The sequence below is a fragment of the Hemitrygon akajei genome, chromosome 18, assembly GCF_048418815.1.
Source record: "Hemitrygon akajei chromosome 18, sHemAka1.3, whole genome shotgun sequence".
Classification (NCBI taxonomy): domain Eukaryota; kingdom Metazoa; phylum Chordata; class Chondrichthyes; order Myliobatiformes; family Dasyatidae; genus Hemitrygon; species Hemitrygon akajei.
The window spans coordinates 51665222-51737310 of record NC_133141.1 but is presented as its reverse complement, the minus strand read 5'-3'; the positions used below and the strand labels follow the sequence as shown (position 1 = coordinate 51737310).

Below are 72089 nucleotides of genomic sequence, written 5' to 3'. Positions count from 1 at the left end.
AATAAGAAGATGGGGGGAGGGGAAGAGGGACAAGCTAGAAGGTAATAGGTGAAGCCAGGTTGATGCGGAAGGGGAGGGGGATGAAGTAAGAAGCTAAGAGGTGATAGGTGGAAAAGGCAAAGGGTTGGAGAAGAAGGAATCTGATGAGAGGAGAGTGGACCATGGGAGAAAAAGAAGGAGGAGGGGACCCAGTGGGAGATGCTAGGCAGGTGAGGAGAAGAGGTAAGAGGCCAGAGTGGGGAATGGAACAGGGAAGGGGGAGGGAAGAAAACATTGCTGTAAATTGGAGAAATAGATGTTCAGGCCATTAGATTGGAGACTACCTAGACAGAACATGAGGTGTTGCTCCTCCAAATTGATTGTGGCAGAAGAGGAAGCCATGGACTGACATGTCAGAACAGGAATGGGATAGAAATTAAAATAGCTGGCCATTGGGAAGTTCCATTCTTTGCTGATGGAGTGGAGGTGATCAACAAAGCTGTCCCTAGTTTACATCAGGTTTCACCAAAATAAAGGAGGCAACAAAGGGACCACTGGATACAATATTCCTGCTTAAGATGGTGCTGGTGGGACACAGTGATGCCTTATTGGCAGCAAATAAATCTACTAGCTATTCTATTAATTACACTTTACCTGGACAATGAATAGCCTGTAGCGACCCTTTCGGAGTTGTGCATTTGAACCTACTGTATGACCTGGCAATTTGAGGTGCGAACTGGAGTTTTGAAGGTGCAGTAAGGGTGTGGCGTGATAGGTATGGGCCGAATCGAAGCAGTGCGGCCTGGGCCTGAGAACAAGGAACAAGACGATGTTTGGACATTGTCGGAGCAGAGTTGGAGCTGAACTGAAGTTGCAGGGTCCGGACCGGAGAGCAAGGAATGAGCTAATGTTCGGCCGATTTAAACACTGGGCCAGATTGAAAATGTTGGGGCGTTGGGGCCAGAGGCGAGTTCAACTTGGTACTCCACGAGGTGTACTCGTCTCTGCACTGAACTGAGGCTATGGCATGCACCTAACGGGCTCTTGGATTAGTTGCAATGATGAGTTGGCTTTGTGGCTGTGGATTCACTTTCATGAACTTTAGTTCTGAATGTTATTTGTTTACTTTTTATTGTTTGCATGATTTGTTTTTTTTTTGCACATTGGGTGTGTGGCAGTCTTTTTTTAATGGGTTCTGTTGGGGTTCTTTGTTTTCTTTGTAAGAAAAATTCAAGATCCAAGATGGCGGCACGACACAGCTTGCAGCGGCCACTCCGGAACTGATTATCTGTTATTTGTGAAGTGGGGTGCCGTGCACAATCATAATCGATTGAAAATGGACGTGGGAGCACGGAGAAACATCGGGAAATTCCAGGAAGACCTTCTTCATTGCTGCTGCTGCTGTGAGGTCCGGGACTCTGCTGGGAAGAACAGGCCCCCAGTCCTCGGGGTCGCATTGTTGATGGCCGTTGGCGGGGCCGTCTTAATACGCTCGGCAGAGGACGGTGCTCGGAGAAGCTGTGCCGGAGGGGATGGTCGTCGGCTCGGAGTCCTTTCGACGGACTCAGGTCGCTTTCGGTGTGTGCTGCGTCTGTGAGGCTGGTTTCGACGGAGCTTCCATTGTGTGCTGTGTCTGCGAGGCTGAGTCGGGCGGCGCCTTGGAAGTCCATAGCAGGGGTACTCCCTTCTGCCACCGGCGTGGGATGGCGAGTATGTCGGGACCCTGGGGACTTGTGGAAACTGTAGTGATTTCTTTTGAACTTACAATCCTTTAACATCTTGGACTATTTTTACTGTGCCCGTAGTCTGTTTTTTTTTTATCAATTATGCTATTGTTTGCACTGTTGTAACTATTTGGTTTTGTGCAGGTCTTGTAGCTTTAGTTTTTGGTCTTGTTTGTCTGGTGGAGTTGGAGCTCCTTTCCGGGGAATGTGCTAAGACGGTAGCGCGATATTAATACGCAGCAGCCCCTCCGGACTCTGGATTGGGGATTGCCAAACGTTACGTGGATTTTCTGGTGTAGGCTGTTTTGTCATATGCTTTTGTGATATCATTCTGGGGGAACGTTGTCTCATTTTTTAACTGCATTGCATTTGTGGTTTCTAGATGACAATAATCTGCATCTGAATCTGAATCTGAATCTGAAGAAGACGAATCTCAAAGTTCATCTTTCGTTTCACAGGAAGAATAAGTTTCACATCCATTGGTCTCCACACAATGTGATAATGTAGAAACTGCTGGCAGTTGTGCTGTGTACTCTATCCTGTATCCTGACTGTTTTGAATGAATGCTAAGAGTTATCCTGCCACTTTACGTAACAATATAAGGTGGTTTCTGGTGAGTTTGAGGATGAAGTTGGCAGCTCTGTGACACATGATTCATGTAAACCAAAGCAACTACCATAAGGCCAATGCCATTTTGAATGGTAGTCCCTGGTTTGACTAACAGTTCGAATATAACTCCAGCCCATTGCATTGTTAAGAATATTCAGAGTGCTACTGACTTGCTGAAAGTTTCCTTCTCATACAAGAGGGAAAGAAAGTACTTACTACCACCGTTAGTCCTTTAAAATTAAAATGAAGCTCACTATGCATTTGGGGTTCTGTGCTCATGTTCTAGCTTACACATGAAAAGCTTTAATTTCTAGTCTACGTGCACAACACAGAATTGAATTATACTGCATGCTGATGACCAGAAAATTATTACAGCTTATACTTCAAGAAATTCCTCTTCACCCTCTATCTACCCGATTGCTCACTGGCTGAGACCCCAAAACCCTATCTCTTTTCTGGAACTAACCAGTTTTCAATTCCTTCATCAAAGTCTTGAAGTAAAATTAATATGTTTGGGAAGACAAGTGCAGATAAAGATTTTTCTATCAGTATCTGTACAGAAGATTCTGCTGTCTCCTGTGTCCATTCCCAATAATTCTTATAGCCAAAAATAATAACCATGTTGCTCCATTGACCTGACTAAAGCAATGCTTCGAGCAGGTTTGCACATAGTGAAAGGTGTCAGAATTGGAGTGCTTCTTTAATGATGCCTACTGTACACTCAGTGGACGTTTTATTAGGTACACCTGTACATCTGCTAATTAATGCAAATATCTAATCAGTCAATCATGTGGCAGCAACTCAATGCATAAAGCATGCGGACATAGTCAAGGGGTTCAGTTGTTGTTCAGACCAAACATCCGACTGGGGAAGAAATGTGATCTTTGTGACTTTGACTGTGGAATGATTGTTGGTTTCGGACGTGGTGGTTTGAGTATCTCAGAAACTGCTAATCTCCTGGGATTTTCACACACAGCAGTCTCTCTAGATTTGACAGAAAATGGTGTGAAAAACAAAAAGAAAACTATCCAGTGTGTGTGTGGTAGTTCAGTGGGTGAAAATGCCTTGTTAATGAGAGAGGTCAGAGGAGAATGGCCAGACTGGTTCAAGCTGACAGGAAGGCGATACTAACTCAAATAACCACGCGTCACAACATGGTGTGTAGGAGAGCACCTCTGAATGCACCACATGTCGAACTTTGAAGTGGATGGATTATAGCAACAGAAGACCATGAACATACACTCAGCACTACTTTATTAGTTACAGGAGGTACCTAATAAAGTGGCCACTGAATTTATATATTATTAATATATATAATATATAATTAGCTGAATATCCTTCTCTGCTGAAACATTCTTCACATAAATTAACATTCCCATGTTATCTCATATCCTTCAAGATTTTTCAAGTTGATTTTAACATGGGTCAGTAGCTTAATTCAGATTGCCCAGTCACTATAGGATTCTATCCATATTATATTTTGTTGCCTATGACCCATTCAATATTAATAGGAAATTTATATTAGGAAATTTATATTAGGCAAGAAACGGTGTTGGATAGACTGTTGAGTCTGAAGGCTGATAAGTCCCTGGGACCTGATGGTCTGCATCCCAGGGTACTTAAAGAGGTGGCTCTAGAAATCATGGATGCATTGGTAATCATTTTCCAATGTTCTATAGATTCAGGAACAGTTCCTGCTGATTGGAGGGTGGCTAATGTTGTCCCACTTTTCAAAAAAGGAGGGAGAGAGAAAACAGGGAATTATAGACCGGTTAGCCTGACGTCAGTGGTGGGAAAGATGCTGGAGTCAATTATGAAAGAGGAAATTACAACACATTTGGATAGCAGTAGAAGGATCAGTCCAAGTTAGCATGGATTTATGAAGGGAAAATCATGCTTGACTAATCTTCTGGAGTTTTTTGAGGATGTAACTATGAAAATGGACAAGGGAGAGCCAGTGGATGTAGTGTACCTGGACTTCCAGAAAGCTTTTGACAAAGTCCCACATAGGAGATTAGTGGGCAAAATTAGGGCACATGGTATTGGGGACAGAGTACTGACATGGATTGAAAATTGGCTGGCTGACAGGAAACAAAGAGTAGTGATTAATGGGTCCCTTTTGGAATGGCAGGCTGTGACCAGTGGGGTACTGCAAGGTTCGGTGCTGGGACCGCAGCTGTTTACAATATACATTAATGATTTAGATGAAGGGATTAAAAGTAACATTAGCAAATTTGCTGATGACACAAAGCTGGGTGGCAGTGTGAAATGTCAGGAGGATGTTATGAGAATGCAGGGTGACTTGGACAGGTTGGGTGAGTGGGCAAATGTATGGCAGATGCAGTTTAATGTGGATAAATGTGAGGTTATCCACTTTGGTGGCAAGAACAGGAAGGCAGATTACTATTTAAATGGAGTCAAGTTAGGAAAAGGGGAAGTACAATGAGATCTAGGTGTTCTTGTACATCAGTCAATGAAAGCAAGCATGCAGGTACAGCAGGTAGTGAAGAAAGCTAATGGCATGCTGGCCTTTATAACAAGAGGAATTGAGTATAGGAGTAAAGAGGTCCTTCTGCAGCTGTACAGGGCCCTGGTGAGACCCCACCTGGAGTATTTGGTCTCCAAATTTGAGGAAGGACATTCTTGCTATTGAGGGAGTGCAGCGTAGGTTCACAAAGTTAATTCCCGGAATGGCGGGACTGTCATATGTTGAAAGATTGGAGTGACTGGGCTTGTATACACTGGAATTTAGAAGGATGAGAGGGGATCTGATTGAAACATATAAGATTATTAAGGGATTGGACACACTGGAGGCAGGAAGCATGTTCCCGCTGATGGGTGAGTCCAGAACTAGAGGCCACAGTTTAAGAATAAGGGGTAGGCCATTTAGAACAGAGATGCGGAAAAACTTTTTCAACCAGAGAGTGGTGGATATGTGGAATGCTCTGCCCCAGAAGGCAGTGGAGGCCAAGTCTCTGGATGCATTCAAGAGAGAGTTAAATAGTGCTCTTATAGATAGCGGGGTCAAGGGATATGGGGAGAGGGCAGGAACAGGGTAATGATTGTGTTTGTTCAGCCATGATCACAGTGAATGGTGGTGCTGGCTAGAAGGGCCGAATGGCCTACTCCTGCACCTACTGTCTATTGTCTATTGTCTATTATCCATTTTAGATAACTACATAAAGTTTTGATGGCCACACATTTGCTGCTGTTGTTGTGCAGTTTCACAGATGCTTTCAGTATTTCTGTAAGGTTATCTTTTCCCTGGTAAGTCTAGACAGTGATAAACTCAATGACAGCTAAGCCCAATGTTTTTGTCACTGCACTTCCACACATGTTATTGTCCAGGGATAGTACTCCCCAGGCATGGAGCACCTCATTCAGCACAGAAAGGAAATTGAACTTGATTGAATTAAGAGCAAAACTCATTTATTTTTCATTTCCAGCTGCAATCATCTTTGCCACAGGCACTTTCAGCTTCTTGCATGTTTCCCAGTTATTTCATTTCTGGATTCTGTTATTCTGTCCTCTGGTACTTTCCAACTTGGTTAAGGAAGATTTTACTCTGTCTATTCTGCAGAGGTTTCTACTTACACTGTGTTGGCACTGAAATGTTAAAGGAATGATTAGACTTTCCATTTATGATGCTTTCCTGTATTTCAGGCATCTGAATGTGAAAATAATAAACAATGAAACAACTCCATTAAGAATGGGAGCATTGATATAGTCCATGGCATGTTCATGTAATGACATACTTTGGAGCTATTTTAATCCAAAGCTCTATTATTGATCGTATTTTACTAATAACTTTCCCTAATTTCTTTATGCAGTGGATTCCAGTTAATTGGTCCCTTGGTTAATCAGGACAGCTGCTTATTTGGGACAACTCTTAAAGAAAAAAAACTATTTGAGAAAATAGCCAGGATTCCCTTTGTTTATTTGGGACATGATGCCACTTAATTAGAACAGGAGCCTGTTGCCAAACAGTTTCTAACTAGTGTCAGTTGCATGAACTTGTGTGGCCGTTAGATATAGAAACATAGAAAACTTACAGCACAATACAGGCCCTTCGACCCTAAAAGTTGAGCCAAACATGTCCCTACCTTAGAAATTACTAGGGTTACCTATACCCTCTATTTTTCTAAGCTCCATATACCTATCCAAAAGTTTCTGAAAAGACCCTATTGTATCCATCTCCATCACCGTTGCCGGCAGCCCATTCCACGCACTCACTACTCTTTGCGTTAAAAAAACTTACCCTTGACATCTCCTCTGTACCTCCTCCCCAGCACCTTAAACCTGTGCCCTCCTGTGGCAGCCATTTCAGCCCTGGAAAAAAACCTCTGACTATCCACACGATCAATGCCTCTCATTATCTTATACACCTCTATCAGGTCACCTCTCATCCTCCGTCGCTCCAAGTAGAAAAGGCCGAGTTCACTCAACTTGTTTTCATAAGGCATGCTCCCCAATCCAGGCAACATCCTTGTAAATCTCCTCTGTACCCTTTCTATGGTTTCCACATTCCACTTTCCTTCGTAGTGAGGCGACCAAAACTGAGCACAGTACTCCAAGTGGGGTCTGACCAGGGTCCTATATAGCTGCAACATTACCTCTCAGCTCCTAAATTCAATTACACGATTGATGAAGGCCAATACACCATATGCCTTCTTAACCACAGAGTCAACCTATGCAGCTGCTTTGAGCGTCCTAGGGACTCGGACCTTGGGTGAAGTGGATGACCATGGTTTCTATGACATATCATGCCTTTCTCTCTCCACAAAGTGTTGCAGAACTGGCTTCCTGGCCACTGATCTCACTGTTAGTCTCATCTGCCCAGTCCACCAGAGCTGACTTCATATGCTAGGACAGGCTCGTCAGCTGGTTTAGCCCATCTGTCGAAATGGTGTACCAGGGTGTTTCTGCTGTCGCAGGCAAACAACTTCTTGGAGCCACTGGTGAGAGCTGAGTGTCCATTGGGGTCCAAAGGTGTGTGAGCTGCCCTAGAATGGACACGACAAGCTATCAAAAGTGTGATCCCTTCCTTAACACCCTATGTACAGCAATGTACACTGGATAAATTCCTCCGTCAGTAACTATTTGCAACTAATACCCAGTTTTATAGTTCTATAGTAGCATTGGTAGTGTTCTAATGTGTTTTGTATTTCATTTGAATACATAATTTATTATTCAGTTAAATGGTAGTTTGTCATTTTATACCCGTTTAACTATTTCCATGAAATTTTGGCTAATTGGGGCAGCCACTTAAATGAGCCAAAATGTACTGGTCCCAATGTGCCCCAATTAACTGGAATCTACTGTATTTCTTTCTTTAAGACTCTTCGATGCCTTAAGAAAGTGCACATTTTTTGGTATTGTGTACAAAGCTTTACAAGCACATTTAACCTGACCTCTAGTAATAATGTCATTCTGGCATAGTTCAAAGTTCAAAGTAAATTTATTATCAACGTACATAAATGTCAGCAAATACAACCTTGAGGTTTGTTTTCTTGCAGGCATGCTCAGTAAATCCAAGAAACATAATAGAATCAATGAAAAAGCGCACCCAACAGGACGGGCAAACAACCAATGTGCAAAAGGAATAAACTGTGCAAATACAAAAGAAAAAAAAAGAAATAATAATAAATAAAGAAGCAATAAATATTGAGAACATGAGATAAAAAGTCCTTGAAAGTGAGTCCATTGGTTGTGCCAACAGTTTGGTGATAGGATGAGTGAAGTTGAGTGGTTATCCCCACTGGTCTAGGAACATGATGGTTGAGGACTAATAACTGTTCCTGAACCTGGTGGTGGTCAGCTCATCAAGTCCATGCCAGCTCTCTGTAGGGCAGTTCGGTATTCCATTCACCTGTTCTACATCCACAAGCAAACAAGTTTATTATCCTCAAATTCTCATCCAATGTGCTTTTAACTTTATTGATCATCTCCACTTCCTTCTCATTTTACACCCATGCAAATATACATGTGATCCTCTAGGATTCAGTTGTTCAGTATTGCGAACACAGCCAAATTTATTTTCTCCTCATCTGTTTATAATGGGCTTATATGTGTACTCTACAGCTCCCATTACCACTATGAAGGCTCCTACTGAATGCTGTGTGGTCATCGACTAGAGATTCTTGTGGATCAATAGGGATGTTATCCTTTCTCCAGGAGGCTTAGATTAACTCTTGCATGGAGCTAGCATACTGTGTCTGTTTCATGTCTGTTGTTGGGCACACCAATAATCTGGCATGCTCATCAATTAGATATAATTAAGGACTCAATGTTAGGGATGTTGGTCTGAGAGATGTTGCTGCTGTTTGTTTGTTTATACTGCCAGTTGAACTGGAGGACTTTGGTGGTAACTCTCCAGGTTATTGAAATGCCTCAGGTAGATAGTCCACAGCTCAGGAACAATCGAGGGGGTGGGGGGGGGGGGGGGAAAGAGATCAGTATTGCCTTGTAGACCATATGCTTTGTGCTGGGATTGAAAGTTTGATTTTTAAACACTTCTTTCTTAAAAGAGTCAGATTCTGTGTTGAAGCATCAGAGTGAAAGATGACTTCTATCATCAGTGACAGCCTTTGTTAAGAAGTAGTTCTATGATAGAAGTTGTTCACATTTTCCAGGATCTCATCATGGTTATTTACTATTAGAAGACAATGCAGATTCTTGGAGGAACTCTGCACTCCAGATGTTTAAAGGCTCCTTCTCTTGAAAGATAAGCTTCAGAAACCAAGTTAAAAATTACTTGGAGCTCAGACTTCAAAGATGTACATACACCATTGTCACCAAAAGTTTATTGATTTGAGTGGTTTTGGTTCTGGAGTGGAGGTAACATTATGGTTGAACAGCTATTCATTTATCTTGTAGATTAGCTCCATTTGAGTGGGTAGCTTGTTGAAGGTGAGGTGCAGGATTACAATAAGAAAGATCTATGTGGTGTGGGAGAGAAAAGAATCATAGTGGGCATGCTGGAATCCGTGCTAGGTTGGGTGCTAATCCCTGCAGGCTGGCTCCTTTGTCAGTGCTGCTGTCCAGTGCTCACTCACTGGAAGACAAGCTGGATTGCCTTTGTCTGTGGCTGACCAAGCACGAGATGAGGAATTGCTGCATGCTTGTTCTTGCAGAGACATGGCTCAGGACAACACCCCATGCACCATCAATCCTCAGGCCATTCCACTCAGGGACTTGGACTAATATTATTTTGTGACTATGTGCTGTCGTAACTATATGTGCTCTGTGCTGTGTGTGACTGAATGTACTGTGTTTTGCACCTTGGTCCTGAAGGAACACAGCTTCGTTTAGCTGTATACATGTGTGTGGTTAAATGACAATTAAACTTGAACTTGATCTTAAGGGAAAAAACAGTTAACAATTACCTGATATCTGAGATTCAATGTAAAACCAAAAGCCTAAAGCAGAGATGGGTGATGGAAACCTAGGAACTTGCTGAGGTTTGCTCCAACAGTGTTTGGACAATGTTTGCTCCAAAACTCTGCTAAGAACCAAGAAAGGAGGTGAAATTTTCAAGGACAGAGAGGCCTGGAGGGAAGATCAACAGACTTCTTAACTGTGACAACATGGAATACAGAACAGCACAACACTGAGCAGGACATTGTGCTGATCATGATGACCACGATGCCAAGTTATACTAAATGTCCTCCTCCTGTGTGTTCTGGTAATTCAGATTTCATAGAATCATAAAGTCATATCAAACTTTGGCTTTTCCTTCTGGACTTTGCTGGTTTTGACCTTCAGGCCTCTACTTCTGGACTCACATGGACCTCAACTTCCAGACTTGTACAGTCCTCTGACCCTGGTGACCTGGGGGGGGGGGGGGGGTGGGTCACCAGCCCTCATGACTTCCCACCTGTACCCAAGACTATATTAATCCTAAATCCATCCCATTTTATTCTCTTCACATCTCACATTGTCCTTCTGTGTCATTGCAGCTCTTTGGCCTCCACCCTATCACTGCCCTTCCCTTTTATTCTCTCTGCCCCTCCCTGTGTTCTCTGCAGCTTTAAACTTGTTTCATTTCTAACATTTCCCATTTCTGAAAAGAAGTACTTTGACCTGAAACATTAACTTTATTTCACTCTCCACTGATGACCTGCTGAGTATTCCAAAAAATTTCAATTTTTATTTGTATTTCATATTTCATTTAAGTTTCTATTTCAATTTGTCTGTTCCTCGGCAGTGCTTTGTTGTCTATTTTCTATCAGAAAACAGCTCAAGCCTGAGTGTTTACCCTGCTATCAGCATAAATCAAGTCATAGTTAAGGGTCACAGAAACCATTTTAACCAAAGTTTCTGGGTGAGGTGGTCACTGGAACTTTGTGTTTCCATCATTTTCAAATTAGTTCAAATGTAAATTGTGAGTTTCTTGACATCCAGGATATTTTGAAATTTCTCCCATCCTATACCATGCCAAAATCCACATGCTCTAGTTTTCTTCCTTGCTGACTGACAGGTTGGGTCATGCTTATTCTCTAATTCCAATTTCCCCACATGCATTCATGTGTAATGTTATACCATGGGTTGAATTCTTTTCATTGTTGGTATGTGTCAAGACTGTTCACTGACGTGTGATATTAGGTTAGTCACACAATGCTTGGGAGGAGATAGGGAGGGACATCATCAACTCAACACCTTAGGCAACTCCACTGGCATACTGTGCGTGTATGCGTGATGAACCTGTCATATCTGCCATGTTCTGAAATACTTCACTCCCACAGGTAAAGAAGCAATTGACACATCGATAAAAGAAGAAATTCTCTGCAAATTTCCAAAGCTCCAGAGTGCCTTTTAAAAAACAGAAATGTCATCATTGCCTTTTAAGTCCAAATTGAAAGCAGAGTCTGTATTTTGCGTGTCATTTGTGAGGTTTCTCCTGCTTTCCTGTGCACCTTTACAAACTTCGAGCTCAAAAAGATAAATATTTGCATTCATAAAGCACCTTAATGATTATCTCAATGTATTCTATTCAGTGAACCACACTTTGAAGTAGAGTCATTATTGGAAATTTGACAGTCAAGTTGTCCACAGCAAGCTCCTATCGAAGGCTATGTAGTAAAGACTGGATGTTGACTCAATGGTCTAGGACAGCAGACAGAACTCACTGTTGATAAATAGATTAATATAGATGGTTGGCATGGGCATAATGTGCCAAAATGTCTGTTTTTATGCTTTATCTGCATGCTGTTTGACAATGGTTGGGCACAATGTCGAGACATAATCTACTAGGAGAGAAGTAATCAGAATCAGATTTAATATCACCGGCATATGTCGTGAAATTTGATAACTTTGCAGCAGCAGTACAATGTAATACATAATAATATAGAAAAAACTGAATTACAGAAATTATATATATATGTATGTTAATTAGTTAAGTTAAAATAAGTAGTGCAAAAAACAGAAATTAAAAAAAAGTATTGACTTAGTGTACATGGGTTCAATGTCCATTTAGAAATCAGATGGCAGAGGGGAAGAAGGTGTTCCTGAATAATGGGACCTGTTTTGTATGAAATTTCTCCTTGCTTCCTTAGTTGTGCAAAATTGTTGTGTGTCAACTGCCTATGATTTTGTAACATGCAGCAAGGGAAACAGGGCTCTGTGAATCTGAGCAGAAAAAAAAATCAACCATTTTGAAGTATCACACACAAATGCTGGAGCATTATGTTTGTGTCACACAAGCTTTCCAGCATCTGCAGAATCTCTTGTGCCTATAGTTTGAGGTACTCTCAAATTGACTGACAAAGACTGAAAAGTTGGAATGGCAGCATTCAATGACACAGAAAGAAATAAAAAGAAGGAAGGCAGGCTGAACTAAGAAAGCAAAAATAAAGGAAAAGTAAAACAAATATCTTAATCCTAACTCTTTTAAAATCTTCAATGATAATAAAACCTGAAAGAATGGGACTCCCATTCGTTGTACCCAATCGGATAGCAGTTAACTTGTTGTTAGAAAAGAACATAATAGACATTCTTGATTAAGAATACTTTATACATACTGAACAAACACACCAGTCACATTGTTCAATATAATTCAATGGTAATATAGACAATAACTAATCAATAAGCTCTAAGACCTTAGCCTCAATACATCCTTATGCAATTGGATCCGCAATTTCCTCACCTGCAGATCCTAGTCAGTATGGATCGGCAACAACATCTCCTCCACAGTCTCCATCAGCTCAGGTGCACCACAAGGCTGTGTGCTTAGCCCCCTGCTCTACTCGTTTTATACTTATGACTGTGTGGCTAAGCACAGCTGAATGCCATATTCAAGTTTGCTGATGACACTACTATCATAGGGGGTGATGAACCAGCATATAGAAAGGAGATTGAAAATCTTACTCAGTGATGCCATAACAACAACCCCTCACTCAATGCCAGCAAGACCAAGGAGCTGATTAAAGACTTAAGGAGAAGGAAACGAGAGGTCTATAAGCCAGTTCTTATTGGAGGATCAGAAGTGGAGAAGGTCAGCAACTTTATATTCCTTGGAGTTATTATTACTGAGAGCCTGTCCTGGGCTCAACACGTAAGTGCAATTAAGAAGAAAGAATGGCAGCGCTTCTACTTCCTTAGAGGTTTGAGAAGATTTGTCATGACATCTAAAGTTTACACAAACTTCTAAAGATGACTAGTGGAGAGTACTGACTGGCTGCATCATAGCCTGTTATGGAAACACCAATGCCCTTGAATAAAATATCCCACAAAAAGTAATGGATATGGCCCAGTGCATTATGGGTAAACACCCCCCCCATTGAGCACATCTACACAAAACACTGTTGCAGGAAAGCAGCATCGGTCATCTTGGACCCCACCACACAGAATATGCTCTCTTCTCACTGCTGCCATCAGGAAGAAGATACAGGAGCCACAGGACTCACACCACCAGGTTAAAGAACAGTTACTACCCCTCAACCATCAGGCTCTTGAACCAAAGGGGATATTTCATTCAACTTCATTTGCCCCATCACTGAACTGTTCCCATAAACAACGAACCCGCTTTCAAGGACTCTTCATCTCATGTCCTTGATATTTATTGCTTATTTATTTATTACTATTATTTCTTTCTTTTTGTATTTGGACAGTTTGTTGCCTTCTGCACTCTGGTTGAACATCCAAATTGGTGCTGCCTTTTACTGATTCTGCTATTGTTATTATCCTTTGGATTTATTGAGAATACCCTTCAGGAAATAAATCTCAGGGTAGAATATTGTGACATATTAGAACTTTGATAATCAATTTGCTTTGAACTTTGAACTAAAATGCAATTTTCATGATACTAGTAGTGACATTATGCATCTTGGACAGATGTCTCAATTTGTACATATCATCTCATATCAAACTCCTCTCCTGAGCTCACTGATGAATTTGTGCATATGTAACACATTTGAGATTGGAAATTTTGCAAGGATTGTATCCCAAAGATGTACCATTTCACACCATAAAGCACATTTGTTCCTTTCTTACTGCCTGTCTCTGCACAGTTATTACCATCTCACATGTAAGAACTGTCCTGGTACTGGCTGAAAGGTGAAAACAGAATGAATATTAACCCAAAGGGGATTATATGTGTTCTTGTAAAAAAAAAAGAAAATGTGCATGGATTTGGAGTACCGGTAGTTAAGTAAAGTTACAAATCAAAATAGTACAAATGCTGAAAATCTGGTATAAACACAAAAGTTGCTGGAAGTGCTCAGCAAACCAAACAGAACCTATGGAGAAAGAAAAGTCAATGTTTGAATTAAAACTGGGAACAATTCATAAATTTGTTAGTTTTCTCTAATTATATGTCTTACTAAACAATAGTGACTTTTAAGATACAGAGAAAGGGGAATTTTGATAAGCTTCGATAGATGCACAGCCAAGAGTAACCTGACTGGTTGTATCATGGCCTGGCATGGAAATACCAATGCTCAAGAATGGAAAAGCCTATAAGAAGTGGTGGACACAGTCCAGTTCATCACAGGCACTGCCCTTCCCACCAGTGAGAACATCTACAAGGAATACTGCCACAAGAAAGCAGCAACCATCAACAAAGGCTCGCAGCATTCAGACCATCCTCTTTTCTCACTGCTGCCATCAGAAAGGAGGTACAGGAGCCTTATGTCTCACCTGGTTAAAAACAGTTATTACACCTCAACCATCAGGCTCCTGAACCAGCATAGATAACTTCACTCACCTCAGCACTGAATTGATTCCACAACCAACTGACTCACTTTCAAGGACTTGACAATTCAATTCTCAGCATTATGTATTTATTTGTTGTTTACTTTATTAATTATTATTATTATTAATTGTTTATTTTGTACTTGCACAGTTTGTCTTCCTTTGCACTTGGGTTGTTTGTCAATCTTTTCATTGATTCTTCTGTTTTTTTTGTTCTACTGTGAATGCCTGCAAGAAAATGAATCTTAGGGTAGTATATGGTGACATATAGGTACTTTGATAATAAATTTACTTTGAAGATTAAACTTAACAGGAGAAATTAAATAACTAAAACAATGATAATGCTTGTAAATACAGAATGAATCTAAGAAAGAAATTTGAACAGTGTATTGGAAGTCTATGATATAAACATGAGAATAGTTGATAATCTGTAAGTGCCTATCTCACTGCTGAGCCCAGAAATCCCAGATCTTTTTAGTCAGGGGATGAGGTACTGTTGTTCAGCCTCACCTTGAACTTTATTGGAAAAGTTTAGCATACTAAAGATAGAGACATCAGAATAAGGGTAGATGAAGAAGAACAGGGTTTTAGTAAGGCAGTGTTTTGTTTGCAAACTGAAAGGATGTGCCTTGCTAAGCCCTAAAGAGGAAACATAACACACAGCGCAGACTTCATTAATGCCTAACTCGGGACTTTACCAAACTACAGAAAATTTAAATAAACTGGAATGTGAAACAGAAATGGGTTGAAAGATATCGGTTGAAATATACTCACATGCAATGTAACAGAAGCAATAAATCATGCACTAATGTTTTACTGGAGGCCTTTGGTAAGTGAATAAATGTGTGTGGAAAATATGTGATCATGGATCGGGCTTGGAGTGGGTTGTGCAGTAAGCTATAAACACTCAGCACCAGCTCTGTCTCTATGCCCTGACAACAGTCACGTGCTGAAAACAAGCAATTTACAACATGAGGTCGACACGTCTTTTCCCCTATGGATTAACTACTTTAGCAGAAAACTGAATCCAAATGTTTCTGTGGGCTCCATGTTACCAATGAAATACCTCATGATATACCAGGTTTCGGTGTGCTCTTCCTTTGAATCTTCAGTTCAAGTTCAGATACTGAATGCAAAATTAAATTTCTTTCCCATCTCTGTACATCTAATCCTCTACAACTGAATTGTGCAATTTTGTATCTGATGTAGTGCCAAGCTGATAGCAGGTGCAATGTCTCCCAGACAGACCCAGCACCTTAGCAATGCAGATACAAACAGGTCCAAAAGCAAAGATAAATGTTAGCTTTATTTGCCAAATTAACATGAGACATACAGTGAAATGTGTTGTTTTTTTGTGTCAAAGACCAACACAGTTTAAGGATTATGCTGGGGGTAGTCCGCAATTGTCACCAAATTTCCGGCACCAAAATAACATGCCCATAGCTCACTAACCCTAGCCATACACCATGCAATTTGGGAGGAAACCCCAGCATCCAGAGGAAACTATACATTCATGGGGAGAATGTACAAATTCCTTACAGACAGCGATGGGAATCAAACCCCAGTCAGCGATCGCTGGCTCTGTAATGCAACTTCTCTAACCGCCATGCTACTGTGCCGCTCCATTACCATTCAACAGAAAGACAGCTAGAATTCATATTACAACAAACATTGGTACTAATACATTTTGCATATTTCTTTATGGTGTACAACGAGACCTTTCAGCTGATCAAGTCTACTGGCACCCAGAGAAATACCATTTCCTCGCTTATTTCCAATGAACATACTCATCAACTCCTTCTTAAGGCTTCTACCAGCCACCTACACTAAAGGTAATTTACAGTTAATCCACTAACTAGCACATCTTTGGAATATGGAAGGAAATCAGAGCACCAGGTAATTGCCCATTAAATCGTAGAAAGAATGCACAAAATCCACACTGGCAGCCCGGATTTGATCCTGATTGCCACATAGAAAATCAGGATCAAATCCAGGTTTCTGGATCCTTGAACAGCAGTGCTAACCACTGTTGTGTTAGAGTAATCCAGCACACAGGCCGATGTTTCTCCGCACAGCGGAGGCAGAATTAAAGGGTAGCTTTCTGAATTTCTTGATGGTCCTAGAATTTGCTGCCTCCCAATAGCTTTGCTACAGAAGGTTGCTGATTTAGGGGCTTCATAATGGGGGAGAAAACAGCTGGAATTTTAAAATGGTTTGAATGAGATCAAAGCTATTTATGTTTTGGATTCCCCAACAGGTACTTACCGTGCATGATAGCATTCTTAAACAGAAAACTGTAGTTATGAATTTTGAAGGACCTTAAGCAACTCCTAAAATGGCAGTAATGAGATGATTATCAACTCATAGAATGATAGATTAATACTGCACTCTATCAGGCCATTTGGCTCATTCAAGTCATGTGCAAGAATGTTGCTTTTGGCCTCATAGCCCTCTCCTTCACCTCAGCTATTTTTTCAAAGACACGAGCATGAACTTGTGGCCTATGAGCTGAAGTAAACCTTGCTTTCAACTGGGACATAGCTAAGCGTTAGCAACATTTACTTTAGCTGTTAGGGGTCCCATTTTAATTTCAAGCAAAGCATTTCACTGTTAATTTTATCAAGCACCAGCCCATCAAATTACTGTTATTGAAAGTGCATTCATATGTAATTAATTTGGTCTTTCACTGGTAAAGGGTACTTCAGTCATGCACCAGTTAAATTGCCATCTTATTTAATGAGAGATAAAAACAGAGAATGCTGGAAATACTCATCAGGTCAGTTCTGTAGACAGAGAAGTACAATATTCATTTCTAGGGATATCCCAAATGATGCGTATTACTTTAAAGACTTAATGTTTCAGGTCTAAGACCCTTTGCTAAAACTGGTCAAAGCTCAAGCTCACACTAGACCTCAATGGATCAGCACAGGAAACCACAGATTATCTACAAAGCTATCTTTGGCTTCTCCACTGAAGTGGAGGTCAGATCATGAGTATGAAGAAAAGCAAGTGAGTTGCTGACAAATCTATTTTGGTCAGCAGATGGTGGAAAGGGAGGAGGTAAAAGATCATGTGTGCTTTTCTTGTGACTGATTGGGAAATTTCTGTGAAAAGGGGAGTGGTTGGTTGACTTGGAAGCAATGACCAGGAAGCCACAGAGAAGCAGTCCCTTCAGAATGCAGAAAGGGAAGGAGAGGGTAATCATGTGTCTGGTGATGAAATCCCAGCAAAGATGGTAAAATTTTGAAGGATAATCAGTTGAACTTAAAGATTATTGGATGGAAAGGGAGGACCAGGGAACCTTATCCTGGGAGATGAGGGAGTGAGAGCAGAGATTCAGGAAATAGATGAGACATAATCAAGGGCTCTATTGATTATGAAAGCTACAGCTAGGAAAAATGAAGACATCTAAGGAGCCCCTACATAGAACGACTGATCATCAGAACAAACATGGCAGAAATGGAGGAAAAAGAAGAATGTTTCAATTGCTTTTTGATCTGCCCAGCCTCCTGTTATTAGAAGAATGTATTGAAGTAACTTGTATATACATGTTACTTGTTTGTAATATACATAAATGATCTGGATGATGGGGTGGTAAATTGGATTAGTAAGTATGCTGATGATACTAAGGTAGGAGGTGTTGTGGATAATGAGGTGGGTTTTCAAAGCTTGCAGGGAGATTTATGCCGGTTAGAAGAATGGGCTGAACGTTGGCAGATGGAGTTTAATGCTGAGAAGTGTGAGGTTCTACATTTTGGCAGGAATAATCCAAATAGAACATACAGGGTAAATGGTAGGGCATTGAGGAATGCAGTGGAACAGAGAGATCTAGGAATAACAGTGCATAGTTCCCTGAAGGTGGAGTCTCATGTAGATAGGGTGGTGAAGAAGGCTTTTGGAACGCTGGCCTTTATAAATCAGAGCATTGAGTACAGAAGTTGGGATGTAAAGTTAAAATTGTACAAGGCATTGGTAAGGCCAAATTTGGAATATTGTGTACAGTTCTGGTCACCGAATTATAGGAAAGATATCAATAAATTAGAGAGAGTGCAGAGACGATTTACTAGGATGTTACCTGGGTTTCAGCACTTAAGTTACAGAGAAAGGTTGAACAAGTTAGGTCTCTATTCATTGGAGTGTAGAAGGTTGAGGGGGGATTTGATCGAGGTATTTAAAATGTTGAGAGGGATAGATAGAGTTGACGTGAATAGGCTGTTTCCATTGAGAGTAGGGGAGATTCAAACGAGAGGACATGATTTGAGAGTTAGGGGGCAAAAGTTTAAGGGAAACACGAGGGGGTATTTCTTTACTCAGAGAGTGATAGCTGTGTGGAATGAGCTTCCTGTAGAAGTAGTAGAGGCCAGTTCAGTTGTGTCATTTAAGGTAAAATTGGATAGGTATATGGACAGGAAAGGAGTGGAGGGTTATGGGCTGAGTGCAGGTAGGTGGGACTAGGTGAGATTAAGAGTTCGGCACAGACTAGGAGGGCCGGAATGGCCTGTTTCCATGCTGTGATTGTTATATGGTTATATGGTTATATTAATTCTCCTGGTTTCAAGTATAGCACACTTACCTCAGGCTTATACAGTAAAATGTGTTGAGGTGAAATCTTAGATCCGTGCACTGTGAAAGTTTTGGGATAAAAATCTTAGGACAGATATCAGCTCCCGTGATATGAACTGGGCCATTACAGCTCATTGGAACTAATAAAAAACTCCTAAGACAATTCAATAAAAAAAGTCTCAACATTCATTGCCCAAGCATAGGGTTCATTTCATACATCAGTGATGAGTAGCACAAAATTGTTGTCTCAAATGGAAAGCAGCAGGGGAAAAAAGTATTATATTTCTGCTTCTATTTTGTTTGTAAACCGCTTAATAATTTAAGGTGCAGTGAATTCTGGGTATTTCCTGGCTGAGCTCTATTCCAGTGATGTTGATGAGCTGCCTGCACCGTATCACTCTGAAAACACAGGTGTGTCCTATTGAAAGGGACAATAGAAGTGGTTATTACTGTCACATCTAATACCTGGGTCATGCTTTTGTATCAATTTCTCTCCCCTGAAAATCTGGAACCAATGATTACCATTGATTTACCATCCCTTCACTGTCACTGTATCATTCGCACCAAAGCCTTTCACAATGCACTGATGTAGGGCTTACACCTTAATGAGTTGTATCAGCAGGAGGTGTAAATTTACAATACTTGAAACCAGTGGCAGTTATATTTCAGCTATCATATTACATGAAATAACCAATCCGGTTTGGTCTGAATCCAAACTTAACATTTTACCTGCTGTTTTAACTTCTTTGTTATTCATGAAAAATATTGAACAATAGACAGAACATTTGTACTTGAATCTGTTGGATTATCACAAAAATGGTGGCATGATGGTGGCATCCGTCGGTCTCGAGAGAACATGGATCTGCGCCTGGAGTTTCCAGGGCGCAGGCCTGGGCAGGGTTGTATGGGAGACCGGCAGTTGCCCAAGCTGCAGGTCTTCCCCTCTCCATGCCACTGATGTTGTCCAAGGGAAGGACACTAGGACCCATGCAGCTTGGCACCAGTGACGTCGCAGAGCAATGTGTTGTTAAGTGCCTTGCTCAAGGACACAAACACACTGCCTCGGCTGAGGCTTGAACCAGTGACCTTCAGGTTACTAGTCTGATGCCTTGCCCACTAGGCCATGCGCCAACACAAAAATAGGTTGGTGTATTAATATATTTTTTCAGGAGGAAATCTGTCCTTACCCAGTCCATCCCATTTGTGACTTAATTTCTACACTTCATTGCTTAACTTATATTTGCCTACTTGTCACTCTGTTGTCCCAATCAACTGCAAAGAATAAGAAGAACAAAACGATAAAGATGACTTGGTGACCATCTACTGTAGGTAGATATAGGTAGAACAAACACATAGACAAAATAGAGTGAGCATCAATGGGGAGGGGTGCGCACTGGATTAGCGAAGTAATAGTCTATGTAGCTGTACTCATTGATTCATACCTACCAGCTAAACTCCCAGAGTTTATTGCAACTACCATTAGGACAGGCTCAGTAGGATCAGGTAGGAGTGTTCCTATAACATCACATCACTGGAACTGGACGCTGTGAAAATTCAGGGTTTCAGGTTAAACATGAGCAACAAAACTGCTTGATTAATATCTGGCTTTTGCCCATGAAAATATTGGAAGAAGTATGGTGGGTAACAAAAGGTGCAGCATAGTTAGGAGAGAAACCTTTCACTTCCATCTCCAGAAGTACCGAGGGAATATCACTCTAACAGAACAAACTGAATTTTGAGGATGACTGTGGATATCAATTGCTTTTAGGAGGTGATGAAATCAATGCAGGGTTCATTGGTAGGTGTTTTTATCAGAGAGAGCATTTCTGTAGAAAGGCCCATTACCATAATATGACATCAGTACCTCTTTGCTTTCAGATGTAGAACTAGGATCTATCTGAAAGCTTTTACTGAGTATCCAGCACTCAATGTCAGCAAGACCAAGGAGCTGATTATTGACTTCAGAAGGAGGAAACCAGAGATCCATGAGCCAGTCCTCATCAGAGGGTCAGTAGTGGAGAGAATCAGAAACTTTAAATTCCTTGGTATTTACATTTCAGAGGATCTGTCCTGGGTCCAGCACATAAGTGCCATTATGATGAAAGCACAACAGACCCTCTACTTCCTTAGAAATTTAGGAAGATTTGGCATGTCATCTAAAACTTTGACAAATTTCGATTGATGTGCTGTGGAGAGTATATTGACCGGTTGCATCATGGCCTGGTATGGAAACATCAATGCTCTTGAACAGAAAAGCCTACAAAAGCAGTAGATATGGCCCAGTCCATCATGGGTAAAGCCCTTCCCACCATTGAGCACATCTACATGGAACATTGCTGCTGGAAATCAGCATCCATCATCAAGGATCCCCACCACCCAGGTCATGCTCTCTTTTCACTGCTGCTATCAGGATGGAGGTACAGGAGTCTTAGGTCCCACACCACCAAGTTCAGGAACAGTTATTACCCCTCAACCATCAAGCTTCTGAACCAGAGGAAATAACTTCACTCAACTTTACTCACCCCTTCACTTATCTGTTTCCATAACTTATGGACTTACTTTCAAGGACTTTTCATCTCAAGTTCTCAATATGTATTGCTTATTTATTTTTTTATTTTTGTATTTGCACAGTTTGTTGTCTTTTGTACATTGGTTGTTTGTCCATCCTGTTGGGTTTGGTTCCATTGTGCTTCTTGTATTTGCTGTGAATGCCACAAGAAAATGAATCCCAGGGTTGTTTCTGGTGACGTATATGTACTTTGATAATATATTTACTTCAAACTTTGAAACATTTTGAATCATTAAAAGTGGAATAATATATCACTGTCCACCATAACCTCATGACTGAGTGTGGCACCAAGGATCTCAAAGGAAAAGGAAGATGTTTTTGTTGTTGAAGGTCAAAAATCAAATACTTTGGATATCCTCATGACAACTTCTTATACCCAACCTCAATCAACTTCAATTGCTCAATTAATAACCTTTCCTGGATGATAAGATGAGAAGTGAGGCTGTTCCCTAATGAATACACCATGTTCACCTACAGTCAACAGCTGCACAGACTAAGACGAATGAAACCTTCATGACTAACTCTTGCCTTGTTAATGTTGATTAGGTGTAACACAGGTACACCCAACCCTCAAACCAAGCAATGTTACATCAGTATCCAACAGGGGCGAGTGCCCAAAGATTCAAAAGTAATGATGAAACAGACCTTACAACACAAAACAACAGGTACTGGTGTTAATATTGGTTTATTATTATCAAATGTAACAAGATACAGTGAAAAGTTTGTTTTACATCCAGTTCATACAGATCAAACACACTGTGCATTGAGTTGGAAAAAGGTAAAACAATAACAATGTAGAATAAAATGTAAACACTTCTGTGAAAAGTGAATTTAGGGTGAACAATAAAGTACAAGATCATAATGAAGTAGATTCTGAGGTCAAAAATCCATCTTATCTTTAGAAGTCTGTTCAAGAGTCTTATAACTGTTCTTGAGCCTCGTGGTATGTACTTTTAGGTTTATGTATCTTCTGTCTGATGGGAGAAGGGAGAGCAGAGTATGTCTGCAGTGGGCAGAGTCTTTGATTATGCTGGCTGCTTTACCGAAGCAGTGAGAAGTACAGACAGAGCTGGGCTGATAAACGACGAATAATGCCAATGTCAAATCTATGCCAGACAATGACCAGCTCTCCCTCTTTGATGTCCAATGGCAATATCATTGGGAAGTACCTGACCACCCAAAGTGTCATAGCTATCCACTGCAGCTGTGGGAGTCTCCAGTCATTTTCTCATACCATCGGACCAAGATTTTTGAGGTTGAGAGAGTGGAACTGTCTTATTACAGTGTACACACACACACACACACACACACACACACACACACACACACACACACACACACACACACACACACACACACACACACACACACACACACACACACACACACACACACACACATTCAATAGGTTGCTATTTATCAGAAACACAGCTAAAATAGCTAACTGAACAGGTCAGAAGCTGTGTATTCCGTGATAGGTTCCTAAACTTCCCAAAGCCTCTCCTCACCTGCAATCTACAAATGAGGAACAAAATAATCTTTAAATGCATGAATGGTGAAAATCCATCAAGAAACAAACTCAACATCATCTAGGAATAAAAACTTTATAGTCCATTCTGAAACATTGCTATACTGTCGATATGAAGTGTCCTGTCAGACGATGCAGCACAGCAATCTGCAAAGGTTGTGACCTCCTACTAACTAGTTAGGGGCGGGCAGCAAGTGCATGGAAACAGCTGGGGATAGGAAAGAAATACCAACATTTCCAGTGACATCTACATTTTATTCATTGCTTTTCTCCAAGGGTTGCAACCTTGTCGTGGTGGAGATGCTTCTGAGTTTCTAGATCCTAAGAGTGATGCCATCTGGCGTTTAGCTCCTGGTAGGGTCACCCATGGTGGTAAGGTCAAGGGAAGGTTCCAGACAAAGGGTAATTCAACCAAGACTTCAACAGTGGAGCTGGTGAAAATGATGACGCATCACAGTAGCAGTGAGTGCGGAGGAAGGCTGCAGCAGTGAAGGGTCTCCAGTCATCTTGTATTCTCTGTCACTGACCCCTGACCCCGATCTGTGAAGGACTGTATGCTGGCTGCCCATCCATCAGCCTCCCCACATTAAATAGCGCTCTCCATTAAGGGAAACCACCCTAACATCTGGATTAAGTTCTGTGGTGATCACCAGTTAGCAAAAGGGGCAGGATTGTGAAATCTGGAAGCTCCTCAGAATATGTGGATCCTGGATCGGCCTCTACAGCCACCTGAGGACCCACCAACAGATAACCCCTTAGGAGAACATCATGCTCAACCCGAGTGAATGATATTCATTGCCAAAGATGGCTGTAGAGCCACATCATTGGGTATATTTAAAGCGGAGATTGAAAGGTTCTTGATCAGTAAGGGTGTCAAAAGCTATGGGAAGAAAGCAAGAGAATTTGGTTGAGAGGAAAAATAAACCAGCCATGATTGAATGGCGAAACAGACTCATTGGCCAAAGGGCCTAATTCTGCTCTGATGTCTTATGACCTTATAGCTTTATTTTAAAAAAATGCTTTTTTATTACAAAAAAGACTAATCTTATAGTATTCTATATAATTGTCAAGATGATGTTTTATATTTTCAAATAATTTTCCGGAAGTATCTGAGTCAGGTTGAAAAACTATCCATATAATTCCATAATAAATAAGGATTCAAAGATTCAAAGTACATTTATTATCAAAGTTTATCTACAGAATACAACTCTGAGATTCATCTGCCCACAGGCAGCCATGAAGCAAAGAACACAATGGAACCCTTTCAAAGAAAACACCAAACAACCAATGTGTGAAAAAAAGAACAAATCACGCAAATGGCAAAATGCAAGCGAACGACACATAGAGTCCAGGAGTATTCGGTTTAGTTCAGTTCAGCTCTGCACCCCTGGCCTACTGCAGGCTGCAGAGCCCGTCTTCACCAAGGCACCCTAGTCTGTATCAAGCTGCTCAAAGAAGAGTGACCAGAATCCAGAATCTGTCTTTGTCGACTTCAACCTTCCTCGATGCCTCAATTGGAGAGGAGCAATGGAGTTGATCACAGGCTCGCTCCCCGCATCCAGCTTCCAGGTCACCAGGCCGCACACTCCATTCCCAACCTCACCAAGCTCCCTCGGACACACCAAAGTGCCAGATTGCTTAATTGGCTCAAAAACATGCCATTGAAATGTGAATGACAGGTTCCAATTGCATGCAGCTTAGCTGTAGGATCATATTTGAAAGAAGTAAACAAAGCAATTTCATGAACGTTCTGTAGGACATCGCCATTGGTCACATTGTTTGCTGGTGCCATCTTGAACAGATGGGGTAATAACACACTACCTTCTGTCCGTATTGCTCAATGTCCATGCTGTCCTGCTGTGTGTTTATATGCAATGGAAGCTTATTGTATTTTGAGAACAAACTAATAGTACAATACTTTTTGTTCATTTTCTTATTTCTGTGCTCTTCCATTTAAAAGCTTCTTTCAAGGGTTTATATGTACTGCCTTTCTGAGTATCACTACCTTGTCTTTAAGTCAATAAGTGAGGCCAGGTCCATATTTGTATATATGTTTTTTACTTGTATTACTGACTAGATCAAAGGTTTCAGTGACTCAGAGTAAGGAAATTCCAACATTATTACCTTAGGCAATCATGGGAGTTCTTTTTTGGTGTCTTTTCAATGTGATTATGAATGACAGATACTGCTAGGAGGCGTCCATTCAACTCTGTTTGGCTTTTACTTTGATAAAAATACAATGCAGCCTAAATATGCTATTGATCTGTAAAATCAAAATCATACAATTGCACATGTAATATTTCCTTTGTAATGGAAGATAATTTGTAATTCACCTTAACTTCTGGTTAATGAATGGAGAAAAAAAAAGGAGATACATGGTCCTATTTGAATCCTCAAGATATATCAGTTTGTTTTAACTAAGATATACCAAGCAGCCAATCTGCATAGAGTAAACCCCAAAAATACCTCTGTGAAAGATGACAAATTAATCTGTATCGGTAGTGCTGCTGAATAACATTTGTTGGGCAGAATTTAGTGGTGATTCCTTGCTGTTCAATTAGCATCGTGGGAGCATTTACATCCATTTGAACAGACAGATGGGGCCTCATCTGAAAAACATACCTCGAGCACTACGGGGAAATGTCAGCACAGATTATGCGCTCAAGAGCTGGACTGAACCTATTATGATGAAATTTGGCACACAACATAATTCTGAATTAGGTTACCTTTGAGCTCATTTGTCCAAATGTTCAGCCAGCAAATAGAATACTATATTAACTTAGAATAATATGATAAGTTGCTATTAAAACCTGGTGTTGTAGTTCAAGGACACTTATTAAATTGTGCTCATCCTGATGGTAATAGTGGAATTTCAACCAGCAACAGGGCCAATGCTCTTTGTATGAGAAGCCTGTTCTGCGGGTTTGTATGAAAACAGTTTGCTGCTACTGTGAAATATTAAGTTGGTTTGTAAAGCCCTTTATAAATCAACACATCGTCCAGTCTCCATAACTCAGACCCCTCCACTCCATCTTAACTGTCCTTCTAACACTTCAGACTTGATAAAGTACAGAAATACCCATGTTTTAAACAACCATTCAGCTAAACAAATATAGAGTTTGGTGGCAGTCAAGTGATCAGGGAGTAATCAGAGGCAATGTTCAGTGGAGAGGCTCATGGGACATTAGCAGAGAGAGAGGGTGGGTGTGAATGAGCTCTAAGAAGACCACTTAAAAGACCAAACAGGAAAACAATGGATGGCTCAAAGCTTCTGGCAGTAGATTAAGTAAAATTAAATCCCCTTTAACTAATGCCATTGCATGCCAAAATTCTCTGGATGAAGGCTGTATCAAAAGGTAAGGGCTCTGTGTGTCTTACATGCACAGAACAGTTTTGGACAAATGCTGTTAAAACATGCCCTACATGCTATTTGGTGCCACTATACATATTAGAATAAACTTTGCTGAAATTACACATGTGAGAAAAGTTACCAATCATGCTTCCCAATCAAGTTTTATATAAAAATTAGTCATTTAATGCAGAAATATGTTGCAAGGTCAAGAGAATTTCTAGACATGAATTTCCACACAGAAAAAAAAATCAGATTTAACATTTTTACACAGTGAGCGTTTGGTGCCTGGAATGAGTTGCCAGGGTTGATAGTGGAAACAGGTAAAGTAATGATGTTTAGGAGGCATTTAACAGATTTATGAACAGACAGGGTTATACTTCTATGCAGGCGGATGGGATTAGTTTGATTGGCATCATTGTCAGCACAGACATAGTGGGTGAATGGCCTTTTCTTGCATTGTACTCTTCTAAATTCTATGTAAACTAGATTCAAACATATGTTTTGAACAAGTGAAGTTAAAATGCACCAAGTTGATATGCATTTAACCAGTAATAACAAGAGTATAGTGTGATCAAATTAAACAAAATTTTAAAAAAGCAGAAACACAACTCAGGGAGGCGACAAATGTGTTAACAATTAGAATGTAACACTGCATTTCGTCAGAAGTGAATGAGGCAAGAAGATATAAATGAAGATAACATATCAGCAGAACAGGCTGAACAGAACAGTTTGAGTGACTGGGTGCTCACATGTATCTACCTGCATACACATGTGAATAAACATATTTCTGTGTCCTTTGATCTTTTGTTTTCTTCCGCCCTCCCCTTGTAGAATATTTATCGGCTTATACTTCAGGTGACCTGTTGCTGAACTTGTTTTACTTTTTCTCTCATAAGAAGGGAAATCTAAAACCTACACCCTTCAATGGTAGACAGGAAAGTCTAGGTGACTTGCATCCAGAAGAAGTTTGCATTCTAACTTAATGTTTTAAGGGTACCATTGCTACTTGTTCGTATGAAAAGTAAGTAAAATAAGTAAGTTACTTGTTTAACTGTAATGATTAATGATATTCAAGTTCTGTTCAGCAGGGAATCAGATGGCTACTGTAATGGGCATTCAATAAACAATACCAAACATTTGATTTGCTGGCCACTAGGAAACCTTACCTCATGGTGGTGGTAAAGGCAGTTGAGGGATTTCAGTTTTGCAGATTATTTCAGGGACAAGCTTGCTTATAGCTGGTTCTGTGCAAAAAGGTCTGGTTATCATAAATTCTGACAAGCATTCTCCGGCAATACAATATAGGCTGCAGAGCAACTTTGTGAGTTATGTTGTGTATCTGGACTGTGATTGCATATTATGAAGAAGATGAAAGGTGCTAAATCACTGATGTCCTTCAGAGAGCATATATTCCAAGCCTTTGTAATGACAGCACCTGCATAAATAACCTGCACACCCACTTGAGCAAGAAAATCCACTGAGTCCTCCAGGATACTGAGCTGATTCCTCTCTTCATAAACTGCCACCTTTCTGGAGACAGCTGTCAGAATTCATCAAAGTTACTGTCTTACCTGGGTATTCAGTTGAATAGTATGCTTAAATGCCTCTGGGATTTAGGAGGAGGTCGAGCCTGAGGCCAGTTCACACAAAAAAAGTACAGCATTAACTCTTTTGGAATGCAGTAAAACAGGCTTCGTGTTCTCTAAGGCCTTAGGCCAAGCTCCTCCCCAGAAGAAACAAGCAGGCTAAACCTGCCCTTTTCTCCTAAATGGAGAACATAAATGGTATTATTTTTTACTCTCCAGAATTAAAAATGATGATGTGATTGCAATCTTGCTAAGAAACTTAAGAAGATGTATATGTATTTACTGAGTTAAAGTAATGTTTATAAATATACAAAATACTGCTAACAGTTTAGCAAAATAATTAGATTCCACCTTAAAAAGAAATTACAGAAAATAGCATATTGACACTAATACAAAAATGCAATTGTGCTTCATTGTTTTCTACTTAAACTTTGCAATAAACTTCCTTAGCTAAACAAAACACATTTTAGTTCAGGAGAAGACAGCAAAGATCAAAGATGTTAGTTACATAGTTTTCTTTTGTATCTGGCTCCTGTAAACTACACTCACCACCTAGCTTTAGAACTAAAGTACAATTTCTGTGTAGTATTTTGATTTAATTACTAGTGACGGTGTAGTTGTGCTTTGTGATACCATGGAGATGAATGTCATGTTTGCTGTGAATTCCCAAATGGGTATGAGTGCTATTTGTCAAGACTAGTAGAAGTTCTTTGAAGATTTAGTTGGATGAACTGCAATATTGCTATACCTTTCTGATTAAAGGAACAAAGATGGGACTAACTTCATGGGCAGTACGGAAGTCTAGTGATCAGCACGACGCTTTACATTGCCAGTGATCACCAATCACTGTTCAATTCCCGCTGCTGTCCATAAGGAGTTTGTATGGCTTCCCCATGATCGTGAGGTTTTTCTCCGAGTGTTCCAGTTCCCTCAAGGTTCAAGATTCAAGATTGTTTAATGTAATTTTCTGTACAGAAGTGTAAAGGAGACCAAAATAATTGTTACTCCAGATCTGATGTAGCACAGAAAAACGCAGTAAGATGAAGAACACAGTAATAAAACAACATAATAAATATAAATGCATAAGATAGGTCATAGACATAGATTAATTGTATATCCATAAATTGATGCTAGGCACAGAAGCATCTGTACCTAAGCCACACTCCAAAGACATATGGGTTAGGATTGTGGGTGCGAGAAGCATGGCATCACTTGCGACTGTCCCAGCACATATTCAGACGTTGTTAGTCATTGATGCAAAATGACACATTTCACTGTATGTTTCAATGTTTTGATGTACATGTGACAAATAAAGCTAATCCTTAAAAGAATAAATTCCATATTGTCAATGAAAAGAACAGGCATTAAGGACTGAAAGCATATTCTTAATTCTTATAATATTCAAATTTATATTTGGATCTTCTGAAAGTCAAGACAAATTTGTACCAAGTTTCTCTCAATAGCTGGCAATGATGTAAGAATTTCCTTTCTGCAAACTTAAATGCGTCCAGCCCATCCGATTCTGTTCATTTGGATTGTGGAGAGGCACCACCTAAGAGCAGAATTACTTGAAAGTAAGCATTTGCTTTCAAATTATTGTGTAAGATATTAACTACATCTCCATCTAGATTATCTGGCTAGATGGAAATATAGTTAATAATAGAGATAATGTGGTAATAATAAAGATAATATGGTTTACGATCTCCTGCAATTATTACAATACATAATCATGAATATCCAACCTGTAAAGCAACCTCTTTACTTTGGTTGACTTCTTAGGCCAGAAAACATAGGAGCAGAATTAGGGTACTTGGTCCATTGAGTCTGCTCCAACATTGCACAATGGCTGATTTATTATCCCTCTCAACCCCATTCTCCTGCCTTCGCCCCATAGACTTTGATGCCCTGACTAATCAACCTCTGCTTCAAAAATATCCTATAACTCATCCTCCACAGCCGTCTGTGGCAATGACTTTCACAGATTCACGACCATTTGGTAAAGAAATTCCTTCTCATCTCTGTCCTAAATGGACATCCCTCTATTCTGAAACTGTGCCCTCTGGTCCTAGACTCATAGATAGATAGATAGATAGATTCTTTATTCATCCCCATGGGGAAATTCAACTTTTTTTCCAATGTCCCATACACTTATTGTAGCAAAACTAGTTACATACAATACTTAACTCAGTAAAAAATCCACTATAGAAAGCATCCTCTTCACATCCGCTCTATCTAGGCCTTTCGATATTCAATAGGTTTCAATGAGACCTCCCTCATTTTTCTAAACTCTAGTAAGTACAGGCCCAGAGCTATCAAATGCTCCTCTTACCTTAATCCTTTCAATCCCAGGATCATTCTCGTGAACCTCCTCTGGATGTTCTCCAATCCCAGCACATTCCTTCTCAGAAAAGGGGCCAAAAACTTCTAACAATACTCCAAGTGCTGTCTGACCAATGTCTTATAAAGCCTTAGCAATACATCCTTGCTTTTATATTCTACTCCTTTTGAAATGAATGCAGACATCATATTTGTCTTCCTTGCCACCAACTCAACCTGCAAGTTAACCTTTCAGGAATCCTGCATGATGACTCCCAAGTCCCTTTGTTCCTCTGATTTTGAATTTTCTCTCTGATTAGAAAATAGTCTATGACTTTATTCCTTCTATCAATGTACATGACCATACGCTTTCCTTCACTATATTCCATCTGCCACATCTTTGCCCATTCTCCCAATCTGTCTAAGTCCTTCAAAGTTCAAAGTACAGTTATTATGGAAGTATGTATACTATATACAACTTTGTGATTCGTCTCCTTACAGGGAGCCACCAAACAAAGAAACTCAATAGAACCCATTAAAAAAAGAACGTCAAACACCCAATGTGCAGAAAAAACAAATCGTGCAAACAAAAGAAGTAAGCAAATAACATTCAGAACTTCTGCAGACTATCTGCTTCCTCAGCACTACCTGTCCCTCCACCTATCTTCGTATCATCCTCAAACTTGGCCACAAAGCCATCAATTCCATCATCAAAAGCATAGACATATAACATGAAAAGAAGCAGTCCCAACACCAACATCTGCGGAACACCACCAGTCACCAGCAGCAAACTAGAAAAGAATTCCTTAATTCACACTCTTTCCCTTCTGCCAGGCAGCCAATCTTCTCCTTAGTAATAGCTACAGCACTCACATCTGCTCCCTAACACTCTTGAATTTCTGGCATGCTGCTGGTGTCTTCCACAGTGAAGACCAACATAAAATACTTCTCAAATTCATCCACCATTTCTTTGTTCCCCCATTACAACCTCTGCAGTGTCATTTTTCCAGTGGTCCGATGTCCACTCTTGCCTCTGTTTTATATTTTATAGATCTGATAAAACTTTTTTGTATCACTTTTTATATTATTAGCCAGTTCACTTTCATATTTCTTTTCTATCCTTATGTCTTCTTTAGTTGCCCTCTGGTGGTTTTTAAAAGTCTCCCAATTGTTTAACTTTCCATTAAAGTTTGCTATATTATGTGCCCTCTCTTTTGCTTTAATGCTGACTTGGACTTCCCATATCAGCCATGGTTGTGCCGTCCTCCCTTTAATATACTTAATCTTTGGGATGTATCTATGCTGCACCTTCCAAATTTCCCTGAGAAAATCCAGCCATTGCTGGTCTTCCATCATCCCTGCTGTTGTCTCATTCCAATCAACTTTCAACAGTCATGCCCCTGTATTTCCAATTATTCCACTGTAATACTGAAACATCTGACTTGAGCTTCTCCCTCTCAAACTGCAGGCGGTATTCTATCATATTAACATCACTCTCCACTAAGGGTTCCTTTACCTTAAGCTCCTTAATTAAATCCAGTTCATTACACAACACCCAATCCAGAATATCTGCCACAAGCTGCTCTAAAAAGCAATCTCATAGACATTCTACACATTCCCTCACTTAGAATCCAGCACCAACCTACTTTTGCCAATCTACTTGCATATTGAAATTCCCCATGACTACTGTAACATTGCCTTTTTTAAACGAATTTTCTATCTCCCATTGTAATTTGTAGCCCACATCCTAGCTGGTGTTCAGAGGTCTGTATATAACTGCCATCAGGGTCTTTTACCCTTTCAGTTTCTTAACTCTACCCAGAAGGAATCTACATCATCCGATCCTCTGTCACCTCTTTCTAAGGATTTGATTTCATTTGTTACCAACCGAGCCACCCCACCCTCTCTGCCTATCTTCCTGTCCTTTCAATACAATGTGTATCCTTGGACGTTAAGCTCCCAACTATAATCTCAGCCACAACTCAGTGATGCCCACAACATCATACCTACCAATCTTTAACCGCAAGATCATCCACTTTATTGTGTTTACTGCGTGCATTCAAAGATAACACCTTCAGTAATGCATTTATCACCACTTTTATACTTCAATTCATCCTACTGGTTGCAATTTTCCCCTATCATCTGCCTGTCATGCCTCACGCTCTCACTATATACTGCATCTGCTCCATCCTCAGCCCTATCACTCCGGTTCCCATCAAATTAGTTTACATCCCCCAAAAGCTCAAGGAAACTTACCTGCAAGTTTGATGGAGCTCAAGTGTAACCTGTCCTTTTCATACAGGTCAAACATTTCCCAGAAGAGATTCCAATGATCCAGAAATCTGAAACTCTGTCCCCTGCACCAATTTATCAGCCACACATTCATCTGCTAATTCATTCTATTCTTAACCTCACTCACGTGTGGAACTGGCAGCAACCCATTTTGACAGTAGAGGAGGCCATGGATAGAATGAAGCCACACTCAGGCTGGAGGAACAACACCTTATATTCCATCTGTGTAGACTTCAACCTGATGGCAGGAGCATTGATTTCTCTAACTTCCGTTAATGCCCCTCCTCCCCTTCTTACCCCATTCCTTATCTATTTATTTATTTATTTATTTATTTATCTATTTATTTATTTATTTGTTTGTTTGTTTGTTTGTTTGTTTATTTATTATTTTCCCTTTTTTTCTTTTTCTCTTTTTTCTCTCTCTGCCCCTCTCACAATCACTCTTTGCCTGTTCTCCATCTCCCTGTGGTGCTCCCCTCCCCCTTTCTTTCTCTCTAGGCTCCCCATCCCATGATCCTCTCCCTTCTCCAGCTATGTATCCCTTTTGCCAATCACCTTTCCAGCTCTTCGCTTCATCCCTCCCCCTCCTGTCTTCTCCTATAATTTTGGATCTCCCCTCCCCCTCCTACTTTCAAATCTCTTACTATCTCTTCTTTCAGTTAGTCCTGACAAAGGGTCTCGGCCCGAAACATCGACTGTACTTCTTCCTATAGATGCTGCCTGACCTGCTGTGTTCCACCAGCATTTTGTGTGTGTTGCTTGAATTTCCAGCATCTGCAGATTTCCTCGTGTTTGCCAGAACTAGAAAGATTATATAGTTTAACACGTGGCTATGGAATTGGTGTAGGAGGGAAGTTGTCAAAATTTTGGATCATTGGACTCTTCCAGGGAATGTAGGATGTGTACAGAAGAGATGGTTTGGACCTGAACTGGAGGGAGACTAATATCCTAGCAGAAAGGTTTGCTAGTGCTGCACAGTGGGGAGTGGATGTTGGAGGGGAACGGGAACAGATGGTCGACAGGTTGTAGAGACAGATGTTCATAAGACATCAGACAAAGTCAAGAATCAAACGGTTGATCATGGTGTGACTAGTGTCCTGGGCTGTGTATATTTCAATACAAGAAATATCGTAGGAAAGGCAGATGAGCTCAGGGCATGGATCAACACCTGGAATTATGATATTGTAGCCATTAGTGAGACTTGGTTGCTGGAGGGGCAGGACTGGCAGCTCAATATTCTGGGGTTCTCTTGTTTTATATGTGACAGAGTGGGAGGGATTAAAGGGGGAAGGGTGGCATTACTAGTCGGGAAAATGTTACAGCAGTGTTCAGACAGGACAGACTGGAGAGCTCAACTAGTGCAGTGTTATGAGTAGAACTGAGGAATAAGAAAGGTATGAATGGGGCTATATGACAGTCCACCCAACAGTCCATGGGATTTAGAGGAACAAATTTGTAGAGAGATAGCAGGCAGTCACAGGTCTGGTCCACAGGTTGAGATTCACAATTCGAGGAAGGCCAGTTGTGATGCTATCAGAAAGGATCTGGCAAGTGTGGATCAGGACAAGCTGTTTTCTAGCAAAAGTGTACTTGGTCAGTGGGAGGCTTTTAAAAGTTACATTTTGGGAATATAAAGCTTATATGTGCCTGTCAGAATAAAAGGTAAAGATAACAAATTTAGGGAACCTTGGTTTTCAAGACATATTGAGACCTTGGTTTAAAAAAAAGAAGGTGCATTACAAGGATAGGCAGGTAAGAACAAATGAGGTGCTTATGGAGTATTAGAAATGCAAGAGAGTACTCAAGAAAGAAATCAGGAGGGATAAAAGAAGGCATGAGGTTGCTCTAGTGTACAATGTGAAGGAGAATCCTAAGGAATTCTGCAGATATGTTAAGAGCAAAAGGACTGCAAAGGACAAAATCTGTCCTCTGGAAGATCAAACTGGTCATGCATGCATAGAGCCAAATGAGATGGGGGAGATCAAACGGATTTTTTGCATCTCTATTTACTCAGGAGGCAGACACAGAGTCTATAGAAATGAAGCCAAGCAGCATCAATTTCATGGACCCTGTACAGATTACAGAGGAGGAGGTGTTTGCTGTCTTGAGGCAAATTAGGATGGATAAATTTCCAGGGTCTGACAAGACGTTCCCTCAGACCCTGTAGGAGGCAAGTGCAGAAATTGCAGGGGCCCTAGTAGAGATATTTAAAACATCCTTAGTGACAGGTGAGGTACTGGGGGATTAGAGGATAGCTGATGTTGTTCCACTGTTTAAGAAAGGCTCCAAAATTAAACCCGAAATTATAGGCCAGTGAGCCTGACATCAGTAGCGGGAAAGATATTGGAAGATCTTCTAAGGGACTGGATATATGAGTATTTGCATAGACATAGACTGATTCGGGGTAGTCAAGGTGGCTTTGTGTGTGGTAGGTTGTGTCTAAGTAATATTATAGAGTTTTCGAGGAAGGTACTGGAAAAGTTGATGAAGGCAAGGCAGTGGATATTGTCTACATGGACTTTAGTAAGGTATTTGACAAGGCCCTGCATGGGAGGATTATCAAGAAGGTTCAGTTGCTCAGCATGCAAAATGAGGTAGCAAAGTAGGTTAGACTTTGGCATTGTGGGAAAAGCCAGAGGCTGTTAATAGATGGTTGCTTCTCTGACTCGAGGCCTGTGACTAGTGGTGTGCCACAGGAATCAGTGGTGGGTCCTTTGTTGTTTATCATCTATATTAATGACCTGGATGATAATGGGGTTAACTGGATCAGCAAATTTGTGCATGGCACCGAGATTGGGGGTGTAGTGGAGAGCGAGGAAGCCTATCAGAACTTACAGCAGGTTCTGGACCAGGTGGAAGAGTGGGCTGAAAAATGGTTGATGAAATTTAATGCAGACAAGTGCGAGGTGTTGCACTTCAGTAGGACAAACCAGGGTCGGTCTTACACAGTGAACGGTAGGGCACTGAGGAGTGTGGTAGAACAAAGGGATCTGGGAATACAGGTCCATAATTCATTGAAAGTGGTGCCACAGGTAGATAGAGCAGTAAAGAAAGCTTTTGACACATTGACGTTTATAAATTAATGCATTGACTACACGAGAGGGAATGTTATGTGGATGTTTTATAGACATTGGTAAGGCCTAATTTGGAGTATTTTGTGCAGTTTTGGTCATCTAACTACAAGAAAGATGTAAATAAGGTTAAAGGAGTAGAGAGAAAATTTACAAAGGACGTTGCTATGACTGGAGGACCTGAGTTATAAGGAAAAATTGAACAGGTTAGAACCTTATTGCTTGGATCATAGACGATTGAGGGGAGATTTGATAGAGGTATACAAAATTATGAGGGGTATAGATCGGGTAAATGCAAGCAACTTTTCCCACTGAGATCGGGTGGAACTCCAATTGGTTAAGGGTGAAAGGTGAAATGTTTAAGGGGAAACTTCTTCACTCAGTGGGTTGTGAGTGTGGAAGGAGCTGTCAGCACAAGTGGTGCATGCAAGCTGGATTTCGACGCTTAAGAGAAGTTTTGATAGTTACATGGAATGCAGGGGTCTGGAGGGCCTCGGTCCCAGTGCAGGTCGATGGGAGTAGGCAGTTTAAATTGTTTGGCATGGACTAGATGGGCTGAAGGGCCTGTTTCTGTGCTTTTTTTTATATGCCTCTATGAGAGGTCTGAATAATGTAGATGGTTATAAGTCTTTTCCCCGGGGCTGGGAAGTCCAAAATGAAAATGCATAGATACAAGATAAGAAGGGAGAGATTAAAAGGGACCTGAGAGGCAACTTCTTTTCACAGTTCTGGAATGAGCTGCCAGAGGAAATGGTTGAGGAGAGTACAAATGCTCTATTTAAGAGGCACATGGGGGGGGGGGGGGGGGGGGGAGGAGTGGGTGGCCTGGAAACTGTATCACCTTCAACAAGAGTCCTGCTTCAGCTGCAATACTTGCAGCACTATTGTTCTGTGCCTTCCCTAAATTACCTTCCCACCAATTTTGTTTCCTTAACAAATTTTCTTCAAATATGCCTTTGACCAACCATTATTAACATTGTTGATAATTCCATTAGTTCAAATAACACCAGTGTAAATCTATTAAGTATATTTATCACATATATTACTCTTTCTTAAAACGGACACCTCGCTGAGTTTCTCCCCAATGTTTAATGATTCTTCATTGTGATTACCAAAGCCTCACAAGTCAACTCTGTCATTCAGTATGTTGGAATTAATATTGACTATCCCAGTGGACTATTATACTGGATTATTCTACTCATTAACCAATGATTTCACTGCAGTGTGTAGGACACCTTCTTCCTGACTTCTGCATCTACGCACTGGAAGGTGAAAATCAGGTTTGAGCTGGAGCTGAGACAACAGCACATTAGGCCTCTTGCTCTGACATTGAACTGATAAACTGAATATGCCTTGCATCTGATCCTTATTTTATCCCAGTCCATGCATATGTCTGCACATGTGGCATAACCCCATTGATTTAAATGGGTTTGTTGACTAGAAAGATAAGTAAGGAATGTGTATGTTTTTTAAAATTTCAATATAATTTAACTAAATTTATTGTTTTTAAATTATGGTTTTAATTTAATAGTTTTGAACTATGCTAAATGTCTCTGATCATCAGTTTGCTATCATCAGGGCATTTCAGAGGCAGGGCCTCAGATCTTTTGCCCAAGGTCTAATCACTGCTTGTGGACTACTGCATTTCATGGTACAGTTGTGACAACCAGGACTGGAAGACATTTGAACCCTTAGGGCTGTAGAATGTTGCCATGGTCATGGAATTGCTCAGGAGTCAAGGGTGATGAGTTGGCCTATTGATGAATTATCTAGGCCAGGGGTTCCCAACCTGGGGTCCACAGACCCCTCAGTTAATGGTAAGGCTCCATGACATAAAAAAGGTTGGGAACCCCTGATCTGGACCATTAATGTGACCTGTGTTAATTTACCTGGAAGACATGACACAACCAAATAACCTGGAAGTAGTAAGCATGGGCACTACTTACACCAACTACTAGTAGTTGACCTGTTAGTATTTATTTTCAGACTCTTTAATTCTGATGAATGAGTTAATTTAAGTTAGTGGTCCAGAAATCAATATAGTGTGTTCATTTCTGATGAACAAAACAAGTGTTAGTTTGGAGTCAGGAATAATAACTCACCAGTAACATGAATAATACTTTGATCTATGAATATAACATGAAATATTCAAATTAAATTTTTGTTTGTTTTAATATACGTAGTCATATCTTGGGCTAAATGAAAAATATATACTAAAATGGTTTGTGTTGCAGTCAGACATGAGATTGTGGGTAATATATGAGCAAGTGAATTCAGCAATGACTTTGGAGCTTATGTGAATTAGTAACATAAGTGGATAAGTATGGATTTGGATTTGATTTCATCTGAATGCAGACAATTAAACAAAGAAGAAAGACAATATCTGGTGTCTATTGACTAATGGTTCCATAGATAGAAGTACTAATTCAATCGATAATCCAGCTGTATAACTGACAGCTATATATCATTATCTGTAAAATCAGAGCTCATGCACGTCACCAGCTTAAGCCATTCACCCACTGGCAGCTGTACTGTTAGCTGCAGTGTCCTTAAGCTCTGAATTCCCTTCCTTATCCTTTGTTTTTCTGCCTTTCTCTTCCTTAAGGACATTCTATGAAACCTACCCCTTTCTCCAAATTTTCTACATCTTTACTCATACCTTCTTATGAGGCTCAACGTCAATCTTGTTTGGTAATGCTCCAATAGAATCTCTTTGTATATTTTACTGCATATGCAGCACGAAGTAAAAATGCTGTTAATGCCAATCACTTACTTGCTTATTTGTGTCTCAGACCTATTAATTCCATTTAGTGTTGTGAGACTCGAATTGAAATTCTCGCAGTTTGTTCTTCATAAGTATGGTGTAAGCACTTAAATCTACGTTGATGTAAAAAAATGGTTTTTACTGATTTAAATCAAAGTTAGAAAAAAATTACAAAAGGGTTCTCCTGAAAGCCCTTTGCCTCTCAGCCTCCTCTTCAAATAGAATAAGGCCAATTTAAATACCTCTCTTTGACAAAAGTTTTATTGTCTTTCTTATTACCTCCTTCCTTCAATTGTCAACTTTTATTTTGCTATGTTTCTCTTGGTTATTTTGCTACATGAAATAAATAATAGAAATGCTTTATTCCGCCAACTTGCATAAATCTGTTTAAGATATATCCTAAATTTGATTTAGATGAGTAAGTCAATCAGATGCAGTATGCAGAGTTAACATATTGTCTTGATACACACAGAATCTGAAAATCAATTAGGTTTTACAAAGTTGGTAACACATGAACTAAAATAGAATTAGAAAGAAAACAAGAGAACACACCATTGGAATACATTTATCTTGAAGCCATTACTTTAATAAATCAAATGTCTCAATGGAATTTGTCTTAGACTGAGACAGGTTGGCCAAGAACTTCACAATAAATTACCCACAAAATAAAACCTCCTGAGGCTTTTAAAAACATGCTTGTTTGGACTTTATCATTGCATTCAACATGGATTTTTCTTTTACAGCCTCCCATCATCTTACCTCTGACACTACACAAGAGACTGTGGTCATGTACTGTTTATGCAGTTAGCAGTTTGGATGGTAAGTGGTTGGTGTCTAGTACTTCAGACTAAATGATGTGTCTATGAATGTGAGATAGAATGAGGCACTTTATCTGATAAAGTGTAAGCAGTGATTTTCGCATCAAATGTTTGCTCATGTTTGCAATTTAATCATTGCTAATTTCAAGTCACTGGGCATTTTATAGCCTCCATTGAAAACACATTTGAAAATAAATATTTTTCCATGTGGATAATAGACAGCAGGCAAAGTAAGACAAAATAATGCAGGCAAAAGAATATTACGTCCCATCATCTCTTCGTTTTGGCATAGTCCGTCCATCCAGTTACACACACAACATGCTGGAAGAACTCAGCAGGTCAAGCAGCATCTATGGAGGGGAATAAACAGTTGACATTTTAAGCTGAGACCCTTCATCACTACTGGAAAGGAAGAGGGCTGAAGCCAGCGTAAGAAGGTGGGAAGAGGGTGAAGGAGTACAAGCTAGTAGGTGATAGGTGAGACCAGTTGAGGGGGAAGGTGGGTGGGTGGGGGAAGGGGGTGAAGTAAGAAGCTGGGAGGGGATAGGTGGAAGAGTTAAAGGACTGAAGAAGAAGGAATACATGTGACAGTGGTGATTCAAGTCTGGGTGAGCACATGCTTGAGCACATCAGAGATCACAGAGGGGGAGCAGTGAGAGAGGGTCTCGCTGAACTCCCATCGAAGAGAAGATTTAAACTTCTTCAGGGGATGCATACCTCATAACTCAGCCCCAAAATGTCGACTGTTTATTCCCCTCTACAGATACTGTCTGAGCTGCTGAGTTCTTCCAGCATTTTGTGTATGTTGCATGGGAATCATTAGGGTTGTGGAGATTAGCATAGGAGCCAAGCCAGTTGCTGCTTGGTTGGAGTCAATTCAAGATTTTCTGTCATCATTCCATCTTCAGAGCAGCATTAAGCTACATAATCATTAGAGATTTGGTTGGTGACTGTAGGTCCATGAGATATTGTTTGAAGATGATGTAATTTATTACCAGGAAATTCAGTTACATGATGAATAATGATCTATCCGTCCGCAACCTTCTTCACTGTCAGGGTGAAGCCAAATACAAACTAGAAGAATGATATCTCATAAGTCAAGTCAAGTCAAGTCAAGTCACTTTTATTGTCATTTCGACCATAACTGCTGGTACAGTGCATAGTAAAAATGAGACAACGTTTTTCAGGACCATGGTTTACATGACACAATCCAAAAAGCTAGACTGAACTACGTAAAAAAAAACAACACAGAGAAAGCTATACTAGACTACAGACCTACACTGGACTGCATAAAGTTCACAAAAAAAGTGCAGGCATTTACAATAAATAATAAACAGGACAGTAGGGCAAGGTGTCAGTCCAGGCTTCGGGTATTGAGGAGTCTGATAGCTTGGGGGAAGAAACTGTTACATAGTCTGGTCGTGAGAGCCCGAATGCTTTGGAGCCTTTTCCCAGACGGCAGGAGGGAGAAGAGATTGTATGAGGGGTGTGTGGGGTCCTTCATAATGCTGTTTCCTTTGTGGATGCAGCGTGTAGTGTAAATGTCCGTGATGGCTGGAAGAGAGACCCCGATGATCTTCTCAGCTGACCTCACTATCCGCTGCAGGGTCTTGCGATCTGAGATGGTGCAATTTCCGAACCAGGCAGTGATGCAGCTGCTCAGGATGCTCTCAATACAACCCCTGTAGAATGTGATGAGGATGGGGGGTGGGAGATGGTCTTTCTTCAGCCTTCGCAGAAAGTAGAGACGCTGCTGGGCTTTCTTTGCTATGAAGCTGGTGTTGAGGGACCAGGTGAGATTGTCCGTCAGGTGAACACCAAGAAATTTGGTGCTGTTTACGAGGTCTACCGAGGAGCCGTCAATGTTCAGCGGGGAGTGGTTGCTCTATGCCCTCTTGAAATCAACAACCATATCTTTTGTTTTGTTCACATTAAGAGATTAAGAGATAACACAAGAGATTCTGTAGATGCTTGAAATCCAGGGCAATATATACAAAATGCTGGAGGAACTCAGCAGGTCAGACAGTATTAATGGAAATGAATGAACAGTCAATGTTTATGGCTGAGACCCTTCATCAATGCTATCTCATATTCTATTTGGGTAGCCTACAGCTCTATAATATAAACATTGAATCTTCTGATTAACAGGTAACTGTGTGTTCCTTTCCCACTCCTACCACTCCACCCTTGTTATTTCTCTCTTTGTTCTCTTTTATTCTCTGCCCGTGTTACCGAGATTCATTGCTGTTCCCCACTTGGTTTCTTCTCCCTTGGTTGACCTTTCCAATCCCCTCCTCCATCTTAACTATCTGCCTATCATTCCTTCCTTATCTGACTTCACTAAACACCTTCCTGATTCTGTCTCTACCTTCCCTCTCCCCTCCCCCATGTGGTTCCATCTGCCTATACTTTTCCTTTTCTGTTTCCATCTATCGCCCAACAGTGAAAATGAGAAGTAGGAAATCTAATGGAGAGAATTCCAGAGTATGTATCCCAGCAGCTGAAAACACAGCCACTACTCATGGTATGATATAAATCAAGAGTATGCAAAATGCAAGAATTGGAAAAGTAGAGATGCCCAGAAGGTGCAGAGTTGGAGAAGGGGTAAATCTGTTGGTAAAAATTATATCAAATCCTTAGAAAGATGTGACATAGGATCAGAAGATGCAGAATCCATATAGGTAGAGCTAAGAAACTGTAAAGGTAAAATGACCTTGAAGGGAGATATATACAGTCCCCTGGATAGTACTAAGGATGTGGGGTACAAATTACAATGGGAGATCCAAAAGAGCAATGTTACGATAGTCATGGGGGATTTCAATATGCAGGTAGATTAGTAAAATTAGGTTGGTGCTGGATCCCAATAGGGGGAATTTGTAGAATGCCAATGAGATGGTTCTTTTAGAGCAGTTTGTGGTTTGCCCTCTAGGGAAAAGGCGATTCTGAATTGGGTGTTGTGTAATGAACCAGATTTCATTAGGGATCTTAAAGGAAAGGAACCCTTAGGAGGTAGTGATCATAATATGACAGAATTCACCCAGTATTTTGAGAGGGAGAAGCCAAAGTCAGATGTATCAGGGAATTATAGAGGCATTAGAGAGGAGCTGGCCAAAGTTGATTGGAAGGGGACACTTATGGTCCGGTCCGGAGCCTGCATTCCGGTTCTTGATCTGGTCCGCGGACTCCAGACTCTGGGTCTTGTAGCCATCCCTCGTTTCGCCCATGAGCCCAATTAGTCACGCCTGTGGATCATCTTGGCTTGTTTGGGCTCAAGGAGGTGCAGCTGATGCCCGTCAGCTGGCGGTGTATTTAAAGGGCGCTGGGACTGAGTAGAGTTGGGGGTTGTCCTGTCCTAGAGTATCCACTGTTAAAGATGAGTTCTGTGAGTGAGTCTGGCAGCCACCCTGGACTGAGCTCCCTTCCTATCCCTTGCCTCTGTTGGGTAAGCCAGGCTGGACTGCCATTGACTGGTGGAGGGACTCTGCCCCTTCCTATCCCTCACCTCTGATGGGTTGTGCCCTGTGACTTGTTCAGGCCCCTGTGTTCCTGCTTGGGAGGTCTGGGCCCTGCCCAGGAGTTATGTGGCCTGCCCAGAGGACTCTGACCGTTCCTATCCCTCGCTGCTGATGGGTTGTGCCCTGTGACCTACCCATGTGCCCTGTGACTTGCCCAGGCCCCTGTGTTCCTGCCTGGGAGGTCCGGGCCCTGCCCAGGAGTTATGCAGCCTGCCCAGAGAGCTCTGGGATCCTGCCTGACCTCTAAGATCCCGCTTGAACTCCAAGACTTTCCCTGAACCCCAGAATCATCTTGAACTGTGGCGTCCCTCACGCACGCCACGGTCTCCACACCTTGTCTATCGTTTAGTTGGTCCTGTCCTGCCCCTAGTACTTCAGTGCCTGCGTCCTGCATTTGGGTCCAGTCTCACGTCCCCTTATGACAGACACTATCAGGGATGATGGCAGAACAGCAATGGCTGGATTTTATGGGAGCAATTCGGAGGGCACAGGATAGATAAATCCCAAAGAAGAAGTATTCTAAAGGGAGGGTGACACAGCTGGAGCTGACAAGGGGAGTCCATGACAGTATAAAAGGAAAAGAGAGGGCATATAATAGAGCAAAAATTTGTGTAAAGTTAAAAGATTGGGAAGTGTTTAAAAACCAACAGAAGGCAAAAATAGACATAAGAAGAGTAAAGATTAAACATGAAGGTAAGCCAACCAATAATATAAAAAAGGGTACAAAAAGTTTTTTTCCAGATATATAAAGAGTAAAAGAAGTGAGAGTGGATATTAGACAGCTGGAAAATGATGCTGGAGAGGTACCAATGGGGGACAAAGAAATAGCAGATGAACTTAAGAAGTATTTTGTGTCAACCTTCACTGTGAAGGACACTAGCAGTATGCCAGGAATTCAAGAGTGTCAGGGAGTAGAAGTGAGTGTCGTTGCAATACTAAGGAGAAGATGCTTGGGAAGCTGAAAGGTCTGAAAGTAAACAAGTCACCTGAACCAGATAGAATACACCCCAGGGTTCCAAAAGAGGAAGTTGTGGAGATTGTGGAGACATCAGCAGTGATCTTTCAAGAATCACTAGATTCTGGAATGGTTCCAGAGGACTGATTACAAAGGAGGAGGTGTTTGCTGCCTGAGGAAAATCAGAGTGGATAAATCCCCAGGCCTGACAAGGTCTTCCCTTTGACCCCGTGAGAGGCAGGTGCAGAAATTGCAGGGTCCCTAGCAGAGATACTTAGTGTTCTTTGCCATGGGTGAGGTGCCAGTAGATTGGAGGATTGTAATGTTGTTCTGTTGTCTAAGAAGGATTCTAACAATAAGCTAGGAAATTATAGGCCAGTGAGCCTTAAATCAGCAGTGCATAAGTTACTGGAAGGTATTCTAAGGTGTGGGTAATGACCTCACATGTGTTCAAGTTCAACAGTGGGCGTGGCAGGGAATGAGGAAAGGTGCAGCTGACTCATATCGCCAAATCATATCGTTTCCTCACGGCCCAGTGGTACATGCTTTGCGGCCTGGTACCGGTCCACAGCCCAGTGGTTGGAGACCACTGTTCTAAGGGACTGGATAGACAGGGACTGATTAGAAATAGTCAACATGGCTTTGCACATGATAGTTCATGTCTAACCAACATTATAGACATTTTCGAGGAAGTTACTGGGAAAGTTGATGAAAGCAAGGCAGTGTTGTCTACATGGACTTAAACAAGGCCTCTGACAAGGTTTTGCATGAGAGGTTGGCATTCAAGATGAAATAGTCAATTAGATTATTCTTTGGCTTCACAGGAGAAGCTGGAGAGTGTTAGTAAAAGGTTGCCTCTCTGACTGGAGGCCTGTGACTAATGGTGTGCCGCAAGAATAGGTGGTGGATCCATTGTTATTTGTCATTCATATCAATGATCTGGAAGATAATCTGGTAAACTGGATCAGCAAATTTGGGGATGGCACCAAGATCGGGGGTGTAGTGGACAGTGAGGAAGACTATCAACACTTGCAGTGGGATCTGGACCAGCCGGAAAAATGGGCTGAAAAATGATAATATGGATTTTAATGCAGACAAGTGTGAGGTGTTGAATGATACTACTAGCTCAAGAAAGTGAATGGGCTGTTCCTGATACTGTTTCTTAAGTTCTTTGAGCAGGTTGAGTTAGCGAATGGATTTAAGCTTCTGAAGGATGCAAGGTGGGGCAAGGTAGGAGAGCACTATTAGTGTATTGTTTCGAATGATATATGTGCTCAACTAATTCAAGCAAGTTTATTTCTTTAAGTCTTCCTCATTTGTAAATACATTTGTTCTACAGGCTGGAGAACAGAGAATTGTCTTTAAAGTTAGTCATATAGAGCATGTTCTTGATATGCCAACGTACTGATTTACTACACAAAATCATTCACAGAACATGAATATGCAAGCAGAGTCCAGAAGAGGAGATTGAAATCTGGACCCCTTTCCTGCTGAGTTGCCAGCAAATGAAGGCCAAGAGGATTCAGATGTGGTGTAATTTAAATATTTAATATTGCTGCTTCAAAACTGGAGCATAACAATGCACTGAAGATCGCTCTTTGATCCTCAACTACAAGAGGTCAAGAATGGAGTCACAAGTGTAATTTAGAGAGTTTGTCCTCATTGGTCAAACTAATGCTGTTTCTGTGGAGTTTGCATGTTCTCCCTATGATTCAGAATCAGATTTATTAACACTAATTTATACAACATGAAATTTGTTGTTTTGTGGCAGTAGTACTGTTCAAAGACATAAAATTATAGTAAATTACAAAAATAAGTAAATAGTGCACACAAAAAGGCAATGAAAAACACGAGAAATTCTGCAGATGCTGGAAATCCAGAGCAACATCAGAAAGGTTGGCCACTGGGAAATTCCACTTTTGGCAGTTGGAGTGGAAGTAGTTGAAAAAGCATTCCCCTAATTTACATCGGGTCTCACCAATGTAGAGGAGGCCGCATTGGGAGCACCGGATACAATAGACGACCCCAGCAGATTCACAAGTGCTGCCTCACCTGGAAGGACTGTTTATTTCCTGATGGCCAATCCCCATTTCCATTCTAACATGTCGCTCCCTGGCATCCTTTTCTGCTACAATGAAGCCACTCTCAGGGTAGAGGAGCAACACTTCATATTCCATCTAGGTAACCAACAAACTGATGACATCAATGTCAATTTCTCCTTCTGGTAATTTTATTTTTCTTTTATTCTTTTCCCTTCCCCCTTTCCTCTTCTTCTATTCTCCTCTATGGCCTCTTACATCTTCTCCTCATCTGCCTATCACCTTCCACTGCTGCCCTTCCTCCTTCCCTTTCCCCCATGATCCATTCTCCTGTCCTTCTTCTTCAGCCCTTTACTTTTCACACCCACCTGGCTTCACCTATCACTTTTGAGCTTGACCTCCATCAACTTCCCCCACCTTTATATTCTGGTGTTTTCTCACTTCTTTTCCAGTGCTGATGAAGGCTCTTGGCCCGAAACGTCAACTGTATATTCATTTTCATAGATGCTCCTGTACCTTCTTCCTGATGGCAGCAGCGAGAAGAGAGCATCTCCTGGGTGTGGGATCCCTGATGATGGGTGCTGCTTTCTTGCAACAATGCTTTATGTAGATGCACTCAATGGTGGGGAGGCCTTACCTGTGATGGACTAGGCCATATCCACTGCTTTTTGTAGGATTTTCTATTCAAGGGCATTAGTGTTTCCATACAAGGCTATGATGCAGCCAGTCAATATACTTGTTCTCTGACAGGTTTTCTGAAATGATAACACCAAGCAATTTAAAATTGCTGACCCTCTCCACATCTGATCCCCCAATGAGGACTGGCTGATGGACCTCTAGCTTCCTCCTCCTGATGTTGATAATCAGCTCCTTTGCTTGGTTGACATTGAGTAAAAGGTTGTTGTTATGGCACCACCCAGCCAGATTTTCAATCCCTCTCCAAAATGATGATTCATCACCACTTTTTATTCGGCCTACAACTGCAGTGTCATCTGCAAACTTAAATATGGCATTGGAGCTGTGCTTGGTCTTACAGTCATAAGTGTAAAGTGAGTAGAGCAGGGGGCTAAGCTCACAGCCTTGTGGTGGACCTGCACTGATGGAGATCATGGAGGAGATGTTGTTGCCAATCAGAACTGACTGGGGTCTACAAGTGAGGAAATCGAGGATCCAATTGCACAAGGAGGTATTGAGGTCAAGGTCTTGGAGCTTATTGATTAGTTTTGAGGGGATGATGGTATTGAATGCTGAACTGTAATGGATAAAGGGCATCCTGATGTATGCACCTTTGCTGTTGAGATGTTTCAGGGTTGAGTGAAGAGTCAATAAGATGCCCTCTGCTGTGGACCTGTTTCTTCGGCAGACAAATTGAAGCAGATCCATGGTGTCTCTCAGGCAGAAGCCAGTATGTTTCGTCACCAACCTCTCAAAGTGCTTTGTCACTGTGGATGTAAGTACTACTGGATGATAGTCACTGAGGCAGGTCACCACGTTCTTCTTAGGCACCGGTATAATTGAAGCCTGTTTGAAGCAAATGGGTACCTCAGACTGCCGAAGCGAGAGGTTAAAGTTTTCAGTGAACTTTCCAGCCAGTTGATCAGCACAGGTCTTCAGTAACTGCTCGTACCCCATCTGGGTCAGATGCTTTTCATGGGTTCACCCTCCCTCAGGGACTGAAATCACATGACCATTGGGGATTGTGGGAGTTTGCGATAGAAGCTGTTTCTGAAATGTTGAATATGGGTCTTGAGGTCCCTATGCCTCCTCTACAATGGTAACAATAAAAAGAGGGTGTGTCTTGGCTGGTGAAGGTCCTTAGTGAATGCTGGCTTCTTGAGACATTACCTCAACTTAGATGTCCTCATTTTATTGGCAGTGTTGTGACCGTCATGGAACTGGTTAGGTCTACCATGGTTTTCGTCCAGACTGGTAGATATGTAAGCTTGCTAATTTGGTGCACACCAGCACAACTACCAGAGTAGCTGTCTTACTCTGTCTTACTCTTAGTCTTCAATGTGTCACACCTTCAATCCTCACCACTCTCCATATGGAGCTTGCATGTTATCCATGTGACTGCATGGGTTTCCTCTGAATGCTGCAGTTTCCCCCCATATTCCAGGTTAGTCCGTTAACTGGCCACTGTAAATTACCTGTAGTGTGCCGGTGAGGAGTAAATCTGGAGGGATGTGATAGGCATGGGGTGAGAATAAAATGGGATTAGTATTAATGGATGCTCAAGAGTTGATGAGGGCTCAGTTGTCTGAAGGTAATGTTTACTTCTTTGTGACTTTATGACTTTTTAAATTGTTCCATAAGAAATTTGACCCTCCGTGGCCTGAAAAAAAACCAGTCAAGGATCATCTGGCCAAAGCCCACCCTCACAGGCTGTACAATTTCCAACCCTAAGTCTCTGAACTGGCAAGATAAGGGTTAAATCCCAGTAGAGGTAGGTACGAAGCCTACTTTGGGCTTCTGGCACATTGCTGTTCCACGTGTACAACACTTGGACATTGGGTCACGTTGTAAAGCTGTGTTAACTTTCTATATCCATCTCACATATGTTTAAAACCTGAAAGGGCTTGGAAATATAAGCGTTTCTGCTATGATTTTCTTCTGTGAAAATAGAAACTGTAATTTGAGCTGGTGACTCAGTGAAAAACTCACAATGGATAACTCTGATGGTGGCCCCAGATGGCATCAGATCACATCAGTGGAGCCACATCCATTCTATAATTTAGCATTCTAAATTTACACCGGATGGACCAACTGGTGACATTTCAGTCTGGAGGTAGTGAGGAGATGTTATGGTATTCTGACGTTGATATATAATTTAGTGTCTAACAGGATCTCAATGGATGAACCCAAAGTGATATTACAGAGCAAACAAATCACATGTGAACTTTTACATTTTCTGAACTTTCAGAATGCATTTTCAGTCTATGAGACAACAAAGCACTCATCATTGATCTGTTAGTGGTCCTGTGTAACATTGCTTCAGATCCCAGTGGAGCCACTTCCTTAGTATAATTTAGAATTCTAAATTTGTAAATGTAAAGAACTGTGCTTTGTGTAACTTGTTTTCTAAACTAATTTACCTAATATCTTTGACCTTCAAGCGGAGCTGCCAAGACTTCAACCATAGGGCCTGAGAATAGCCTAAAGCAATGACTAAGATACAACACGTCCCACAAAGGGTTCCAAATATTCCAACCCTCTGTGCTAAAGATCAAAATTGTGGATGATGGAAATGAAAGGAATCAAAACTAAGACTCATTGAATCTGGTTGTTACAGAGTTTTTGGGCAAGTGGTTTCTGAACAACTTAAGCTTCCCACTATAATGAAGCCAATCTCTTATCCAGTAGCTAGTGATTATCCTTTAAAGGTCTCATTCATTCCAGCCTGTTATTTGCAAATACATTTGTTAATTAGAACAAATGGCAAATTTTAAAGCTGCCAAAAGAAATACAACTGTAAGGAACATTATTGCCAAGAAGTTACATCACAATGCTCATTTACTTTATTTATTTAGAAATACAGCACAGTATCAGGCCCTTCCAGCCCATCGAGCCTGGACAGTCCAATTACACCCATATGACCAATTAACCTACTGACCCATATGTTTTTGGAATGTGGGAGGAACCCAGACCACCCAGAGGAAACCTACACAGTCATCGGAAGAAACTTCTTACAGACAATAACAGAATTGAACCCGGGTTACTGGCACTATAATAGCATTACATGAATTGCTACGCTACCATGCTGCCCCACACTTTCAGAAATCTGCATTTGAAAGGTACTTATCATGAAGTTAAAAGTGTGAACAATCTTTTCTGGGTCACTTCTTGTAACATGGTAAACTTGACCAGACGGTCTCCAATATGAACTGTGCTTGTGCAGTATTGCATTCAATGTGAATCAAATTCAATCATTTTTGGAACAAAACAATAAAAAAAATCTACCATGTTGTTGTAGGAACAGCTGTACATAAGAACTATCGAGACAACTCAACCTTCATGATGGATCACCCACTGGAGCTCCACTGATCTAAGTCCAATAGGGATGATGGTGTCTATTGGGACCCTAGGGAGTTCGCTGTGATTGAGACCTTGGGGTATGATAGAATCAAGGGAGAAATCAGTGGTATAGGTGTCAGGGCCTTGAATGATTGGCAGGTCACATGGTGATTGGTAGTCAGGATGTGGTTGGGTTCATGGGAATTGATGGATCAAAAGGAACATGATGACTTCAGATAGAGTGAGACCAGATTTAGTATGTTTACATTTTTTCTTCACACCCATATCCCTTCCTTCTTTGGCATCCACTAGTTGTACTCACTAGTCTCTGGCCAGCATTCCAGTCACTCATTCTCCCACCCCCATCTGCTGATCTCTCACACTTGGACCCTCTGTGTGACCAATCTCTCTGCAATCTGTCAACCCCAAAAGCCATGACCCCCCACCTCAACTATCAATAATCCCATGATTTGCCAATATCCTTGGTCCTGACAATTCCACTACTGAATTTTCCCTTACCCCTAAAATCCCCCAAGGCCCTTGGCCACATGATCCCTCTGGACATCCAATAAGTGGTCCAACCTCCACCACTCCTGGCACTCTCTCACCCTAACCAACCACCATCTGCCAGCACTTTTCCACGGACTGCTTACCAGATTGGACAATTCCAGGTCAAATCCATGCCTATGACTGATGGCCCTAGCTACCTACCCTCCAGTTCCACTAATCACTTGGATATGGCTTTAAGTCTAATTCAATGTTGTAACAGCAAGCTCCATGCAAAACAGTTTCTCCTGTTCCACTCCCTTGACTATCCAGCACACTAGAATCCATGGTTCTGTTTTTTTCATGTCCTCACAAGTGATCATGATCTCTCACTAACTCAATGGCAATGACATACCCCTCCCCATACACATAACATCAGCCACCAAACCTAGCTTTATACTTGCACGTGATTCTTAGTGAGCTTGGAAGCTGAAGATTTTATGAGGGAAGAGCACAAAAAGTGGGCTAAGAGAGGTATATTGGATTGAGGTGGAGATCAACTATGATCTGAGAGAATGGCCAAGCAAATTCAAGGTGCTAAGTGGCTAACAACTAAATGGACTATTTCTAAACAAAGATATCAGTATTAATCAGAAGCTAGAGTAAAATTGCTGAAACTAATCTCTTTCAGTTTCTGCTAGGCTTACAGATAAATTGCATCCATCATACAATTTACATGTTCTGGCAAAGTTTAGAATAAGAACTGAAGATGGAGTAATGTTCATTCATTGGAACACATAGACAAGAGAGATCACTGGCATTTACTTTCAAAGTTGAAGTTTTGGTCAAAGTTCAAAGTAAATGTAATATCAAAGATAGATAGATAGATAGATAGATACTTTATTCATCCCCATGGGGAAATTCAACTTTTTTCCAATGTCCCATACACTTGTTGTAGCAAAACTAATTATGTCACTATGTACTACCCTGAAATTAATTTTCTTACAGGAATTCACAAGAAATAAAATAACATTAATGAAAAACTACACACAAACAAAGTCTAACGAACAACCACAGTGCAAAAGAAGACAAACTGTGCAAATACAGGGAAAAAGTAAGAGATAGATAGATAAATCTGATAACACGAGTTGTAGAGTTCTTGAAAGTGAGTGCATAGGTTGTGGAATCTGTTCAGAGCTAAAGAGAGTGAAGTTATCCATGCTGGTTCAAGAGTCTGATGGTTGAAGAGTAATAACAGTTCCTGAACCTGGTGGTGTAGGACCTAAGGCTTTTGTACCTCCTTTACAATCGCAGCAGTGAGAACAGAGTATGACCTGGTGGTGGGGGTCTTTGATGATGGATGCTGCTTTCTTGTGGCCACGTGCCTTGTAGACGGTGGCCAGTTAGTGTGGTGGGGAATTGATGGGAAGATGCGGGGATTTGCATTTCACACTCACATTTTAGTAAAGTTCCATTTGTCCCGATTCGCATCTAATATACAGATTAGTTAACAGCAGAGATTGAATGATTGACTTGCTCCTGAATTAGATCAGCTTTACATTGATCTAGAATTTCATTGATAAAGAAGCAAAAATAAATAATGCAGCTAACATCCAAAAAGATGGTTCAGTTCTAATCTGTTCTCCTTTCGACAGTCCTATTTAATTTTGATAGTCATTTCACTTTGAGTATGAATCCAGTTAATTTCTAAATGAATAAACTGTGTATAATCGGACTGCCTGTGGAACAAATTTAGATCGAGTGCATGTAAAATCTGATCTTAATTCATTGCAGAGTTGAGCTCCCCTTTATCTGAAATAGAGGATACTGCCAAGGAAGAAACTTTTGAATGTCAAGTGAGTGTTCCCTTCACTATGCTACAAGAAAATTCCAAAGACTAAATGTTAATTAAACCCAGTGTCATGACTGTAAAGTCAAAGTGGTAGCACATGACATTAGAGAAGAGAAATGCAGATACAAAATAAAATCATTAGGCTAAATGGCTGAAAATTAAAACAGCGTGAGTTTGCAAACAGTCAGAAGAAATAAACGGAGGACCGGATATGTACCAAAACATTTTAAAATTGAAAACAGGGATGAATAAAGGCATAAGCTGCTTGCTTAAATGAACAAAGCGGATCTGTGAGTTAAAAGGTAAACCAAAATGGAGCCTAAAGCTTTCAAGGTGAAAGAGTATGCTCAACGTTCTTAACCAAATGGAGTCGCTAGTTAAAAAGATGAAATAGAAATATTGACAAGCTCAATGTTAAAATTTCCTCACAACAGAGTGAATCTTGAAACTTCCTATAGAAGTCATTCCATTTGAAGTGAGTCCTGGATATCCAGGTGCTATCTGTGAGTCAGGGACATACTTGCAGATTTAGGGTGATGGAAGCTGGGACCACATTCCAACCTGGAACCCTCAGGGAATCTGGTCAGTGGGGCCAGTGTTCCTCATATCACTTCTCAGATCCTGCTTCATTCAGTCCTGGTACAATGTCTGAGATTCAATTGATTTCAATGGGAATTTCAGGCCTGCAGAATAGTGGGTAAGGGCAAAGGACAGGTTTCAAAATAAAACAATTTGCCAAGTTTAATGCTTTTAATTATTTCTAAATAATTTTATGTACTTTAATTGTGCTTCATTCTTACTATGTCTAGGCAGTTCCAGTGTGGCTCAGTTTAACAAGGAATGAGAAGCATACTTGGTGAGAATTGATTATTTTTCAAACTTGTTTATAAGACCATAAGATATAGGAACAGAATCATTTTCGTGCACCACTTTGACAGTCTTCAGTTCCAACACATCCTTTCTAAGATAAAGAGCCCAAACCTGCTCATAATACTCCAAGTGAGGCATCACCAGTGCTTTATAAAGTCTCAACATTACATCCTTGCTTTTATATTCATCTTGAAATGAATATTAACATTGCATTTGCCTTCGTCACCACAGACACAACCTGCAAAATAGCCCTTGGGAAACCCTGCACAAGGACTCCCAAGTCCCTTTGCACCTCAGATTATTGTATTTTCTCTCCATTTAGAAAATAGTCAGCCCCTTCATTTCTTCCACCAAAGTGCATGACCATATACTTCCCGACACTGTATTCCATCTGCCACTTCTTTGCCCATTCTCCTAATCTGTCTAAGTCCTTCTGTAGCCTCTCTAATTTCTCAAAACTATCTGTCCCTCCACCTATCTTCATATTATTTTCAAACCTGGCAACAAAGCCATCAATTCCATCATCCAAATCATTGACATATAATGTAAAAAGAATCAGTCCCAACACAAATCCCTATGGAACACCGCTAGTCACTGGCAGCCAACCAGAAAAGTCTCCCTTTGTTCCCACCATTTGCCTCCTGTCCATCAGCCACTGCTTTATCCATGCTGGTATCTTTCCTGTAATACCATGGGCTCGTAGCTTGTTAAGTAGCCTCACGTGATGTATCTTGTCAAAAGCCTTCTGAAAATCTAAGTACACAACATCAACCATTCTCCTTTGTCTATCCTGCTTGTTTTTTCTTCAAAGAATTCCAACAAATTCGTTAGGCAAGATTTTTCCTTCAGGAAACCATGCTGACTACAGCCTATTTTATCATGTGCCTCCAAGTACCCTGAAACCCTAACAATGACTCCAACATCTTCCCAGCCACAGAGGTCAGACTGGCCTATAATTTCCTCTCTTTTGCCTCCCTCTCTTCTTGGAAAGTAGAGTGCCATTTTGAATTTTCCAGTCTTCTGGAACCATTCTAGTGTCTCATGATTCTTAAAAGATCATTACTAATGCCTCCACAATCTCTTCAGCCACCCCTTTCAGAACCCTGGTGTGTACACCATCTAGTCTAGGTGACTTATCTACCTTTGGATCTTTCAGTTCCCCAAGAACCTTCTCTCTAGTTATGTTAACTTCACACACTCATGACTTCTGACACCTGGAACTTCCACCATACAACTGATATCTTCCGCAGTGAAGACTAATGCAATATACTTAATCAGTTCATCTGCCATTTTCTTGGCCACATTACTACCTCTCCAGCATCATTTTCCTGCACTCAGATATCAACTCTTGCCTCTCTTTTACACTTCATGTATCTAAAGAAACCTTTGGTATCCTTTTTAATGTTATTGGCTAGCTTACTTTCGTATTTCATCTTTGCCTTCTTAATGACTTTTTAAAAATTGCCTTCTGTTGGTTTTTAAAAGCTTCCCAATCCTCTAACTTCCCACTAATTTTCTCTATTATATGCCCTCTCTTTGGCTTTTATGTTGGCTTTGACTTCTCATGTTAGTCGTGGTTATGTCATCTTGCCTATAGAGTACACCTTCCTCTTTGGGATGTATATATCCTGTGCCTTCTGAATTGTTTTCAGAATTTCCAACCATTGCTGCGCTGCCATCATCATTGCCAGTGTTCTTCTCCAATCAATTCTGGCCAACTTCTCTCCCACGCCTCTGAAATTCCCTTTACTCCACCGGAATACTGATACATCTGACTTTAGCTTCTTTTTCTCAAATTTCAGGGAGAATTCGATCATATCATGATCACTTGTCTCTCAGTGTTCCTTTACCGTAAGATCTCTAATCAATTCCAGTTCATTGCACACCACCCAATCTGGAATAGCCGATCGATTCCCCCAGTGGGCTCAACCATGAGCTGCTCTAAAAACTTATTTTGTTGGCATTCTACAAATTCCCCCTCTTGGAATCCAGCACCAACCTGAATATCCCAATCTATCTGCATATTGAAATTCTCCATGACTATTGTAACATGGCCCTTTTGGTATGCATTTTCTATCTCCCGTTGTAATTTGTAGGCCACATCTTTACTTCTGTTTGGGCATCTGTATATAACTCCCGTCAGGGTCTTTTTACCCTTGCAGTTCCTTAGCTCTATCAACAATGATTCAGCACCTTCTGACCCTATGTCACCTCTTTCTAATGATTTTATTTTATTTTTTACCAACAGAGCAACACCACCCCTCTCTGCCTTCCTGCCCATCCTTTTGATACAATGTGTATCCTTGGACATTAAGCTCCCAGCTATAATCTTCTTTCAACCATGATTCAGTGACGCCCACACATCATACCTGCCAATCTGTAACTGTGAGACAAATTCATCTACTTATTCCATATACTAAGCATGTTCAAATATAACACCTTCTGTCCTGTCTTCACCCCTTTCAATTTTCTCTGCCTTGTACATTACAACTTATCCTGTTGACAGACTATCCTCACTACACATTGCCTCTGTTTGTCAACCAACTACCTCATCTTCAGCACTATCACTCCGGTTCCCATTCCCCTGCCAAATCAGTATAAGCTCACCCAAACAACTCTTATTCACTTTCTCCAGAGTAAAGGGAAGGCAAAGTCCACATCAGACCAGCACCAAATGTGGTAGAAGATGTCAGTGACTCAACACACACCATGCTACAGATCCTTCAGGTTATCAACCAAGGAGGCTTTTTGGAATCGAACAATGAGATGCTAGAGGATACATCACTAACTACAAAACAGGGACACCACTATTTTTGGAGAAATGCAACTAGTTTGGACAAGATTGGGATGGATAATTACTGACTCAACTACCTGAAGGTCTGTGGGTTAAAGACAGGCACTTAGAGATTAGAAGGTTATTTTACGATTTTGAGGGACTTTTTATTTTTGCATTGTCTTTCGATACTTGAGTAGAAATGTATCAGATCTAGTACTGGTCTACCAACAATTGCTACTTTAACATGATTATTCTTTTACATGTTGTATCACGCAAATTATTCTAGTTTTTGAAATGTTTATCAGACAATGAGCAAATCACCATTTTGGCTCTTAATTTTCCCTTATCTGTTCCATTAAACCCCTCGTTTGACGAAACTAGCTCTTAACTTTGTTCTAAGTTAAAATGCTCTAAATTTTCCAGAATCAGAATCAGAATCCCGTTGCCGTGATTGCATCACTCTGCTGGGACAGGATAGATCCTTTGAGTTGTTGATGCCTTTGAACTCAGATCTGCTCACCCTTCCATCACTGATCCCTCATTGAGGACTGGTGTGTGTTATCCACTCATACACATATTCCCATAACTGTTAAAATTCTGTAAGTTATGCTAAAAGCCTTCTGTATTTTTCCATAGGTCTTGGGCTGAGAATTATCTATATATTCCAGTTGAGGTCAACTAGTTATTGATTTAGATTTTGGTTTCATATATGATCTATGCTTTTATAATCTATGCCACTGTTTATAAATCTAGTCAATCCATATGCTCTTCAACCAATTCATCAACTTGTTTGCCATCTTTAAAGTTGAGTATACAGGTAGTCCTCGAGTTACGAACGTCCGACTTACGAACAACTCATACTTACAAACCGAGGAAGGAGAACGCTGTCTGCCATTTAAAGTCGGATCGTGACACTGTCCGCCATTTTAAGTCGGATTGCGACGCTGTCCGCCATCTTAAGTCATTGCCGTTGACACTGTGTTGAGTGTGTAACTTTGTATTTGGCTTAAATTTTTCTTAGCAAGATTCACCCTGACCCCACCCCCCACCCCGTTCCGGTTGGCTGGTGGCGCAGTGAGATCAGTGCTGGGCTCGAGAATGGAGGTTCCGGAGTTCGATCCAGTGACAGACCGCTCCTGAGCGCGCTCTCCATTCATGCCGGGTTGATGTCGAGCTCGCAACTTGACTTCGTAAAAAAAACCCACTGCCACCTCCAGTTTAAATTTCCACGTGGAATATTGTGGAGGATGAAATACCCAAACCCAGCAGAGCCCCCACTTGTCCCATTTAACCTGTCTCAATGCGGTGGACTTTAGGAACCGGGGAATTCAGTGCGGTGGTCCTTAGGACCCAGCGAACCTTGGGAGCCAGTAGAGCTCAGGGCCTACCACCCGCAGTGTTTCTGTTCCATTGACGGGAAGCATTCGCGATTGAAAATAAAGTGGAAATAATAAAGCATTTGGAAAGAAGTGAAACGTCATCAGTCATTGGAAAAGCATTAGGCTACAGTTGATCAATGATCAGAACAATTTTAAAAGATAAAGTGAGAATAATGGAGCATGTGAAAGGCCCTGCCCTGATGAAAGCTACAATTATTACTAAGCAATGCAGTGGTTTAATTAATGAAATACATATGTTCTTAAGTATTTTATATGCATAGAAAGGTAAAATATATACTGTATACTAAGACAAAAGTTTGACTAACTGATGCTAAATAATACCGGATGTACTTGTTCTGACTTACATACAAATTCGACTTAAAGATGGACTCAGGAACGGAACTCGTTCGTAACCCGGGGACTGCCTGTATGTGGATATTAAGTTGTCACTGTTTATCTACACTCTGCAGTATCATCTCTTGAATACCACATTTTTTCCATATCAGTTCATCATCTGTCAGCTGATCATTTCACACTTCCTCATTGAATTTAATTTCATCCTGTTCCATTTTCTGCATCTTGTCCGAGTTACTTAATAACTGCTACTCTGGCCACATTTTGCATCATTTGAAAACTTTTCTGCTCCCTACCCAAAACCTAGGGCATTTATTCAAATTGTAAAGAGCAATGCATAAAATAGCAACGGACATGTTACACAAGTGTCTGCCAATGACCATTTAGGGCAGCAATGAAGGTTCTCCATCTCTGTCAGCACTGATTGTTTTCTTCATCACGTCAATAGCTTCCTTTCGGTTTTCACTACTGTTAGTTATGCAAATCCCAGGTGGAGACTCAGGAATACCATCACACTCAGATGTGGAAGGATTCTTCATTATTGTTTCCAGAACAATTTTGTTGGTAACTCAGAGCTGAACCCCAGAACCCGGAGAACCAGCAAACCACTTGTAGTCTGGTGTCTACCCTTTGACCTACTTGGCATGAGTGACCCCTCCAAGAGCCAAAGACATAAAGCCCTGACTCCAGCCAGTATAGCTCTTTGGGTCATTGAGGCATGCAAGCCTCAAAACACAATGACATGTTGTGGTCCTCTTGGAGAACTACCTTCAATAGCAAAGCATCCAATTGTCTTCCCATGATAACCTGCAGATTAATATTGTTGACTTCTGTACCATTGTGGGAGTCCCTGTTGATCAGGAACATAACTGAACCAACCACAAAAATACTATACTTTCAAGTGCCTATCAGAGATAGGCATTCTTTTCAAAATTAATCACTTGCAGTCCAGAATCAAGGTCATCCCAACTTCAATCACCAAACTGTCGTGATGCTTGCATATGCAAATGTTTGGGCATCATTGACTCATAGACTGAAACAAATGAGAGAACAGATCATAGAACTAATAGCTATAAACCAAAAGTCTTCTCCTAACCTACCCCCACATTCGCACTTTCCCAAAATCAAGGTCTAGCACAAAACCCTGGTAACACTCCCTGTATATTGGGAGCCACTTCTCAGCAAAGGTAGATATTTCTGATGAAATTTACAATGAGCTGAGACCAACACTCCAAACTCAGCACAAAGTTCATGGAATATCAGGGTGCAGTGACCACCACCCCCAACTTTGTCTAGGCTTTTGAGAGTAGATACTTAAAAGCATTGAAGAGCTATCAACAGAATTATTCTGCCCCCAGAAAAAAATCCTCCAAATCCATGTGTGGAATAAGCAAACTAAATGAAATGTTTACCTCATCTCCCTTGTGACTCCAATAAACTAATTCTGATACAATATGAAGGCCACATTGCTTGCATGCACTCAATTCCAAGCTGCGGCATGGCCAGAGTTTACTGAATGGACAGACAAAAAAGATTTGAGGACGCTCTCAAAGCCTCCTTGGGGAGCTGTAACACCCTGACTCATGGGAATCACTGACCCATGGCAACTCAAGTAGTAAAGAAGCATTAAGGGTAACATTGTGAAACTTCAGTCTATTTGATGTGAGTACACAGGAAACCAGTGTAATTAGAGGAAAAGAGACACTATTTCTCAGCCTAATCATCCACTGGCAGTCAGACACTTTTTTTAACACCTGTGAACACAAAGAAATAGGAGTGGGAGTAGGCCACTCAGCCTGCCCTGCCATTCAATATGATCATGGCTGTTTTATGTTACCCTCAATTTGTTGTTCCTCACTCTTTCAAATATTTATCGATCCATACCCTAACTACTGTATACAGTATCTAATGATCTGGCCTCCACTACTCTTAGAGGCAGAGAATTTTATAGATACATTACCCTCACAGAGAAAAAAAATTCCACACGCTTATCTTTTAAATGAGTGGTGCTGTATTTTGTATTTTGATTGTGATTCTCCTGCTGGAGAAAAGTGCTTCTACTTGATTTCATTAGCCGTTTCAGTATTCAGAGAACAGGAATGGCTGCAAGTCATCCTTGATCCCAAGGCATTAGCCAAGTAGAAGAAAAAATGGTCTATGTCAATCATTTCCATGCTCCCAAAATCCTCTCCACTAGCTAAAAGGCATTGTTAAGGCTGTTTTAGAATATTCTCCACTTCCCTGGATAAGTATAGATCTAACTCTAAAGGAATTCACCATCCTTTTGTCTAGAACAAGTTTGTTTTTTGTTTGATTGGCATTCCACTCACCACTTTAAATATTCACTGTTCCATTACACTCAATGGCCACACATATACACCTGCTCATTAATGCATATCATCTAATCAGCCAATCATGTGGCAGAAACTCAATGCATAAAAGTATACAGTCATGGTCAAGAGGTTCAGTTGATTGCACAATTGGAAATGGGGAGACAAGGAGCAAAGGACAGATCCTGCTGTTGAGAATTGCTCTCAAGCAGAAAGGGGGACAGAGATGGCAGGAATCAACAGAGAAGACAGAGGTAGGGGAGATGAGGTGGTATTGGATTATAGGTGTTGTAAGGAGGCAGGCGGATGGTGGGTTTCTGAGAAACAGAAAAATAAGTGAACGATTGAGGATTGTTGTGTCTTATTGTCCAGTGATGAAGCCAGTAGACAGAATTTAAATAAAAGACGGAAGGAAGAGTTTAAGGTTTTGTTGAGTTTTGAATGTGGACCTGTTTCTGATATCAATCCAATTAGACTAACTAAAGATTTCAAAAAAAACATTAGGAGATGAGGTACACATAGTATTTTGTAAAGGTAGTAAGCAATGTGAGAAAGCTTTGGGAGGTGTGGGAAGAAGGAAAGTAACACCAAGGAACCATATTGAATGTCAGTGGCTTTGGAGAGTAATCTCTGGAGTCCCTCAAGATGCATCCAGGGACCAAGTTAAAAAGAATTGTATGCTCTGAATGACCCTACCAAGTTGCACTGCAGCAACTCATCAGCTTTCAAGCTCACGATTTCCACTGCCTAGCAAGAAGAGAGAAATGAGTGCTAACATCCCATGAATGATGGAAAAAAATAATTGGAATAATCATCAATGTACCAGAATGGTTCTTTGCAATTGGTAAACTAGGGTGTGCATGGAGATGGAGAATAAAAATTGGGAATAAGAATCAGTAACAGATGTTATGTACAATGGAATTAGAGTCTGGAATGTTGGTTAATTGAATTATGTGCAATCTAGGAGGATACTCTTCTAAAATTTTACATCAGGTGACTAAATGATGGGAATTCCTTTTGCAGAATTTATGTAATACAAGTGGGCTTTAAGGTGTATTTTTTAATGTCAGTTGTGGTATTTTTCTTAATTCTTTTGACTTTTTCCTGGATGCAAATGTTAAAGGCGCACCATTGGTTGTGCTTTATTTAATTTTTGTTAGTCCCTTGGTTTTGACAAAAATATAAAAGCACACAGCATGAGATTTCCCTCACTAATTTAGTTCAGCTGCTTAATCAAGCTTTGGCTTGGAAGATTTCAACAGCATTTTAATCTATTAAAGAAAAACAGACAAAACTACATGTTGAAAAAATCTGTCAATCTTTGTAGATTACCACCATAACTAATGCTCTCACTTAAATTTTATTAGAAAATATGAATATAGAACCTTGAACAAAATGATTTGTCTCCACAACACAGACCCAGTACAGAATAAATTACAGGATAATCAATCAATAAATAAATAAATAAACAAACAAACAAACAAACAAATAAATAAATAGGAGGAACCCAATAAAAATAAATGATAACTGTTACCATCTGCCACATGATAAAGAACTGAAATTTCACTAATACTTTACATACATAATCAGCCTGTTCTCATCCTCAAACACACACTGCCCCATTCTGTGAATGTACAGTTATGATACAGCTCATTCAGGAAAAACAGGAGACTTCCTTCCTGATGTACGTGAACAGTGCTCTTAAAATTATGCTCTCTTTTCCCATACAAAGAAATTAAAATTTGTTGGGCGAACAACTTATTGAGTCAAAGAGAGTCATAAAGGACAGAATTAGGCCCTTCAGCCTACCATACTAAACAATCAGGTACCCACTATATTAATCCCATTTACCAGCATTAGCTCCATAGTCTTATTAGTCTTGGCGATTCAAATGCTTGTCTCAAAAATTTCAATGCTGTGAGAATATCTTCTTCAACCATCTTCTCAGGCAGTGCTCCCCAGATTGCAACCATTCTCTGGGTGAAACTATATTTCCTCAAATCTCTTCTAATCTTCTCACTCCTCATCTATGCCTTCTGTTTTCAGCCGTGCTGTATTACTATCTTACTATCTATCTCATTCTCATTATCAAACTATATTATTGACTAGACATTCTGGGAGCAAGACAGGCTTTTTAATTATGCTAATTAATCTATTGTTCCTTTCCTCCTTTTTTAAAAATAGAAATAAGGGACTCGCAGATAATTTGTGTAAATCTACTGTAGCACTGAAGCATGTTAAACCAGCTTTAGACTTATACTGTGGTGATGGAGGTTGCTACGATCAATCTTCAAGATAGAAATAATCAATCAGGGACCTCATTTATAGTTAGCTCTGTGATTCCTCACTGACTAAATTTCTTTACTTGCATTATTAGTAGAGATTGTATTTACGATGCATAGTCCTAGAAGTTATTTTCCATAACTGTAAGGATGGAAACAAAATACACTAATGCTCAAATAAGATATTACAAGTTATTGTGCATTCTTATATGGAGAGATAGTAGGACTACAGATGGTCATAAAAGTGTGTGTAGAGAGGGGCAGAGAACAGAGCAGAACTGATTGAAGCTACATTGGTTTATGATCATCAATGAATATTATGTCCAAATTAGGATGAGAGATGTGAAGTATCTACAATAAACAAGTAAGTGTTTGAACATTCCCTTCTTTTACCTCCTTCCACATCAGATCCATAGAAAAGAAGCTGAAATGATTCACAAAGACAATGAAAGAAATAAGAGGCTTTAGTCTTGAGGAGAAATAAAAATATGGGGCTATTTTCATTAAAAAAAAATTGATGGAGGATTCCTCTAGTCAGCAACAAGTGGGCATACATTTCAAATTTTAAGTTGTGAAAGGACAGTGAAAAATTTTAATGAGCCAGCTGTAAGAGGCTGATGACAGTTCATTTGTTGTTCCATTCTTTTGTCTTTGTGATTCTTCCTATTCTGGAGAATATTTTCCCTTTGGACTGGGATAAATAAAGAAATCTCAAAGGAACATACACATGGTCTTAGCATATAACATTTTGTTGCTTAATATAAGTTTATGAATATCTGTAGGCTGTAAATGCATGAATGTAGTGCATACCACATCCCCTCTACATGTGGAATTAATATTTTTGCTGAAAATGACAAATCAGCTCATCTAACTCTGCAATTAGAGGTAAAGATGAAAACAAATGATTTTTTTAATTTAGAATTCTAATTGCTAATCAATATTTGGAAGAAAAAAATTATTTACTCTGGCCAGAATGCATCTGTGCAAAATAAACAGTGACTTCAATATTTTCCCCTTGGTCAATCTGCAGAACTACATTCATTATTTAAATACCTCACCACAGTTTGTAAACACCGATGTGCTCAAAATAACCATCATGTCCACATACATTATGCTTAAGTTTGAAATGTATTCATAGCACCTGAAGTGGGTTGAGCCACTTTCTAGAACTGTTACACATAAAATAAACACAATGCTTTCCTTTACCTTTATTTCTTTAGCTATTACCATAATTTAAAATAAAGTGACAGCACATGAAAAGTATAAAAAAAACACGAAATGCTGGCAGAACTCAGCAGGCCAGACAGCATCTATGGGGGGAGGTAATAACGACGTTTCGGGCCGATGTCTGGCCTGCTGAGTTCTGCCAGCATTTCGTGTTTTTTAAAATTTATTTCCAGCATCTGCAGATTCACTCGTGTTGCACATGAAAAGTATGTGTTTTTTTATGAAAGAGAAAAAAATGAATCTCAAGTGTCTTTTGAGGAGCTTGTTGGGGAAAAAGTAACAGCAAATTTAATCTCCTTGTAAGAGGACTTAATGGGCTGAGCTGCATCTGTAGAAGCAAAGGATAGTTAACATTCAGAAGTTCTACAAGCTAATTATGTCTTGCTTCAAATTCCAGCATCTCCTTGTGTGTCTCATCTCCTTTTGCCCTTCCTCCATGTGACCTGAAAGTGCTTGATGTTGACATTTAACATCCAAAAGGGAAATTATCCTGTAACTCTGTTCCATCTGTTCCCTCACAAAACAGATAATTCATCTGGCTTTACATTTTAAAATACCAAGGTAAAAATATTTCAAAGTTTTTTTTCTTGTGACAGCAGTGCATAGCGGCAATAGCAGAATGTTATGTCTTGGCATTTCAAAATTATGCAGCTGATTGATTTAAAGGATTATTTTAGATTGCATCATTGCTTTACATATTACCGCTACAGTTCTTATTTTCCAGTGAAATTTTAAAGTATTGGAAGGATTACCCATTATGCTAACTTTTTAGTATATGAAATATATTTGGCACACTAATGAAGGTCAGTCAGTAAATACAAAAAATGGTGTAAAATATAATTCTTATAAGATGCTTTTATAATTTTGACATGTGGTTAATTATTCCATATCTTATATCATATTCATTGAACTTTACACTTCACTATTTGACTAAATTTTCTTTACACATTTGAAAGCCAATATCAAATATCCAAATAGTAATAAATCTTAGAGTTATGGTATATGTACAATATCATCTATGGAACATGACACTATTTGATTTTCTGTTGAATGGATTTTGAATTTAGTGAATAGCGAGCTAACTTCCTCTACCTTTGTAATCAGTGCTGAATTGTCTCCAGGCCAGCATATAAACAAGAAATCATGTATTAGTTCAAAATATTATCTTTGTTTTTCAATTAAATTGAGCCATCAATTCAAATCAAATAGTCAGAAACTCGTTCCTAAGTACTAAGTACGAATCGAGGACGAATTTCTAGACAGCAAATCTTACAGAGGTTCTTAAAAGTGAGAACAGAGCTGTAAAGATGGAAAGGTTTAGCAAGAGAATGTCAAATGTTAGGGGTTTTAATTGGTTGCTTTAGGGAGGTAAATCATAGGCAGGAAATGCAAAATATTGGAAATGGAGAACTACTCAGACCTTGGAGGGTTGTAAGACTGAAGGAGAAATAGAGACAGAGTGGGTCTGAGTTCGTGCGGCCATTGTGACTTGAGACTGAGAACTCCAATGCAAAAGCATTTGAGATCTGGTAAATGTCAATGAACACAGGGAGGAATGAGTAATCTGGACTTTGTAAAAGTTTAAATGGTGACAACAGTCTTTTGAGCGCCTGAAGTTTATGTGGAAAATGGTGGTAAATTGCTAGCCAGGAAATCACTGGAATAGTTGAGTCTTCAAATGGCAGAAAAATAGATGATACTGTTGAAACAGTTGCTGATATGCAGCTAAAATAGGAAATGCTTGCAATGGAGTGGACTGTGCAGATGGACCTTGTCAAATAGGACATTGTTGACATCTTGTTTCAGCTGAGAGAATTGCCAGGAAGGGAATGAAGGTTGATCCAAGGGACATGGTTGTGATACTCCTTAAGTTTAATTGGAAGAAACTGCAGCTCATACAGGAGTGGAGCTTGGACGATCAGCATGGTGACATGGGAGCCAAGTGAAGTGGTGTAGAGATTCATTGAACCTTTTGCCATGCCTTTCCATAGGGCTGCATATATGTATAGAAAATATAGAGTTGGGTGTGAGAAAGAAGACATTGTAAGGAAATGTACGGGTAGAGTAAAAGCATACCAAGAGGAACTTGTGAATAGTGAAGGCATAATTAGAAATGCAGTGACAATGATTGGTAAAAGTGCAACACAGTAAGGGCAGGAAGGGAATGAAGGTTGAGATGGATTCTTAGAACAGCTGGTACTGGAGCCTACCAGGGAGAAGGCAATTCTAGATTTAGTGTTGTGCAATGAACCGGATTTGATCAGGAACCTCGAGGTAAAGGAACCATTAGGAGGTAGTGACCATAATATGATATGTTTTAACTTACAATTTGAGAAGGAGAAGGGAAAATCGGATGTGTCAGTATTACAGTTGAACAAAGGGAACTATGGAGCTATGAGGGAGGAGCTGGCCAAAGTTCAATGGAACAATACCCTAGCAGGGAAGACAGTGGAACAAAAATGGCAGGTATTTCTGGGAATAATGCAGAAGGTGCAGGATCGGTTCATTCCAAAGAGGAAGAAAGATCCTAAGGGGAGTAAGGGATGGCCGTGGCTGACATGGGAAGTAAAGGGCAGTATAAAAATAAAAGAGAAGAAGTATAACATAGCGAAGATGAGCGGGAAACCGGAGGACTGGGAAGCTTTTAAAGAGCAACAGAAGATAACAAAAAAGGCAATACGCCAAGAAAAAATGAGGTACGAAGGTAAACTAACCAAGAATATAAATGAGGATAGTAAAAGCTTCTTTAGGTATGTGAATAACAAAAAAATAGTTAAGACCAAAATTGGGCCATTGAAGACAGAAACGGGTGAATTTATTATGGGGAACAAGGAAATGGCAGATGAGTTGAACAGGTACTTTGGATCTGTCTTCACTAGGGAAGACACAAACAATCTCTCAGATGTAATAGTGGCCAAAGGAACTAGGGTAAAGGATGAACTGAAGGAAATTTATATTAGGTGTTACGTACCCCGTAACTGGGTCACTTACCAGCAAAGATAGAGAGGTCCGTTGAAGTCTGATGGTACTATTTTTAACAGTATTTATTGATAAAAATACACAAAAATAATATCAATGCAACCATACAGATAATATACGTCGTCAATACTAAATCTAAAAGTGCGGGTATAATAATAATCAATAAGAAATAACTATCGTTGTCTAGGGGATAATGTATTGTCCGATGGAAATATAAAAGTCACTCAAGTTCATTCAAGCTGCAGGCTGCAGCCTTTGGTTGGAGTCAAGAGAGAGAGTTTAAAACTTGCCCATTCCTTTTATGATGTCAATCCTTCGAGAGTCGTTAGGGCTGATTTCTCCTTTGTTTTAGCTAAAGCCGTTCTTCCGTGGCAAGGCCCACCAATTCCGAGGCAAATGGAAAAGGACGCATGTGGGCTTTCCACCGGCTTTCGCTATTACGCTGTTACAGGATTTCTAGCGTTTCTTCTGGTGTGTCTGAAGGGGCTGTTCCCCAGACCCTCTTTTATCCTGACTCACAGGGTCTCGGATGTCAATCAGGTCAGGATGATGCAATCCCTCAACCAACCCCCTCTGATCATTCCCTGAGGGGTTCCATGAAGTACAGTACTCAATACACAATTCTGTCTCCAAGAGACAATGGCCGTTTTCCGTGGCTTTGTATCGCTGAGGGCCAGGACATTCCAAATGTCTCTCTCTCATTTCCTGGGTCTCCTGACCTGACTTAATAGCGATCTTGCGATTCTCAAAAACGAGGGGGCACAGGCATAACACCCCCTTTCTTCAACGCGTTTTTTACCATCGGAAAAAAACGAAGTAATACAGAGTCTTACAGGATTTTAGAATCTAACACAATACAAAAGGTTTTTTTTCTACAGAGTAATACAGTTATACATTCAATTCAGTATCTAGATAGTTACCAATTACATTGTCACTTCCTTTAATATCTTAACATCTTGTACCTTACTAAAGCCTTGTAGCATCAGACTCCAATTTAATAACCACCTATATTTTAGTTCTTATTTTTCTTTAGCAAACAAAAATTAAAGAGTGGTGATCTTAGCTTATGGGTATACTACAAAAGTTCATGCAAATACTAATCTTTATGTTACTTTCAAACTCAACAGGCAGGCTTCCATGGGGGTTGTCTTTTATTATTCACATGCTTTGTCGAAATCCCTTAAAACCGGCTTCTGCAATTTAAAAATGGCGTCCCCATTCACCCTCGCCTCTTTTCCGGTTAATTCCCACGTGGGGAGCTTGTGCACCCTGGCGAAATAAGCTTTTGTCTGCTCCTTTCATAGGAGTTATTTTATCAACAATGTGTTCCAGACTTAGACCATTTTCCGAATTTCCACCCAATTCTTTAATTTTACGCAAGTTGCTAGTTTTCTCTTCAGGACCCTCCAGGCTATTAGTTTTCAGTTTAAACTCTTTGTTCAAACAGCATTTCAAATTCTGCCTTTTTACACCACACTCTGGAATAACAATAGCGTGTGGGGCCCCTTTACCTTCCAACTCAACCTGTAATTGATTCATAGGCTTTGTGGTACCGAGCCATTGTCTCTGTAGCCTGGTTGCTGCTTCTGATATCAGTCCAGCCTTTAAATTTTCTTCATTCAATTTGGGAACTACACATTCCCCTTTTCCTTCAATAATAATATTCACCCCACCACCTTTGATCTCCTCACTAACTTTTACCACACCTTCGAGGACAAACACCTGGGAACTCTCACTTCCCACTATTACCAAGGTTAACCCTTTTTTCACTGAACCAAGTCCAAAGGACTGCATTCCTTTTCAACTGAATCAAATACCTCAGACTTTTTCTGAGCTCCATCACTAGGTTCAGTACCACGTGCATCCACATCTTGGACAAACTCAAACGGGACATTTGCCTCTTCCAGGCTTTCAATACCCGTACCCAGTCCAAATTCTAAATTCCCCTGATCCTCCCAGCTACTCTCTGGGCAACTCCCTTCCGGAGTAAACTCAACCCCACGGGCTGAAACAACCTCATCTGCCAACCCAGCAGACTTCTTCAAGGTAAGGGCACCCTTTTCATCTAGGACTGCCCTCATTTCATTATCGGGAACACCTTTAGAATTTTCCACTTCTTCAAACAGTTCTGCCAAACCAGACAGATCATCCATGTCCAACCCTGGACCTTTTAACAGCTTTATCTGTTTCTCATCTTTATTTCGTGCCTCTAGAACTTTTCTCCTCGCTAAGGGAGGGTCTACCTCCTCTCCCTTACTCTCTTTCACTTTACTACTCTTAGTTTTACCACCCTCTAAACCCTCTTGGTACAGGGTCGGTAAAAACGTCTCGGCCAAATCAATACTGGCCGGATTTAAACTGGTCTCTTTCTCAGCTGCCTTTCTCAACAGGTTGCGAGTGATCGCGCATGCAGGATAGATCTTGGAATCTAGGGGCGGGGCCTCCACCGGCTGTCGCGTCAGCTTCATTGCTGACCAAACCTTACCACCGGCTAAATCATTACCCAGAAGGACGTCCGCGTCAGTTCACGGGAATTCTGATCGCACCCCCATTTCAACTGGTCCAGAGACTAGCTCACAATTCATAATGATCCTATGCAAGGGCACCGTTTCCGTCCCTTTTCCTATTCCTTTCACAGCTACCATTCCCATCTTGTGACCAAAATCCAGTACCTTACTGCTAATCAATGACAGTTCAGCCCCCGTGTCTCTCCAGATTTGCACGGGAACTGGTGGGTCTCCCTCTCTCACAGACACGGTTCTGTTTGACATACAAGTCTCAGACCCTTCTCGTACTCTGTCTACCCGGGGCTCTCTTGTCGATTTACTGATCACCACGGCACATCCTATAGGGACGGCTGCTTTCCATTTTCCTGTCTCCTTCCTCTGAGCAAGGCACTTAGATGCAATATGACCCACCTTTCCACAATTAAAACAGGTCAAGCCCGGAAATCTCTGGCCGTCTTGCCTCTCCTCCCCAGTCTTACCACTAGCTCCCGGCGGGACCTGTGCCTCAGCCGGCGGGCTTTCTCTATCGTTCCCACGGTCTCTCTGGGAACTTTTATTCGAGGAAAACTTTGTCTTGTGGGTTAGGGCATATTCATCTGCGAACCTAGCAAATTCGGAGATGGACTTATTCGACTTCTCATTCAAATACATCCGGATATCCTCCGAAACACCACTTTTAAATTCCTAAATCAGAATTAACTCCCTGAGACGCCAAAAATCCTCTTCCACTATTTCTGCTGTACACCAACGATCCAAGAGCACACCCTTCTCATAGGCAAACTCGGTATACGTCTGATTCCACCCTTTCTTTATATTTCTGAACTTTTGTCTATACGCCTCAGGTACCAATTCGTAAGTCCGGAGAATGGCCTCCTTTACTTTGTCATAATTCTCAGACTCCTCCTCCATGGACAACGCCGCATATGCCCATTGTGCCTTCCCTTTTAACACACTTTGTAATAACGCCACCCACTGCTCTTTGGGCCACTTCTGATTCACTGCCACCTTTTCAAAAAGCAAGAAATAACTATCAACATCCGTCTCCTCGAACGGAGGTACTAACCTCAACTCCCGACTAACATTAAACCGCTCCTTTCGGTCTGACCCTTGATCTCTTCGCTCTTGCCTTAACTTCTCCATCTCCAAGTCATGTTTCCTCTGTTTCTCTGCCTCCCTCTCCTTTTCGGCTCTTTCCTTTTCTTTTTCAGCTGCTTCCAGCTGTTTTAACTGAATTTCATGCTCCCTTTGTTTCTCAGCCCTGTCCTGCTCTAACTCCTTTAGCTGGAGCTCATGCTCCCGTTGCTTCTCAGCTCTTGCTCTCTCTTTTTCAGCTGCTTTAATTTAATTTCATGTTCCAACCTTAATTTCTCCAACTCTAACTGAGCCATCCCACTGGCTGGTACCTTTTCAGGGATATTTTCCAATACCTCAGCTGCAAAAACATTCTTCTCAATATAATACTGAGTTATGGCCCTTCGCACCTCCCGCTTTTTCATTGACAACCTCACCTCTGCGAGGTTTAACCCCTTCGCCATATTTATCAAGTCTGATTTGGTGGCCCCCTCTAGCGCCACCAGAGTCGGGTTTTCTGTAAATTCACCCACGTCCATCTTTGCTGGTTTCCCGTCTGGCTACCCGCGTAACCAGATCCAAGTTTGAACTTACAAGCCCGATTCACTGGCCTCCCAATTTGGTGTCAAATCCCGAGACGAGAACCCAAATTGTTACGTACCCCGTAACTGGGTCACTTACCAGCAAAGATAGAGAGGTCTGTTGAAGTCTGATGGTACTATTTTTAACAGTATTTATTGATAAAAATACACAAAAATAATATCAATGCAACCATACAGATAATATACGTCATCAATACTAAATCTAAAAGCGCGGGTATAATAATAATCAATAAGAAATAACTATCATTGTCTAGGGGATAATGTATTGTCCGATGGAAATATAAAAGTCACTCAAGTTCATTCAAGCTGCAGGCTGCAGCCTTTGGTTGGAGTCGAGAGAGTTTAAACTTGCCCGTTCCTTTTATGATGTCAATCCTTCGAGAGTCGTTGGGGCTGATTTCTCCTTTGTTTTAGCTAAAGCCATTCTTCCGTGGTAAGGCCCACCAATTCCGAGGCAAATGGAAAAGGACGCACGTGGGCTTTCCACCGGCTTTCGCTATTACGCTGTTACAGGATTTCTAGCGTTTCTTCTGGTGCGTCTGAAGGGGCTGTTCCCCAGACCCTCTTTTATCCTGACTTACAGGGTCTCGGATGTCAATCAGGTTGGGATGATGCAATCCCTCAACCAACCCCCTCTGATCATTCCCTGAGGGCTTCCATGAAGTACAGTACTCAATACACAATTTTGTCTCCAAGAGACAATGGCCGTTTTCCGTGGCTTTGTATCGCTGAGGGCCAGGACATTTCAAACGCCTCTCTCTCATTTCCTGGGTCTCCTGACCTGACTTAATAGCGATCTTGCGATTCTCAAAAAGGAGGGGGCACAGGCGTAACACAGGCAAGAAACGGTGGTGGATAGACTGTTGAGTCTGAAGGCTGATAAGTCCCTGGGACCTGATGGTCTGCATCCCAGGGTACTTAAAGAGGTGGCTCTAGAAATCGTGGATGCATTGGTGATCATTTTCCAATGTTCTATAGATTCAGGAACAGTTCCTGCTGATTGGAGGGTGGCTAATGTTGTCCCACTTTTCAAGAAAGGAGGGAGAGAGAAAACAGGGAATTATAGACCGGTTAGCCTGACGTCAGTGGTGGGAAAGATGCTGGAGTCAATTATAAAAGAGGAAATTACGACACATTTGGATAGCAGTAGAAGGATCCGTCCAAGTCAGCATGGATTTATGAAGGGAAACTCATGCTTGACTAATCTTCTGGAGTTTTTTGAGGATGTAACTATGAAAATGGACAAGGGAGAGCCAGTGGATGTAATGTACCTGGACTTCCAGAAAGCTTTTGATAAAGTCCCACATAGGAGATTAGTGGGCAAAATTAGGGCACATGGTATTGGGGGCAGAGTACTGACATGGATTGAAAATTGGCTGGCTGACAGGAAACAAAGAGTAGTGATTAACAGGTCCCTTTTGGAATGGCAGGCTGTGACCTGTGGGGTACCGCAAGGTTCGGTGCTGGGACCGCAGCTGTTTACAATATACA

The 72089-nt window shown here is 40.8% G+C and overlaps 1 long non-coding RNA gene across 1 annotated transcript; it reads left to right on the top strand.

The window, feature by feature from the left end:
• The first annotated feature begins 27431 nt into the window (after window positions 1-27431).
• Window positions 27432-53077, top strand: LOC140741604 (uncharacterized). The gene is made up of 3 exons (XR_012102092.1): window positions 27432-27534; window positions 39286-39361; window positions 53031-53077. It is a non-coding gene; the product is annotated as an uncharacterized lncRNA (long non-coding RNA).
• Window positions 53078-72089: the final 19012 nt, after the last annotated feature.